This window comes from Globicephala melas, chromosome 10, assembly GCF_963455315.2.
Source record: "Globicephala melas chromosome 10, mGloMel1.2, whole genome shotgun sequence".
Lineage (NCBI taxonomy): Eukaryota > Metazoa > Chordata > Mammalia > Artiodactyla > Delphinidae > Globicephala > Globicephala melas.
Genome location: NC_083323.1, coordinates 60,066,162 through 60,137,263, shown reverse-complemented (window position 1 = coordinate 60,137,263; position 71,102 = coordinate 60,066,162). Strand labels below are relative to the sequence as shown.

General features: G+C 43.2%; 2 protein-coding genes and 1 pseudogene across 4 annotated transcripts; all 3 read left to right on the top strand.

Moving 5' to 3' along the window:
• The first annotated feature begins 11,492 nt into the window (after positions 1-11,492).
• Positions 11,493-55,877, top strand: SP1 (Sp1 transcription factor). The gene is made up of 6 exons (XM_030866859.3): positions 11,493-11,559; positions 12,630-12,787; positions 13,101-14,616; positions 46,023-46,191; positions 48,972-49,171; positions 50,438-55,877. The coding sequence occupies exons 1-6, from the start codon at positions 11,553-11,555 to the stop codon at positions 50,749-50,751; spliced, it is 2,364 nt and encodes a 787-aa protein (XP_030722719.1). The 5' UTR covers positions 11,493-11,552; the 3' UTR covers positions 50,752-55,877.
• On the top strand, positions 49,223-49,827 carry LOC115858684 (actin-related protein 2/3 complex subunit 3 pseudogene; annotated as a pseudogene).
• A 6,237-nt stretch (positions 55,878-62,114) lies between the features above and the next one.
• AMHR2 (anti-Mullerian hormone receptor type 2) lies at positions 62,115-69,142 on the top strand. 3 transcript variants are annotated; one of them, XM_030866855.2, is made up of 11 exons: positions 62,115-62,244; positions 62,546-62,728; positions 63,022-63,213; positions 63,485-63,559; positions 63,696-63,826; positions 63,942-64,172; positions 65,689-65,803; positions 65,947-66,119; positions 66,309-66,456; positions 66,619-66,755; positions 67,653-69,142. In XM_030866855.2, the coding sequence occupies exons 1-11, from the start codon at positions 62,172-62,174 to the stop codon at positions 67,860-67,862; spliced, it is 1,668 nt and encodes a 555-aa protein (XP_030722715.1). In that variant the 5' UTR covers positions 62,115-62,171; the 3' UTR covers positions 67,863-69,142. The 3 variants fall into 3 exon arrangements, with proteins under 3 accessions (XP_030722715.1, XP_060162064.1, XP_060162065.1); XM_060306081.1 differs by lacking the exon at positions 63,022-63,213; XM_060306082.1 differs by lacking the exon at positions 67,653-69,142 and having other exon boundaries at positions 66,623-66,861.
• The last annotated feature ends 1,960 nt before the right edge of the window (positions 69,143-71,102 follow it).

The window sequence follows — 71,102 nt, the reverse complement described above, 5'->3', positions numbered from 1 at the left end:
ATAATATTTTCATTTTATAGATGGGGCAATTAAGGCTCAGAGAGATTAAGTAACTTGCTTCAAGTTGCACAGTTTCTAAGCCTGGATGTGAACTTTGACCTGTGGCTCCGTGACCCAGGTTTACTTCTCTCCACTGTATTTATAAATGTGCAGACAAGTAAGTGCAACAAAGTGTTGAAGGCTGCAAGATGGAAAACAGCAGAGGTTGTATCAGATTGCAACTGGGGGCACCACGTGGAGAAGTGTGGCCAATTCTACAGAGGAGGGAATATTTCTGGAAAGGATTCCAGGGATGAAGCTTGATCTAAGACTTGAAAAGTGAGTTCTTTTTTTTTTTTTTTTTTTTTTTTGGCTGCACCATGTGGCTTGTGGGATCTTAGTTCCCCGACCAGGGATTGAACCCAGGCCCTGGGCAATGAGAGCACAGAGTCCTAACCACTGGACCTGGACCGCCAGGGAATTCCTGAAAAGTGAGTTCTTGAACTACTACGGGGAAGGGCACCCCAGGCATTCACCTGTATGTGTATCAGTAGGATGTCATGGAGAAAACCATGTGGTCTATTTTATGAGTGATAAGTAGTTGAGTGGGCATGGCTGGAGCTTTGCTCGCTAGGTGAAAGGTAAGTCCTGGAAAGACTTGATTTGATTTGTACCAGATGATAAGCTATGTCTTATCAGTGAGATAAGACTCCCTGGGGCCTATTTTGAAGAGGGTCAACCTAGAGACAAGAAATGAATTGTTTACAGTAACAAGTAAACAATGTTGGGTTCACCTGCCTAAGGGATGAATCTGAAAGATGTTTGCGGAATAAGACTGATGGGACTCAATGACTGATTACTGCTATGAGTGGGGAGGATAGGCGTCTAAGAGAGAGAGTAAAAGTTTGTTGGGGAGAAAACTGGTCACAAGGTCACTTAAAAAGGGATCCCTTTGGGAATTCCCTAGCAGTCCAGTGGTTAGGACTCTGTGCTCTCACTGCCGAGGGCCCAGGTTCAATCCCTGGTAGGGGAAATAAGATCTCACAAGCTGCACAGCGAGGCCAAAAAAAAAAAAAAGGAGGGGGATCCCTTGTGTATGTATCTCCTTCATTGCATGTAAGACAGGATATTATAATTAGCTGAGTATGAGTCAGCCTCTTCTACTAAGCCAGGAGTTCCTTGAGGAAGGAGCGTGTCTCCTTCGTCTCATCTTCCTCAGTGCCTAGAGCCCTATCTTGCACAGAACATGTTCAACAACGAATAAAAGTGCACGGCAGAGAGATTGGCTTTGGTCTGAGGTGCGGGATAAAAGTATTTTTAAATTTTTAGCCACGTGGCTTACAGGATCCCTGACCAGGGATCAAACGTGGGCCCCTGGCAGTGAATGTGGGCCCCCGGCAGTGAAAGTGGGGAGTCTTAACTAGTGGACACACCAGGAATTCCCTGGAGGGGGGATAGATAATCACAAGTTGGGAGGAAGGAAGTTCTCCAGCTTACTGTCTCCCTCCTCAGCCTTGGTCAGAAGCCTGCCCCAGGGGAGATTGCTCCCATTTCCCCTAAATCCTTTACTTCTCTGAGTTAGCAACATGGTGTGATAGATGCTGACTAGCTCAGACATGGGTGACTGCAGTGTGGAGAAGAGTGTCTCCCCAAAATTCTACTACCACCACGCAGAAACGGATTCTAAAAGTGTGCCATAGGAGAAGCCTCGTACTTCTACTCCCCTCCTCTAAATCACCAAACCTTGAGCTGTATGGCAAGTGGTGGCATGTCTTTGGCACTATGCCATAGGCTGATGTGGCAAGGGGAGAAGAGGAGAGAACAGCCAAGAAGGTGTGAACTCCAGCAGAAAGCAAAGGAGGCCATGGGCCTGAGACTCGAGATGTAAAAGGAGAAATGAGCCAGTGGGAATTTTAATTATTATTATTTAATTTTTAAACTGTATTATTAAAAAATCATTTAAATCGGAATGGAGGACTTCCCTGGTGGCGCAGTGGTTAAGAATCCACCTGCCAATGCAGGGGACACGGGTTCGAGCCCTGATCCCGGAAGATCCCACATGCCGTGGAGCAAATAAGGTCGTGCACCACAACTACCGAGCCTGTGCGCTAGAGCCTGCAAGCCACAACTACTGAGCCTGCGTGCCACAACTAGTGAAACCCACGCACCTAGAGCCCGTGCTCCACAACAAGAGAGGCCACCACAATGAGAAGCCCGTGCACCACAGTGAAGAGTAGTCCCCACTCGCCGCAACTAGAGAAACCCCATGCACAGCAACAAAGACCCAATGCAGCTGAAGATAATAAATAAGTAAATAAAATTAAAAAAAAAAAGAGTATCCCTTGCTCCCCGCAACTAGAGAAAGCCCACGCACAGCAACAAAGACCCAAAACAGCCAAAAATAAAAATAAATAAATTAATTTTTTTTTAATTAATTTAAAAAAAATCTGAAGGGAGAGGAAAATGAATCTGTCATCTGGACTTAACAATTATTAATATTTGGAGGGTGGGGCCAAAAAACAATTATTGATATTTGCCACATTTAGGTCAGTTATTCATTCATTTATCTACTTATTTATTTATTTTTTGGCTGCACCGTGCAGCTTGTGGGATCCTAGCTCCCCAACCAGGGATCAAACCCACGCCCCCGGCAGTGGAGGCACACAGTCCTCAGCACTGGAGAGCCAGGGCATTCCCCCAGTTATTCTTTTTTTAAGCATTTTAATATAATTTACAGACATCTTGAGTTAAACCCTTACATATTAACAATTATTCCTTAATATCATCTAATACCCAGTCCATATTCAAATTTTCCCAGCTGTCCCCAAAAGGTCTTTTTACTGTTGCTGTTTTGTTCAAAATAGGATCGTGTTGCATGTGACTGTTTTGCCTCTTAAGTCTCCTTTAAGCAAGAGCAGCTCTTCCTCCTCCTTTTCCACGCCACTGATGTGTTATTTTATTTTATTTTATTTACTTTTGACTGCATTGGGTCTTCGTTGTTGTGCGCAGGCTTTCTCTAGTTGCAGCAAGCGGGGGCTACTCTTCATTGCGGTGTGCAGGCTTCTCATTGCAGTGGCTTCTCTTGTTGCAGAGCATGGGCTCTAGGCGCACAGGCTTCAGTAGTTGTGGCACGTGGGCTCAGTAGTTGTGGCTCACGGGCTCTAGAGCGCAGGCTCAGTAGCTGTGGCGCACTGGCTTAGTTGCTCCACGGCATGTGGGATCTTCCCAGATCAGGGCTCGAACCCATGTCTCCTGCATTGGCAGGCGAATTCTTTTTTTTTTTAATTTATTTTTTTATACAGCAGGTTCTTATTAGTTATCCATTTTATACATATTAGCATATATATGTCAATCCCAATCTCACAATTCATCCCACCACCATCTCCCTCCACCCCCCACCACCACTTTCCCCCCTTGGTGTCCATTCGTTTGTTCTCTACATCTGTGTTCCTATTTCTGGCAGCAGATTCTTAACCACTGCATCACCAGGGAAGCCCTGACCTGTTCTTTTTTTTTGGCCGTGCCTAGCATGTGGGATCTTAGTTCCCCGACCAGGGATCAAACCCTCACTCCCTGCATTGCAAATGTAGAGTCTTAACCACTGGACTGCCAGGAAAGTCCTCCATTGACTTGTTGAAGAAATAGTCAGTTACCCTGTAGAATAACCTACCTTTTGGATTTTTCTGATTAGTTTCTTTGTGTTTTGACTTACCTTGTTCCTCCAGTCCCCATATTTTCTGGAAACTGGAGATTAGATCTAAAGACTTCCTTAGATTCAGGTTCGATATTCTTGGAAAGAGTATTTGTTAGGTGATGCAGTGTTCTTCATATTGCCTTATATCAGGGCCACATAATGCACATATGTGCACATGGCTGGTGGTCTGGTGTCCTGTGTTTTTGAAGCTGCTGGAGGAAGCTAAGCCCGAAGGGATCTAGGCAGTTAACCACCTCTGGACCTGGAGGCTGAGCTCTGACTGGGCCCCAGCCTCCGTGGCTGCTGGCCTTAGCAGCACGGTGTGGGTTGAGGTCAGGGAGGAGGCACTCAGAGAAGCATCAGCTTGATGTTGGCAGCTTGGACTGGCTCAGTCCTTTGGCAGGATTGAGCAGAGGGTCCTGGGACAGAGATACCACACCGGCAGCAGTGCCTCCTTTCAGCCCTGCTGTGTGCACCTTGTAGGAATGAGGAGACTAACCAGGCAAAATTCCCCAGGACTGGGGGGAGACAAACCATTTCAAGACCTGTTCACCGTGTCCTGCACTCTCCACTGTGGAGATCAGGAAGCCTTCTCTTCCAATCTGGGACCTTTGGCGGTTGGCCTGATGGTGGTGAGGCTCAGAGAAAATTCCTGACTCTGCTGGCTCAATTTTTCTTGTACTCTGGCTTCCAGTTTCTGCCTTAAATACTCTTTGATTGATGTTAAACTTTAGAATGTCAGTGCTAGAAGAAGCCTGTGGGTCACCTGGACTAGCCCCTCACTGAAGAATCCTCATTCTCCCTCATCTTTCTTAGAAATAGCTGCATGTAAGATGGTGAGATCAGGATGTTCCCATGTATTTCCCCAGCTTCAGTCATTCATACTCCACCTTCTTTTTCTTTTTTTAACATTTTTATTGAAGTCTAGTTAATTTACAATGTTGTGTTAGTTTCAAGTGTACAGCAAAGTGATTCTGTTATATATATATTCTTTTTCAGATTCGTTTCCATTATTGGTTATTAAAAGATATTGAGTATAGTTCCCTGTGCTATACAGTAGGTCCTTGTTATTTACCTATTTTATATATAGCAGTGTGTATATGTTAATCCCAAACTCCTAATTTATCCTCATCACCTCCACCCACCCACTATCCCCTTTGGTAACTGTAAGTTTGTTTTCTATGTCTGTGAGTCTATTTCTGTTTTGTAAATAAGTTCATTTGTATCATTTTTTTTAGATTCCACATACAAGTGATATTATATGATATTTGTCTTTCTCTATTTGACTTATTCCACTTAATATGATAATTTCTAGGTCCATCCATCACACTCCACCTTCCTATTTTTACCACAATCAGGTTCCCCTTGTTCCATAATATACCATTACTTTTTTTTTTTTTTTTTTTGCGGTACGCGGGCCTCTCACTGTTGTGGCCTCTCCCGCTGCCGAGCACAGGCTCCGGACGCACAGGCTCAGCGGCCATGGCTCACGGGCCCAGCCGCTCCGCGGCATGTGGGATCTTCCTGGACCAGGGCACAAACCTGTGTCCCCTGCATCAGCAGGCGGACTCTCAACCACTGCGCCACCAGGGAAGCCCTACCATTACTTTTTTTTTTTTTTTTTTTTAATATTTATTTGGCTGCGCCGGGTCTTAGTTGCGGCATGCGGGATCTTTGTTGCCGAGTGCGGGATCTTCCTTGCGGCATGCAGGATCTAGTTCCCTGACCAGGGATCATACCCAGGCCCCGTGCATTGGGAATGCGGAGTCTTAACCATTGGACCACCAGGGAAGTCCCTATACCATTACTTTTTTCTTCACCCTAACAATAACACCTGTGAAATGATAGGTTTGGTATGCAGTTCAATTTCTTTCTAAAAATTTATTAGGGACTTCCCTGGTGGCGCAATGGTTAAGAATCCACCTGCCAGTGCAGGGGACATGGGCTCGATCCCTGGTCTGGGAAGATCCCACATGCCGCAGAGCAACTAGCCACCTGCGCCACAACTACTGAGCCCGCATGCCACAACTACTGAAGCTTGGCGCCTGGAGCCCGTGCTCCACAACAAGAGAAGCCACTGCAATGAGAAGCCCGCGCACCACAACGAAGAGTAGCCCCAGCTCGCCGCAACTAGAGAAAGCCCGTGCGCAGCAATGAAGACCTGCAGCCAAAAATAAATAAATAAAATACAATAAATGTATAAAAAAAATAAAATAAAAATAAAAATTTATTCAAAGAACACATACAGAAATGTTCAATGCCACCACACTTTCGGAAATGCTGGAGTAGAATTGGCATCAGAGAGTCCCACCTACCTCTGCCTTGAGACCTTGGCTGGACACACTTCTCAAGTTCTAAATTTATTTCCCAATCAGTAAGAAAGAGACACTATACTATCTACAAGTATTAGTTACTAGTCTTGTGAGTGGCTGAAGGTAAGTTCTTCCTGGAAGACACCCAGGGACTTTTGTCCAGGCACCTCTGATCACCTACAGTGGTGGGGGAGGGGAGGGCAGAGAGAAGGCAGGACGCGGTAAGGGTTACCTCTTGGCTGGGCATCGGCCTCAGGGCAGCGCTGGGAAAACCTCTCTTGGTGGCAAAAGCCTGTGAAGCGCCTGCCCTCTCCACCATCTCCCTGGGCACCTCAAGAAGGTACGAACATGGTGTTCCAGGGCCTTTCCCCCGCAGGAACCACCCACTCTCCTGGGGGAACAGTGAAAACTTCCGGGAGAAAAGAGGAGTCAGGTGTCAGGCCTCTACGAACTTCAGCTGGCTTTTCGGGCTCAAGGGAGGGAGGGCAAAACAGGAAGGAGGGGTATAGCGCTTGGGGAGAGCCAGCTGGTCCACCGCTAGCCGGAAACTGGGGGTGGAGAGGCCCCGGCCCGGCCCACACCAGTGTCCCAGCTCCAGGCTGGGCCTGAGAGGCCGGCAAACCCCACCCCACTCCTCTGGGCACCTCGTGGCCCAGGCGGGTTTGTTTATGAATCCAGCTCCCTCCACCCCCAGCCCGGCCCTCTGCCCGCCCTCAGGGTGGCCCCAGTACCGTGGGAGGGGGAAACCGGGCCAGCCCCCGCCGGCGCCCCTCCGGTCCCCTCCCCTTTCCTCCTCTAGCCTCTGCTGTGGGTGCCCCGGCAGGGCAGGTCCTTTTTATAGACCTGTTGAACCAGTCGGGGCCATTCTCCTTTCTGGGAGTGGGAAGCTGGGGGTGGTGCAGCTCTCTTCTCAGCTCTGGACTCCGGAGGGGTCTCAGGGCTTCTTCCCCAGGAGAGGAAGGAGAAAAGGAAACTGCTTCATTTTTGGTTAAAAGAGGAAGTTTTGTTTTGTTTTGTTTTGAATGCTGAACTGCCAGGCAGTACCCCAGTCACCCTGGGGGTGCAGAGGTCCGGGTGGCGGTGGCGATGGGGGTGACTGGTGAGGGTAACTTGGCAGTAAGCACAGGCTTCCTTCCAGGTCTGGTGAGCTGAGGAGCCTGAGGGGGTTGGATATTTGAGGGAGGGAAATGTTTTGATTATGTGTTTGTTTTCAGCTGGAGTCCCTAGGGGTCAGATTTAAATGTTCAGTGAAGCTCTCTGCTTGTTCACTGTGGGGTCCAGGCTCCTCTCTGAGCCTCCCTGGTGATTCCAACTTGCCTCCTCTAGCTGTCAAGAATGCAGATGGATCGTGTCTCTCAGCAGTTTCTATTCCTCTTTCCCACCATGCCTGAAACCACCTCTACTTTTATTTGCCAAAGGGTCTTAAAGGTGCAGGGACCATCAGCTGGGTTTACAGTCAGGCCTGTCTTCTTGCAGTCTTCTTCAGAAAAGAGAATATTCCAGAAGTTTGGGCCAGAGTTCAGCTCCAACAATAACTAAATTGTGTTCTTGACTATGCCTCCCAACTCTCAGACAGAAAACCCCTCCCCGGTTCCCCAGCCTTTCTTCCTCGTCCAGGGCCTTCAAGACCACCAGAACCACTAGTTGCCGGACTGGAAGAAGGCCTTCCAAGTACCAGGCAGAGTCTAGGCAGGGATGAACCGTGATGGATCTCAGGTAAGGAAACAAAGCCGGCAAAGATGCAGAATGAGTCATTTTAAATAATAATAATAGTAAAGAATATCTGTAGCCTGTCTCGGATTTTTCATCAACATTTTCATCTGGGCTTCTCAAACAGAAAGAAACCCCTTCTTGTTAGAGTTCTTCTTAGTTACTTGCCTTTGCAGGGTCCTGAAAAGACTGAAGGGCGTGTTGTGATGATCCATTTAGCTTCTCCAAGTCACCATTGCCTTGCAAATGACCTGAGCGTGCATGATGTAAAATATCTAGGCTTGTTTTCCTGTTCAGAGAGCTAGAATGTAAAGGTTTATAAGACAGTTGAGACTTAATTTTCTTGTCAGGAACTATTTTTCTTTCCTACACTCCTTTATCCTAGAGAAGATAGGACAGGTAAATGAAATTTTAGTCAGTGTGTTTTGTTCTTAACAGCTGTAGTTGAGAGCTTACTGAGAGGGAGGTTACAATGATGGTATAAAAGGAGAATTTTGAATCATTTGTGTATTTTAATTTGTAAAATGTTCCCGCTACCAGATTGCTAAGTGGGAAATTGCTAGAATCAAAGAGCAGCTTCAAAATCAGTTTTAGGGCTTCCCTGGTGGTGCAGTGGTTGAGAGTCTGCCTGCCGATGCAGAGGACACGGGTTCGTGCCCCGGTCCGGGAAGATCCCACATGCCGCGGAGCAGTTAAGCCCGTGCGCCACAGCTACTGAGCCTGCACTCTAGAGCCTGCGAGCCATGACTACCGAAGCCCGTGCGCCTAGACCCTGTGCTCCACAACAAGAGAAGCCACCACAATGAGAAGCCCATGCACCACAATAAAGAGTAACCCCCGCTCGCCGCAACTAGAGAAAGACTGCACACAGCAACGAAGACCCAACGCAGCCAAAAATATATAAATTAATTAATTTAAAAAAATTAAATTTGTTCAGGTTTTCACAGATGAATTGGACAAGATGGATCATGTCCATATGCTCTCAGGAACTATCAATAAACAAGCTTATGTCGAGGACATCCCTCACTAGCCAGGATCTGAATTCTGTCTTGTCCTGGAGAAGCAAGGAGAGAGTATTGTGAAAAGGATGGTGGCTCTTGAATTTCTGAGTCTAAATCTAGGCCGTTTTTCTCACTACGTGGAATAAAATCAAACCCTAGTCCCCTTTTCAGGTTTAGACTAGCTTAGAATTGCTGGAAAAAACACAAGCATTGGAACTAAACAAAACAGTCATAATTTAACTGAAGTATCTGAGCCTCAGATTTCTCATCTGTAGAAGAGGATGACAATTTCTTAAATTGGTTGAAAGGATTAGACAGAGCACGTGAAACGTTCAGAGGGCTGCTCCACGTTGTTAGTTCCTCCTCCCTCCCCCCCAGCAAGTTTGGGTGTGGTCCTTTGCTAAATACACTAAACAGCTGTTGGAATCTCCAGAGCTTGGTTTACAAAGATGAGTAATACAGCTTCTTCCCTCCAGGAAGTTTCTTTCCTTCTGGAAGTTTCTTCTCTCCAATTTCTTCCCTTAGTGTTTCTTAAACTCTGATTTAGGGACTAATCACCTGAAAGAGCTATTTAAGAATGCATATTCTCATGCCCCACTCTAGAGAATCTCATTTATTAGGTCTGAGATGGGGTCTAGGAATCCACCTTTTTAAAAAAGCAGTCCAGAGGATACCAGTAAAGACTCTGATACTATATTTTGAGAAACTTTGACCTAGGGAGAGATGCTATTAATGGAAATGTGATGTTTTATAGGAGTATGATACCATTTGAGCTGTTCTGGAAGTATGGGCAGGATTTTTTTCAGGAGTTAGAAGGTAACAAAAAAAGCTTTTTAAAAACTAAATAAATTTGGGACTTCCCTGGCCATCCAGTGGTTAAGACTCCACCTTACATGCAGGGTGTGCATGTTCAATCTCTGGTCAGGGAACTAAGCTCTCACGTGCAGTGGGGTGTGGCCAAAAATTAAAGTATTTTTTTATTAAGCCCATTTTTATAAATGGTTATACAAGGCATTGCTTTATTCACTTAAGAATTTATAGAAGACTTTTTGTGGGACTATTCTGGGTTGGAATATGGCAGTACAACCTATTAGCTTTGTGATCTTGGGCAAGTTACTTCCCAGCCTCAATTTCTTCACTTATAAAATACGTAATATCTCTAATACTAATATCTTCCTTATGAGAATGACATAAGGAATGCAAGACGCCTAGCTGACCTAGGCACCTAACACTATAGGCTTTCACCTTCAGGCCTTGCCCAAAACAGCAAGAGGTCTCAGTTTTGGGGGAATCCAGACTTCAAAACGTGACACTATCAAGTGCTGAATTGCAGATAATGAAGTGCCAACATATAACATACAAGTGAGAAAGAGAATGACCTTGTCATGTTATTGACAAACCACCCAGGCTGCCTCCACCAAAACTAGGATACAGGAGAGGCAGAATGGGAGACCAGAAATTCAGGTGTCTCAGGAAAGATCTCCTTTAACCTTTGTAGTTACAAAAAGCAGGAACTCTATCTTGCTAGCTTGCTTTTTGCTTAGACTGTATTTACAATTAAAGGGGGCGGGGGGGAAGTGGCTTACAGAATCTTGACTCTGGGAAGTTCTCCAACATGCTTTAGTCTTCAAAGGGAAGCTCTTGAAAAGTTAACCCGCCTTAAGTAGCTAGCACCTCTGTCTGGGGGGAATTTAATAAAAGGGCGTTTGCTGCAGTCACAAAGACCGTTCAAATTGGTCAGCACATTATTAACTGAATGTGTGAACACCCTCCCCAGATTTCGTTGCGCTTGTATCTACAGGGCTTACACCACATTCAGAGGCATCCGCTTGCCTGTCCGCCCACCCGGGGGAGAGTGAGACTTGAGAAGTACTTTTAAGAGCGGTTACATTAAGACTCAGACGAGCCCTGGTGTCAAGGCAGACCTACGTGCCGAGTAGCTCGGCCCTGACACTTGTTGAGCTGCACGGTTCCGCTGAAGCGTTGCTACCTAATCACGGAGAAGACGTTCCCTGAGGAGGGCCAAAATGGCGACGGACTCCTCCTGGCACAGCCCTGTTCCCTCCCGGCTCTAGTAACGCCCATTGGTTAAGTTGGAGGCGGTGCCAGGCTCCCCCCGCCGCCTCATTGGACTGAATGACTGAGGGAGACGCCAATTCTCCTCTGCCCACTCCAAGTTCCTGCCCTCAGAGCTCACGCGGCGTTCAATTGGCTTTTATTCACGTCAACTTGCGTCCTATCGTGTCTCTTTTCAGTGTTAATCCAATCATAACTTTCCTGGCTGCCCGCCTGATTTCTGACTGGTTTTGATCAGTTTCATCCTATCCCATTCCTGTCTACTTCTTACCTCCTCCCACCAGGACTTTGCCCAGGCACGTCCAGGGTTCTGGTTGGTTGTTGTTCTGTCAGTCCAATGAAAGCTCTTCCTATCCCTACCTCTCAGGGAGCCCGCCGGGCAGTTGACTGGCTTCTTTTCAAGCCTATCAACTCTAGTTCCCGCCCACCTTCACTTCCTGCGTCTTTCATTGGCCTTTAAAACTGAGAGAGCGCTCTTTTTGGGCGGACACCTCGCACGCAACTTTGTCTTGCACGCCTTAAGAGTGCAAGCGAGTCTTACCATTGGGCAATCTACCCGTCTTTTTTCTGCAAGTCCCTCCTTTCTCCCTCCCTCATTGGGCGGGGCAGCAGTGAAGGGGCGGGGCCTAGGCCGGGCTTGTGGCGCGCTGCTCCCTCCTCCTTACCCCCCCCCTCCCTGTCCGGTCCGGGTTCGCTTGCCTCGTCAGCGTCCGCGTTTTTCCTGGCCCCCCCCAACCCCCCCGGACAGGACCCCCTTGAGCTCGTCCCTCGGCTGCCACCATGAGCGGTAAGGATGAGTCCACTCCAAGCTTAGGGGTGGGAGGGGAGTGAGGGGGCGCGCGCGAGGGCCGACCGGGCGGTCCCCGCCGTAGGGGGGACGGGCGGGAGGCGGCGGCGGCGGCCTTGGTCCCGCCCGGGGCGGAGGGAAGGGAGGGAGAAGGGGCAGTGGCGGGGCCTCCGCGGAGGAGGGGGATGGGCCACCCGCCCCGGGGGAGGGGGCAGCGTGGCCTCGCCCGCCCCCTGCCCGCCCCGGCCACGGGGGACGGGCCTTACCCCCCACTACTCGGCCGCTCGCCTGAGGCTCCTCCTGCCGGGGGCTGGAGCCGCGGGGGCGGCCCGAGCAGTGCAGGCCCCGCCCGGGCCAACCGCCTCCCTGGTCCGCCCTCTGGTCGCCGCCGGCCCCAGGGCCCTCCCCCACCCCCCGGCCGTAGATTACCCCTCCCCCCCGCAAATTACCCCTCCCCCCCACCGTCCCGCCCTTTCCACGCCCCTCACCCCGAAACCGCCCTTTCACTCTAGGGCCCGCCCTGTAGCCGCCCCGAAACGCCTGATTTCTAACGCCTGGACCTCTTTAGCCCCTTACTAGTATTCACAGATGTTTCCCCACTCAAACTTTTTATCTGTTCTTTTCCCCTTTCTCTTCCTTTCCTCTTGTTACTTTTTACACTTGAATTTTTCTTTTTCCTTACCTCCTTTGACCCTACTTTTAGCTCGCTTTCCATCCACTCACGTGTTGTTTTGTGCCTTACCTATCCTTTTTTTCCCCAGGATACTTTTAAACTCTTTCAACATGCCCACCGACCTTCACATTTCCTATATCAAAAGCACCTTTTCAGTGTTTTATGAGTTTAATTTTGTGCAAGGGAGAGTCGAGGCCCAGTTTTGGCACCACCTAGCCTAGTTTACATCCTACTGGTCCTACAACTGTTTCTTCTCCCCCAATCCTTTTTTTTTTCTTAATACTGGCGCCTTTCACCTTCCTGTTAGTCATTTCTGTTTCATCACAGCCTCCTTTACCCTTCCTCACTTTACCCTTCTCCTTTCTCGAACTTTAAGTTATTTTCAAATTCTTTTTAGACCAAGATCACTCCATGGATGAAATGACAGCTGTGGTGAAGATTGAAAAAGGAGTTGGTGGCAATAATGGGGGCAATGGTAATGGTGGTGGTGCCTTTTCTCAGGCTCGAAGCAGCAGCACAGGCAGTAGCAGCAGCAGTGGAGGAGGAGGAGGGCAGGTAAGTGATGATCTGGACAGAGTGGGGAAGGTGTTGAGAGGATGTAAATATTCATAGATGATTGTCTGTCTTTTCATAGGAAAATTTTTAAGAAAGGGCTGAACTTTTATAGATAGGGAAGTAAGCACAGAGAGACAAGTAGCTTGGAGATCCCCCCAAATGAGAATTTCAGCAGTATAGATAGGTCAGCTTTTTGTTTGGGTTTTTGTTGTTGTTGTTGTTGTTTTGCTGTTTATATTTTGTGTACTACCCCCTGGGCTGGCAGATGGGTGTCACTAAAGTAACTCCTTTCCTCTCCTTTATTTCTGGCCAGGAATCCCAGCCATCCCCTTTGGCCCTCCTGGCAGCAACTTGCAGCAGAATTGAGTCACCCAATGAAAACAGCAACAACTCCCAGGGCCCAAGCCAGTCAGGGGGCACAGGTGAGCTTGACCTCACAGCCACACAACTTTCCCAGGGTGCCAATGGCTGGCAGATCATCTCTTCCTCCTCTGGGGCTACCCCTACCTCGAAGGAACAGAGTGGCAGCAGTACCAATGGCAACAATGGCAGTGAGTCTTCCAAGAATCGCACGGTCTCTGGTGGGCAGTATGTTGTGGCTGCCACCTCCAACCTACAGAACCAGCAAGTCCTGACAGGACTGCCTGGAGTGATGCCTAATATTCAGTATCAAGTAATCCCACAGTTCCAGACCGTTGATGGGCAACAGCTGCAGTTTGCTGCCACTGGGGCCCAAGTGCAGCAGGATGGTTCAGGTCAGATACAGATCATACCAGGTGCAAACCAACAGATCATCACAAATCGAGGAAGTGGAGGCAACATCATTGCTGCTATGCCAAACCTACTCCAGCAGGCTGTCCCCCTCCAAGGCCTGGCTAATAATGTACTCTCAGGACAGACTCAGTATGTGACCAATGTACCAGTGGCCCTGAATGGGAATATTACCTTGCTACCTGTCAACAGCGTTTCTGCAGCTACCTTGACTCCTAGCTCTCAGGCAGTCACGATCAGCAGCTCTGGGTCCCAGGAGAGTGGCTCACAGCCTGTCACCTCAGGGACTGCCATCAGTTCTGCCAGTTTGGTATCATCACAAGCCAGTTCCAGCTCCTTTTTCACCAATGCCAATAGCTACTCAACAACTACTACCACCAGCAACATGGGAATTATGAACTTTACCACCAGCGGATCAGCAGGGACCAACTCTCAAAGCCAGACACCGCAGAGGGTCAGTGGGCTGCAGGGATCTGATGCTCTGAACATCCAGCAGAACCAGACATCTGGAGGCTCACTGCAAGCAAGTCAACAAAAAGAGGGAGAGCAAAACCAGCAGACGCAGCAACAACAACAAATTCTCATCCAGCCTCAACTAGTTCAAGGGGGACAGGCCCTCCAGGCCCTCCAAGCAGCCCCACTGTCAGGGCAGACCTTTACAACTCAAGCTATCTCCCAGGAAACCCTCCAGAACCTTCAGCTTCAGGCTGTTCCAAACTCTGGCCCTATCATCATCCGGACACCAACAGTGGGGCCCAATGGACAGGTCAGTTGGCAGACTCTTCAGCTGCAGAACCTCCAAGTTCAGAACCCACAGGCCCAGACAATCACCTTGGCCCCAATGCAGGGTGTTTCCTTGGGGCAGACCAGCAGCAGCAGTACCACCCTTACACCTATTGCCTCAGCTGCTTCCATCCCTGCTGGCACAGTCACTGTGAATGCTGCTCAACTCTCCTCCATGCCTGGCCTCCAGACCATTAACCTCAGTGCATTGGGTGCTTCAGGAATCCAGGTGCACCAGCTTCCAAGCCTGCCCTTGGCTATAGCAAATGCCTCAGGTAAGGCTTGAAATCTTTTGTATTTATCTCCAGAGCTACTTAGCATCCCAGCTGAAACTATTGAGTCTAAAGAAGGGAGTAGAATCTTTTGAGGGTAACACTTTCTTGAGGGCAAGTCAGTTAGAGAAATAGCAATGATTCTAAGTCATTTGGAACTGACTTAATGGAACCTTTTTTTCTTTTCCTCAGTTAATCTGATGAGAAAGGAGCCCTTCTGGGCAATGTCCCTGGGGTCTCTGTACTTTCAGTGCCTTTGGTGCTACAGAACAAGGGTCGGCAAACTTTTTCTGTAAAGGGCCAGACAGTAAATATTTTAGGCCTTGCGGGCCACGTGTGGTTTCAGTTACATGTACTTTTTTGTTTGGTTTTTGCAACACTTTAAAAATATAAAACCATTCTTACCAGTGAGGGCTTTATTTGGCCTGAGGGCTCACCCCTGCGGGGATAGGAATTGGTTATAAACTTAACCTATTTGTAGGGCAGTTATTAAATCATCAGATACTTCTTATGAACTGTAAGCAAGGGAAAAGTGATGGATTCCAAAGGACTTTTCAACAAAATAAGTTCCCTGGTTAATCTTTAGTTAACCAGAAGAGCGTACCCTCTGAGCAAGCAAGGTTTAATTTTTTCAACTCCTACTTACCTTGAAAGTACTTATGTGTATTTTTAATAAGCTTCTTAGGTGATTCTTTTTTTGTTTAATTAATTTATTTTTTGTTTCTTAGGCTTCCTAGGTGATTCTCATACTTCCTATATTAGAGAGCCACTTCCTAGTCTGCTTTGAAAGTAGTGTGTGGTTGAGAAGGGAGGGGCGAGAAAGGGAGTGGGGACCAGAATGGAGTTGGGGAGGTGGAGCTGAGAGGAGTTGGGAATAAGGAGAACTTTGAAGGGGAAAGAGTCGTCAGGGAAGAGGTATATATTGGAATGTATGTTGAATCAGTTGATGCTACTATTCAGTCATTTATTTTGAACTATGTTCACTAGTATTGGTTAATTTGAAATTTAAAACATTTATTTTAAAAGGTGAAAGTTAGTTTATTTAGAATTTATCATTTTAAATTCCATGGTGATGGAGCTAATCTTTAATAAAGCACATTAGGATACATACACATTTTTATATTCTGGCATGATATATACAAGTTATGATGGGAAATAGTTTAATACCACCAAACTTCTACTTCTGTTGGAATATGTGTGGGTTTATTAACTGTTTACTTTTATTATAGAGTTCTCATTCCGTTTAGACTGGTTCTTATGTAAGAGAGGATAACAAATAGGCAACCATATTTCCTGCCTCTTGCAGTTTAGGAAAATCTGTGCTGGGGAGGTCTGCTCAAGTTCCCTGCTTTCTCACAGTCTTGTAGTGTGTTTAAAATTAGTACATTTTGAGCCTTAACAGACAGTAATTTTCTTAGTGAATTGGAGATCTTGGAATAGAAAGTTAGAGCTGGAAGGGACCTGAGAAAATCGTCTCATACAACTGCCTTATTTTCTAGATGAGTACTTTGAGATACTGGGAAGCACTTAAGTGATGAGACTACTTGCTGTTAGTTCTAGTCTGGGGCATTCATTACCTGTTAGTTTTAACTTGGGACATGAGAAATCCTTTAGACTGTTGAAAATGTTTCGGAAAAGATATTTTTGTTTCTTTGAAATTTAAGGCTCTAGAGCTGGCAAGTTTTTTATAGGCTAAAAATTATGGGAGTAGAAATGGGAAAAGTTTAATAAAAACTGAACCCAACAGCCTGGAAAATTAGACACTTTCTGGGTAATCTACATTTGTGTGTTTGTTTTCTCTTTGCTCTTAGGTTGTTGTATCCAGCAGTTTTGCTCTTCAAAGGAAAGCAAAACTGAGATTGTTCTAGTTAGTAATAATTTGGATCCTTTCAATTTTTAAACGGTTTATAACTTCAGCTCTAAGGAACAGTTCTGAGACACTTTCATTGCTAAATCATGCTCTGGGGAAGTCTGCCATTTACTATGTCATAAGATAGGGCTACCGACCTAGCTGTTACTGATGGTCTCTGAGCTCTAGAAAATGCATGCCTTTTTGTAAGGTAGCAGCAGTTTGACATTCACTAAGGCGAGAATGAGGCTCTGAAAGGCCATTTTGTGAGAGTTGAGATTGCTTTATTAATAGTGGTTTCTGAAGATACATGTTTCTTTCTGGTTAGTCATACTTGTGCAACATTTTTTTCCCCTTCAATTGATCTGACTTCAGCCTTAATGAAAGATAATAAAGTCATTTCCTGGAAGCTTAGTGCTCCTTAGCTGTTGTGCGGCTGCTACAAAGTGTCTCATATATAGTTATTTCTGATATATGGTTTTTCTGGTATATAGTTATTTTATTAGAAAAACTCAACCTCTTGGCAGTATGATGTAGTGGAAAGAGCTTTGGATATGAAATCATGTTGTAAGCTACAAGATACAGAGAGGTAGGTAGATAGCACTCTGCAAAGTGAGACATTATTATTACATGGTTGTGGAAGACTGCAGGTTAGTATGTTTACTTTTCTTTTCTTTTTTTTTCTTTTTTTTTTCTTTTTGGCCACACTGCACAGCTTGTTGGGATCCTAGTTACCCAACCAGGGATCTAAGGAACCCATCCCCCTTCCCCCCCACCACCCCCCAGCAGTGGAGGCAAGGAGTCCCAACCACTGGACTGCCAGGGAATTCCCACATTTATTAGTTTTTAAAGGTAACGTTTAAAAATCTTCTGAGCTCTCATTTTGACTTTCACTATGTTTGTTTGCTTGAATATACAGGCAAAGGCACAAACTTAGAACCAAATAAGCCCGCCGTCTCTGTATTCCTGTTTTTCACAGCTCTGCCCCTGGTGGGTGGTAGTGAAGAAGAGACCACCCAGTAAACTGAGTTTAGTTTCCAGACAGTGAAATGATCTATAGGCTCTTAGTTTTTGTTGTTTTTTAAGTTAGCAGATTTTTTTTTTAATCAACACCCTTTCCCCTTTATCAGCACCCTTTTCCCTTTCATTTTCTAGTCATATGCTCAAAGATCTTGGTTTTTTGTTTTTTTTTTTGTTTTTTTTTAAGCTTAAAGCTTCAGATTTTTTCTCAGCCACTGCTAAATCCAGAAAACTCTTCCCCCAGGTTGAGGAGGGGCCTGGTTTTGAAAGACTTAGTTTGGATGACTTTGTGGGAGTTCTGCCTAATAAAGAGTGCAGGGGTGGGCTTTGGCAAGAGAATAGAGCACATTTCCTTGATGGCTATAATACACTCAAGAAGCAAATTTCAGGCACTAAAAATAAAAATTTCACATCTGCTCAGTTTTATCGGGGTCAGGAAAATGTCTCCTCTTAGAAGTTAAGTTGAATGCGATACCAGAGTTGGTTTGCCAAGTGTCGCTAAACTTGGGGTCAGATTGCTGAGACCTAATTTGTTAAGAGAGTTGTATTTTAGACTAGTTCATTTGAACATTAGTGATAAGTAGGTTTAGAGGATTTAAATGTGTTCAAAATTAACATTCTAGTGCAAAAGGTCATACAAGAGAATTTTCTACTTTAAAATAATAATACTCTTATCAAATATAAATGTTTCTGCGTCATTTGTTGTATCTAATATTATATTTGATTCTTAGTGTGATTTTTTAAGTGCTTTTTAAACGAGTTCAGTTTAAGTAGAAAAGGTCTCCTTTAAAACGTAGGTGCCTTGATTGATTTGAAAAGACTGAGAAGGCAGTCTTGAGACCTTTTCAATTGCTCCTATTTATTCATTCCAGTGGCTTTCTGTCAATGACGTCATTGTTAAATCCTGTTGCATTGTGTAATGTGGCCATTTTAGTTCTTAATTAAATAACGAGCACAAGGGTGCCTAGTGTTTCAGAAAAATTTAGTATCTGTTCTCATATCTCCCTTTCCCTTTAATTGTTCTACTTTGTAAAGTAGCATATAAATGTTGGCACTAAAAATTTAGTTCTGCTCATTCCTTGCTTCTGATTGTTTTGTTTTCCCTCCTTGAAAATGTTTTAAATGTAAGATGAACATCTGTAGAAAAGCTTTATTACATAACGCTTTGTAAGTTACTGGTTGGGTGTCTGTAAACATTAGATAATAATTAGTTGAAAATTTTCAATTTGCTGTTTAATTGAAAAACAGGGCATATTTTTCATATTTCATACAGAAGGGATATCACAATAGTACTATACCTTTCTGTAACATTTAGCATTATTATACAGGCCCTGGTGTTCTGAAGCATTATTTAAAAGGTATATGCCACACTATGACTACATTGTTAATACTATTCTAGGTTTTAAGAATTGGGCCCCTTAAAAGACCCTGAAAAAGTTTCTGAAGAAAGTTTTTTTCTTCAGAGTTGGTTGCAAATCTGGGCTGTAATTTGAATTTATACTTTTCCTTCCAGTGTTTTTTAATTTTAATTATTTATTTATTTAAAAAATATTCATTTATTTATTTGGCTGCTCCCAGTCTTAGTTGCGGCACGGATCTCTGTTGTGGTGTGCAGGATCTTTAGTTGCAGCATGTATGCGGGATCTAGTTCCCTGACCAGGGATCGAACTTGGGCCTCCTGCACTGGGAGCATGGAGTCTTAACCACTGGACCACCGGGGAAGTCCCTCACTCCAGTGTGTGTGAAACTCTGAGTGGCTTATGGAGACTGCATAGTATAACTCGTTTGATAAGTTGGGCATGCCTGTCTAATTTACTATGAATCCTTCTCACCCTATATCTGTGTGTAAAATAAATAATAATTTAATGATTTCAAAGAAGCGGTTAAAATATAAAATACCCAGGTCAAGACAAAGACTTGCCCATTACAAGATGAGAGAACTCAGTTAAAAATCTACATCTCTGGGAAAAAAAAAAAAAAATCTACATCTCTGAAGGAATTCCCTGGTGGTCCAGTGGTTAGGACTCGGCTCTTTTCACTGCTATGGGCCTGGGTTCAGTCTCTGGTCAGGGAACTGAGATCCTGCAAGCCGCACGGTGAGGCCAAAACAAAAGAAAAACAAAACAAAAAATCTACATCTCTGAAAAAAAAATTTGAAACGTTTTCACAGGAAATCAAATATTTGCTGCAAATAATCTAAGTAAGGTTAAATGCTATTGAGATGGATCATTTCAGATTATTCCATATGTTCTTCATTAACTTGACCCTGTTTGGATTGCTTAGAAGGGGGGTGAGGATCCTCTCCAATTCCCTCCTTTTTTTAAAAAAAAAATTTGGTTGTGCTGGGTCTTAGTTGCAGCAGGCGGGTTCCTTAGCTGCAGTTCGTGGGCTCCTTAGTTACGGCATGCATGTGGAATCTAGTTCCCCGACCAGGGATCGAGCCCGGGCCCCCTGCATTGGGAGCATGGAGTCTTAGCCACTGTGCCACCAAGGAAGTGCCTCCAAAACCCTCCTTTTGGAAACCTAAGGTGTAGAAAGATTCAGTGACTTGCCAAAGGTCACTGACAAAATTTACAGAGTGATAGAGGTCTTCTGACTTCAGATCAGTATCCTTTCCATTACACTACTACTCTCTCTTTTTTTTAAATAAATTTATTTGTTTATTTTTGGCTGCGTTGGGTCTTTGTTGCCGCATGCAGGCTTTCTGTAGTTTCGGTGACCGGGGGCTACTCTTCATTGTGGTGCACGTGCTTCTCATTGCAGTGGCTTCTCTTGTTGCAGAGCATGGGCTCTAGGCGCACGGGCTTCAGTAGTTGTGGCTCGTGGGCTGTAGAGCGCAGGCTTAGTAGTTGTGGTACACAGGCTTAGTTGCTCCGTGGCATGTGGGATCTTCCCAGACCAGGGCTCAAACCCGTGTCCCCTGCAATGGCAGGCGGATTCTTAACCACTGCGCCACCAGGGAAGTCTGAATTTTAGCAAAATTTATTGAGCATTTATTGTGTGTCAGATGTGTTAGGCTCTTGGAATTCATTGAAACAGGTATGTTCCCGGGCCTTCTTGGAGCTCCAGTTGCTGCTGCGTTATAGTTACCTACACTTAGTGCAACGAGAAGCCCGCGCACCGCAATGAAGAGTAGCCCCTGCTCATCGCAACTAGAGAAAAGCCCATGCACAGCAACAAAGACCCAACGCAGCCAAAAATAAAATAAATTTATTTAAAAAAATAAATAAAAATGCTGTCATGTCCTTTAATACTTGTTTTTACTTTTATTTATAATTTTGGCTCAAGTTTGTAAAAGAAGATGCATGGAAAGAGGAAAGAGATTTGTATATATATATTGTGATGTACTTAATGATATTTTTGCTTGGTTGCTGTTAAATCCCTAGCATTTATGTAGTTTTAGGAAAAATTGATTAAAACGAAAGAATATGAAAAGTAATATAGATATTTTTAAATAATTATTTTTAATTGTGGTAAAAACCACATAACATAAAATATACCATCTTAACCATTTTTAAGTGTACATACAGTTCAGTGATATCAAGTATATTCACATTGTTATGCAACAGATCTCCAAAACTTTTTCATCTTACAAAACTGAAACACTACCTATACCTATTAAAATCCTATTTCCCCCTCTTCCCAGCCCCTTGCAGCCATACAAAGTAGGTTCTACTTTGTATTTCTATGAATTTGACTACCTTAGATATCTCATGTAAGTGGAATCATAGGGTATTTGTCTTTTTGCAACAAGCTTATTTCATCTAGCATAATGTCTTGTGAGCTCATCCGTATTGTAGCATGTGACAGGATTTCCTTCCTTTTTAATGCTGAATAATATTCCATTGTATGTATATACTACATTTTCTTTATCCATTCATCTGTGATGGCCATTTGGCTTTCTTCCACCTCTTGGCAATTGTGAATAGTGTGGCTGTGACTTGGGTGTGCAAATATCTCTTTAAGATCCTGCTTTCAGTTCTTTTGGATATATACCCAGAAGTAGGATTGCTGAATCATATGGTAATTCTATTTTTTTTAATTTTTAATTTTTTCATTTATTTATTTATTTCTGGCCGTGCCGTGCGGCTTGCGGGGATCTCAGTTCTGCAACCAGTGATTGAACCTGGGCCCTGGCAGTGAAAGCGCCAAGTCCTAACCAGCGGAACGTCAGGGAACTCCCAAGTAATTCTGTTTTTAATTTTCTGAGGAAATGTATTTTGTAACTTTGCTTTTAGCTTCTATAAACAAAGATTTTCAAAAACTACATTTCCATACTATGTTTTCAGTTAGAACTACATTTTAAGCTTTTTTGTCTGATTATAAGATTATTTCCAGATAAGATTATTTACAGATTTCCTATAAGATTATTTCCAGATTTTGTAATCTAATGGAGCAAGATCATTAATACACTATAGCTGATATCCAGCTGCTTTTACATTATTTAAATACGGATATTTGTAATGTAAGATGCTTAAAATGGAGCTCAAGGATTGAGATTTGAGACAGGAATTATTACCGTTTAAGGTTGCACATGAAAAATTGTCATGATAGGGAATTCCCTGGCGGTCCAGTGGTTAGGACTCCAAGCTTCCACTGCAGGGGGCGTGGGTTTGATTCCTGGTCAGGGAACTAATATCCCACAAGCTATGCGGCACGGCAAAAAAAAAAAAGGGAAAAAAATTGTCATGATATACAATGTTTTTTTTTAAATTTTAATTTTATTATTTTTATTTTATTTTAATAAATTTATTTTATTTATTTATTTTTGGCTGCATTGGGTCTTTGTTGCTGCGCGTGGGCTTTCTCTAGTTGTGGCGAGCAGGGGCTACTCTTCATTGCATTGCGCAAGCTTCTCATTGCAGTGGCTTCTCTTGTTGCCGAGCACAGGCTCTCGGTGCGCGGGCTTAGTAGTTGCGGCTCGCGGGCTCTAGAGCACAGGCTCGATAGTTGTGGTGCATGGTTTAGTTGTTCCATGGCATGTGGAATCTTCCCAGACCAGGAATCGAACCCATGTCCCCTGCATTGGCAGGTGGATTCTTAACCACTGTGCCACCAGGGAAGTCCTGATTTTATTATTTTTTTAATACAGCAGGTACAATGTTGTTTTTTTTTTTTTTAAGGGAAATTGGGGCCGGATTGTGAAGGGTCGTTTATTATGCATTTCTTTTATATTTATTTTATTTATTATTTTTGGCTGTGTTGGGTCTTCGCTGCTACACGCGAGCTTTCTCTAGTTGCCTGAGCGGGGGCTACTCTTTGCGATGCGCAGGCTTCTCACTGCGGTGGCTTCTCTTGTTGCAGAGCACGGGCTTTAGGCATGTGATCTTCAGTAGTTGTGGTACGCAGGCTCTAGAGCGCAGGCTTGGTAGTTGTAGTGCATTGGCTTAGTTGCTCCGCGGCATGTGGGATCTTCCTGGACCAGGGCTTGAACCTGTGTCCCCTGCATTGGCAGGTGGATTCTCAACCACTGCGCCACCAGGGAAGTCCCCACATTGTATTATTATTAACTGAAATGTGAAATTCAGATGCATCCAGACTTAAATTACTGATGGTTCTTTGATTTATTCCTGAAAACATTCTGATGAATAATTGACTTAAGTCTTAAAATTTTATTGCAATAACCAGAATGGAGACGTTATAAAGTATTATCATATTACATTATCTAGATGGGTTTTACCATAAAAATTTAAGAAATAGGCATTTAAACTTTAAGAAATAGGCACATGTAATAAGGGTTACATGAAATAGGCACTTTCATTTCCCGTACTTCTTTCCTAGCGTTGAAAATTTTTACTCCATGGACTGTTTGGTTTTAATCATAGCTTTGCTTGCAAAGGAGTTTGATGCTGTTTAAAAGTGGTACCACCCAAGAAATTGGTCCCTTTCCAAAAAGCTAAGCATCAAACTTAAACAAACCTTTCATTTTTTTAGCTCCATAAAGCGTCAGTATTATAGATAGTATTGTCCAGAATGATTCTCTTAATGAGAATGTTACTGAAGGACTACTAATGTTGCATCATCTGAAGACCCCCTCATAAAAGCAAGGTATCCCAGGACCACAGTAGAGCAGATGGTTTGGAGATACCTGGCATTGTGCTCAGCATGCTCTACAATATTGTACCTAGAGGAAACAAAAATATAAAGGCTATGTTTGGAAAACATGAGCTTCTGTTCAGAAGTCAAGTTCTAAGGCTTTTCTAGTTCTGGTTCAAAACCACCATCAGGCCCATGCAGCTGCCTTCTGAAACCTGAAATGGAGGCTGAAAATGAAAGCTACTGCTGCACATGAATGGTTCTGTTTATAAATGAGTCACATTGTGTCATGTCTCCTGTTTTCTTATACCACCTCCACACCACCCCCATTTCTATTCCCAACCTCCCGTGAGATGTTGGTACTATGAACAAACACAGGCACTCGCTAAAGAGTACTGTTTTTTCTTTTTTTTCCTGTTTGCTATGCTGCTGTTAGGAGGGAAAATGAAATGACTCTTTGAAAGTACAATATAAAAATCCACAAAATTGTTGGGAGATTGGGAACAGTTGTTGGGAAAAGTTTTTCTACTTGGTTAGTACTCTTCTGGATGGGAAGTTATAGATGACTGACTGTAAGTGGGATCTTAAAGCCAAAATACTGCGGTTTGTTTTTTGTTTTAAATACTGTTTTTGCAGATGAACAAGTCTCACATCCTGTGTAGTATAAGATTGAACAGTTTAGCTGGACGAAATAACTCCAGCTCTGAAACTAGAAGTAATTGAAAATTCTTTGTGAAAGAAAAAGAAAGTTTGCCCTGAATGAGATATTCAGTGTAGACAGGGGAGTGATACACTAGGATCCAAATCATAACTTTGCTTCTTACTGGCTATGTGACTTAGGGGAAGTTCTTCATCCGCTATGAGCTGAGGTTTCTTTATCTGTAAAAGAGAGTTAGTATTAATATTTACCCCCATGGGATTATTAAGCTTAAATGAGGTAGAGAACATGTGAGAGCACATAATAGGTGCTCAACACATATTAGTGCCCACCTCTCAATAAAAGTTCTGTCTTCCATCCATTTAAAAGTAGGATTTTAATCACTTAGTTGAAGGCAGCTCTTTCAAGTTGTTGTGTCTAGACCTTCACGTTCTTTCTCACCCATTATGTTTCTTGTCCATTGGTGTAGTCATTGAACTACCACAACTGCCAAAGGAAGTAAATTCCAACCAGTATGCTTTGTTCTTTCATAAACCATTCTAGTAAAAACAGTAGTTGACAGTAGAGGTTTTTAAGATTACCCGTGGATTTTCTGTTTCTTCATCTCTCGTTGGCCTGGTTGTGAACTTGATAGACAGTTTGCTAGAAAAACATTCTCCTTGATGAATACTTTGTTGACACTTCATATAATGATAATTAGGTTTCTCAATTTCTGTTTCAATGAATCATTTTTCTGTCCCTATTTTCTTAAGAGTTGTTTGGTTTTCTGTACATTAAAACAATTTTAATTTTTCCTTTTACCTTCCTAGAACTTGGTTTTACTCAATCACTGTTTTACTTCCTTTTGTAATCTCAGCTAATTCCTGTCTCACCTATCTCACCCCCACCCCCCGAGAAAAAACTCAACACTTCAAAAATGATTGTGAAATAATTTAAGACATCTAGGCAGGTGTAAAGGATAATACAGTGGATATTCTTTTACCCATATCCCAGGTCACAAAATGGTACATTATAAATATTATTAAAGCTCACAAGATTTGTCTGCCCTTCTAAAATTTTTTAAAATTGCTGCTGAACTGTATGTTTTATCAAGTAATGGTTGTGTGTGTAAACTCACTTGTTTTAATCTTCTATCGCAAAAGGAAAGTAAAAAATTGAGAAACTGGTTAGGTCTGAACCGACTCAATTTAGTGATTTTGTAATTTCTTGACTTCTGTTCATCTAAGAACAAGGATGATTATAGCTGCTCAGTTCTTTCTGGTGATGTAAATTCACAGATGTACAAATACATACAAACAAATATCTAAGACATTTGTTAGCTGCTCTTTGTACAGTTTTAGGTATGTCAGTGTTTTAGATCTTAAATGCCTGAAGGGCAGGAACCACCTCTGTTTTTCTTTATACAGAGCATGTTTGGTACCATAAACATATAGGTGCAGAATACATGATCTAAAGGGAGAATATTGGTTACGCACACTGCTATGTAAATTACAGTTTCATTGTGGGAAATGGGGAAATTCAAAGCATTCACTTTATAAATATCTATAGAGCTAAAATTAGAAAACTTACCTTTGAGGATAGGAAAAAATTTTTTTATTTTTTTGGCCATGCTGCGTGGCTTATGAGGTCTCAGTTCCCGAGGGATTGAACCCAGGCCAAGGCAGTGAAAGCCCAGAATCCTAACCACTAGGCCACCAGGTAACTCCCTAAATATATTTTTAAGTAACCTGTTTAAGTGATATTGGTAAAAACATTAAACAATGCAAATAATACTGAAAGTAAAATAAATATTATTCAAATAATAATGAAAGTAAAGTAAAAATTTATTGAACATTAACTATCCAAAGAAAATCACTGTTGAAATTTTGGTGATCATCCTTCCAGATATCTTTTTGTACCTTTGTGTACAATTTACAAAGAAGTCTGCATATTGTTTTATGAAGTAGAATCATACTGTTCACAATTCTCCATAATCTTATATTTACTGAATAGAATATCATAAACATATTTTCCATAAATAATAATAAATATACATCTACATCATCATTTTAAATGATTGTATGGGAATTCCTTAGTATGTTTGTACTAGGATATGCTTAACCCTACTGATATACTTTTTTTCTAAAATTTCACTGTCATAAGTAATGCTCTGGTGAATATTGTTGTTTATACTTTTTAGATTAAAATTTTGTAAGTGAGCAATTCTACTTCTAGGTATATTTCTAGGAGAAATGAAAACGTACATCCACACAGAAACTTGTACACAGATGTTTGTAGCAGCACTATTCATAATACCCAAAAGGTGGAAACAACCTAAATGTCCAATGGATAAACAAAAGTAGTATATCCATTTGATGAAATATTATTCAACCATAAAAAGAAATGAAGTAGTGTTACATGCTACAATGTGAGTGAACCTGGAGTTAAGTGAAAGAAGCCAGACCAAAAAAGGTCACATATTGTATGATTCCATTTATATGAAATATCTAGAATAGGAAAATCCATAGAGACAGTGATTGCCAGAAGATGGGGTGAGGGGAGAATGGGCAGTGATTCGTTAATGGACAGAGGGGCTTTTCTAGGGTGATGAAAGTTTTGAAAATAGAGGGAGGTGGTAGTCGCACAACATCGTGAATGCACTAAATGCCACCTAATTGTACACTTTTTTTTTTTTTTTTGCTGTACGCGGGCCTCTCACTGTTGTGGCCTCTCCTGTTGCGGAGCACAGGCTCCGGACGCGCAGGCTCAGCGGCCATGGCTCATGGGCCCAGCCGCTCCGCGGCATGTGGGATCTTCCCGGACCGGGGCACGAACCCGTGTCCCCTGCATCAGCAGGCGGACTCTCAACCAGTGCGCCACCAGGAAAGTCCGACACTTTGTTTTAATAATTCTTCCTTTATGAAAGTTTTAATATTTTCCCTTATTACTACTTAAAATTTTTTTTTCCTAATTAGTGTCTTATTCTTTCAGATGAATTGGACATATTTTGTCAGGTTCCCCTAATAAAATCTTTTGGAATTTTTATTTTGATTGACTCATACTATACTTTCATTATTTTCTTATTGATCCTACACATTTCTTGCTAACTTTAAGCTTCGTATTGTATAGTTTTCGTTGCTATTGCAAATAGGATCTTTTCTTCCATTTTATTTCTAACTGGCTCTTATTTGTATATAGGAAACCTATTGACTTATTGTGTGTTAATTTTAAAATGGCTGTATTACAATCTTATTGCTTTCAATAATTGTTAGTGACTTTCTTTAGTGATTTTTAGTTATTTTCCAGGTATACTGTCATGTCATCTACAAATAATTTTACCTACTCCTTTTTAATATTTGTACCTCATTTCATTCTTGTCTTTTTAAATAAGAGTCACAATAGTAGGGATCCTTGTTTTATATTTCACTTTCAGAGGGGTGATTTTAAATTACTGCATAATATTATATCAAGTTGTTTGCCACAGTTTATTTCTCTTTTGTCAAATACTCAGGCAGTTTCAAGATTTCCTGTATTTTAAATATAGAATATAATAGAACATATAGTTTTCTCATTTTATTTATTTATTTATGGCTGCGTTGGGTCTTCATTGCTGCATGTGGGCTTTTCTCTAGTTGCAGCTAGCTAGCGGGGGCTACTCTTCATTGTGGTGCGCAGGTTTCTCGTTGCACTTCTCTTGTTGTGGAGCACGGGCTCTAGGCGCACGGGCTTCAGTAGTTGTGGCATGCGGGCTCAGCTGCTCTGCGGCATGTGGGATCTTCCAGGACCAGGGCTCAAAGCCGTGTCCCCTGCATTGGTAGGCGGATTCTTAACCACTGCACCACCAGGGAAGTCCAGTTTTCTCATTTTAAATCATTTTCTTAGAATAAGTCCTCAAGAGTATGTTAGCTGATTCATTTATTACATAATCAGTATTAAAAGAACAGAACAGAAAACTCAGAATACGTTAAATAAAATGCATACATCTGAATTATTCATTGCCATATTAAGCAAAAGTTGAAGGATACCAGTTTAGGAAAAGGAATTCACAAATGCATAGATGAACATCTGTATATTTTCATGGAGTAGCATTTCCATCTTTTATTCTTTTGTCATACTGTCATTGACAGTTTAAAGCTGTGATGTGTTTCTGTAACACTAGATATAAATAGAGTATCTGCTTAGTATTTATCTAGTAAACTGGACAAATTAAGACAAGGAGAAGTCTAATTCTCATATTAAAAAGTTACCTTGGGGTTTATGCTTGGGAGGTTTAAAATGTCAGCTGGGGGCTTCCCTGGTGGCGCAGTGGTTGGGAGTCGGCCTGCCAGTGCGGGGCACACGGGTTCGAGCCCTGGTTTGGGAAGATCCCACATGCCGCGGAGCAACTAAGCCCGTGAGCCACAACTACTGAGCCTGCGTGCCGCAACTACTGAAGCCCGTGCACCTAGAGCCCGTGCTCCGCAAGAAGATAAGCCACCACAGTGAGAAGCCGATGCACTGCAACGAGGAGTAGCCCCCACTTGCCACAACTACTAGAGAAAGCCCATGTGCAGCAACGAAGACCCAACGCAGCCAAAAATAAATATAAGTTAAATAAGTAAATTTAAATAAATAAATAAAAGGTGGCTTCTTGAAAAACAAAAAAATGTCAGCTGTACTGTATCAGATTATATAATTGCACTGTGGGTATAAACTTAGAGAGCCCTATCATTAAAAGGTACCCAATATGTAAGTGCCTATTTACATTGTCACTTCAGGGATCTCAGGATGGTATGGATCTGAAGAGTTAACTTCTTTTTTTTTTTTTTTGGCCCCGCCGAGTGGCATGTGGGATCTTAGTTCCCCAACCAGGGATCGAACCTGCACCCCCTGCATTGGAAGCTCAGAGTCTTAACCACTGGACCTCCAGGGAAGTCCCCTGAAGAGTTACTTCTTAGTATTAATTCAGATTTTTATGCTTAATGTTACTGTATTATGATTATAAATATATAAAGTTTATTTGTGCAAATAAATAGTAATTGAGGGGAAGATGAAAAGGATAATAATAGTTAATTTGTTGTGATGGTAGAATTTGGGATATTTTCACCCCCTTTTTGGTTTTCATTACTGTTAATAGTACTATAAATATTTTTTAGACTGTTATTTACAGAACATGATAGATGGCTACTATTATTCATTTTTCTTCAGGCCCTACTAGAGAAATTAATGTGGTTTTGTTAGCGAAAGCCTCTAGTATACTTGAGTGTGAGGTACTTATCTTTACTATGTACATCTCTACTTGGCTTCAGCATTCTTTCATGCTTTATCATCAAACAGCATCTCCTTGCTACATTTTATCTAGGAAAATTTCTGAAAACGTGAAATTTTATCCACAGCTTCTTTCTCCTTTCAGAAGTATACAGTGTGTTCAAAACAGTTATTTCTGCATTACTAATCAACCCCAGGCTATTTTTAATGGGAATTATGTATAATTTGAAGAGTTCGATATGATTATCCTTTTTCAGTGGTAAATCCAGTGGTTAGAAACAAAATATTAGATTACTGTGCATTTTATTCTTTGTTTTATAGTATTTATTGCTGCTGTTTTAAACACTAATGATACAATTTGGTGTTACAACTCCCCTAGATAAATTCAAAAGAACATACTGTGGGTAGTAATGGTACATGTGTAGATGGGAGGAAAAAAACATTAAAAGTCACATTTAGCCTTTTTATTTTCTTAATATACGGTGACTTACTGAGTACCTCCTAAGTGCCAGGAACAGTGCTAGGTATGCTGTATTTTAATTTTTATTAGTTATCCCAGTATCCTTTTTGCCATTGAGGAAAGTAAGGCTCAGAGAGGTTCCTTGGCTAATAAGTGGTGAAACCAGGATTCATATCTAAGTTTGTCCAACTGCACCATTATAGTGCATTACAGTGTATGTAATGGCCCTTATTAATTTTAATCATCAGAGGCTCTCAGTAATTTAAAATGTCAGTTGAATATGAACAGTTCGAAAGTCAGTCAAGGGAATTCCCTGGTGGTCCAGTGGTTAGGATTGTGTTCATCTCTCCTTTAATCAGGGAAGTGATAGAGGCATGAAATAAGTCCAAAATTAATTTTTCTCATTCTCCTATTTATTGTATCACTTTCGTGTTCTTACTAAACCAAATGACTGTATTCTCTCTTTTTTTAAAAAAGTGTGTCTTTTAAAATTTTTTATTATTTTTTAAATTCTTATTAAAATTTTTTTTTGGCTGGGCCGTGTGACTTGCAGTAGCACGGCCCAGCCAAAAAAAAATTTTAATAAGAATTTAAAACTTAGTTCCCTGACTGGGGATTGAACCTGGGCTCTCAGCAGTAAGAGCACAGAGTCCTAACCACTGTACCAGCAGAGAATTCCCAACTATATTCTCTTAAGCTTTATGCTCCTTCTCACAGCTTTCCTCTGGTATATATTATATATTTAAATGAATTTTAAATCATAACAGTCTGAATAATAATAGGTAATTATAGCTAGTTTGCGAGGGATGTTAAAGTGAGTCCCTTTCCCAGGAAATTATCACTATGGTGAGAGCTGGCAGAAAGATAAGGCAATTTTAGTTCATTTCTCTGTCTTGAAAAACAATTTTCACTATGGAATGATGTTGACAGAGATAGGAAGTAAGTGAAAGTCTTGGAATTTATAAGAATTTTGGTATGTTACTAATGATCAAATTTTCAAATCCTTAGTTTTCTTGGACATGAAAAATAAGGAAATGTGTACCTTTGGATTGACGATGGATAATGTAAAACCAGAGAGTGTTTAGTTAAGGAAGCATTACCAAAACTGGGGGAAAAAAATGTAGTTTTGATGGAGACACATCTGAATTACAATTCTTCAAATGGTCCCATTTAAAATTTGTGCGTACACTGCACGCCTTTCCCCTCTTTTTTTCTTCCTCCTCAACACTTCCCTGGGAGGGTGGGCTTTTAAAACACCTATCACTTAGTTACAGCGACACCTACTGGTGAGAGCCTTTGCAATCATTGTGCTGATTGCCCTGTACTTTGGGAAGACTGCAGTTTCTGCAATGTGAAGAACCAATTTTTAAAAAACGCTGTAATGGAGATTGACATATGTACACTATTGATACTATGTATAAAATAGATAACTAATGAGAACTTGCTGTATAGCACAAGGCACTCTACTCAGTGCTCTGCAGTGACCTAAATGGGAAGGAAATCCAAAAAAGAGGGGATATATGTATACGTATAGCTGATTCACTTTGCTGTACAGTAGAAACTAACACAATACTGTAAAGCAACTATACTCCAATTAAAAAAAAAAGTTCTACATTGATAATTTCAGGTCCAGTTAAAAAATAAAAAATAAAATAAATTAAAAAAAAATAGGGACTTCCCTGGTGGTCCAAGTGGCTAAGACTCCATGCTCCCAAAGCAGGGGCCCTGGGTTCAGTTCCTGGTCAGGGAACTAGGTCCCACATGCTGAAACTAAGAGTTCACATGCCGCAACTAAAAGATCCCGAATGTGGCAATGAAGATCCTGAGTGCCACAACTAAAGACCCAGTGCAGCCAAATATATTGAAACAAACAAACAAACCAAAAAAAACACTGTAAAACACTGTTAGTATGCCAAAAAGTGGGGAGATGCATAGGCTGATTTTTGTTTTCACTGTGTCGGTGTTTCTAATGATAAAAGTTGTATAATTACACTATAGAAAATATGAGAAGGAGAAAGGGGAAAAACAAAACTAATAGCACTTCCCATTACAGTCACCAATTTGGTGTTTGCTCTATTCTATATAAATTTTAATGTATGTATTGGGTTGGCCACAAAGTTCGTTCGGATTTTTCTGTAACATCCTATGGAAAAACCCGAACGAACTTTGCAGCCAACCTAGTGTTTCTTTAGCATAGCTTTTTTTCTTAGTATGCATGTAATGTGTTTCTTCGTTTGTTTGGTAATATAGCATAAGCATATTGTCTAAATTGTTATACTTTAATTAATCATAAATTTTACTGACTGCCTAGTAGTCCGTCAGGTTACCTGAACAGTTTATTTACATTTTAATTCATTTCTTCTATTGCTGTTGTAAATAATTTGATGAGTGTCTGTTCAAATGACTTTTTCCATAGTTGGATTTTTTTCAATGATGAGCATTTTTATGGACTCTGACCTTTCCCCAAATAAGTTATGTTTTTGCTTATTAGTGAGGTTGAATATTTTTCCTTCTCCTTGTTTATTTATTATTTTTGGTTGCATTGGATCTTTGTTGCTGTGCGCAGGCTTTCTCTAGTTGAAGCGAGCGGGCGCAACTGTTTGTTGTGGTGTGCAGGCTTCTCATTGCAGTGGCTTATCTTGTTGTGGAGCACGGGCTCTAGGTGCACAGGCTTCAGTAGTTGTGGCACAGGGGCTCAGTAGTTGTGGCTCGCAGGCTCTAGAGCACAGGCTCAGTAGTTGTGGTGCACAGGCTTAGTTGCTCCACGGCATGTGGGATCTTCCCGGACCGGGGCTCGAACCCATGTCCCCTGCATTGGCAGGTGGGTTCTTTTTTCTAAAATATTTATTTATTTATTTATTTTTGGCTGCATTGGGTCTCGTTGCTGTGTGCTGGCTTTCTCTAGTTGTGGTGAGCTGGAGCTACTCTTCGCTGCGGTGCCTGAGCCTCTCATTGCGGTGGCTTGTCTTGTTGCAGAGCAGCGGCTCTAGGCGCACGGGCTTCAGTAGTTGTGGCTCACGGGCTCTAGAGCGCAGGCTCAGTAGATCTCACATATCACGGGCTTATTTGCTCCGGGACATGTGGGATCTTCCTGGACCAGGTCTCGAACCCATGTGCCCTGCATTGGCAGGCGGATTCTTAATCACTGTGCCACCAGGGAAGCCCTCCTTCTGCTTGTTTACAGATTGTACCAGTTGATTTGTCTACTGGCATGATAATATTTTTAGGAACTTGCCTGAGCTCTTTTTTTAAATAAAGAAATTCATTTGCTGAAAATAACTTCCTCAAGTTCTTACTGGCTTTTTCTAATACAGAAGCTTTTTATTTTTGTATGTCAAATGAATTGATCTTTTCTTTTGTGGTTTCTTTAATGAATTCAAAAAATCATAACATAGATCTCTATGGTCTATGCCTTATAAAAGTTTTTGTCTTTTAATCATTTATTTTTGGCTGCATTGGGTCTTCATTGCTGCACGCGGGCTTTTCTCTAGTTGCAGCGAGTGGGGGCTACTCTTTGTTGCGGAGCATGGGCTCTAGAGTGCAGGCTCCGTAGTTGTGGCTCACGGGCTTAGTTGCTCCACGGCATGTGGAATCTTCCCGGACTAGGGCTCGAACCCGAGTCCCCTGCATTGGCTGGTGGATTCTTAACCACTGTGCCACCAGGGAAGTCCCTAAAAGTTTGATAATTGTTTTCTTTTCATATTTAAATATATGTGTGTGTGTGTATTTAACTCCCCTCCCTCCCTTTATTTTTCATTCTGTTTAATATGAAAAATATAAAGAAGTCAACCCATCATTTAAAGAAACCAATATTAGTGTTTTTAAATTTTTTTCCAGTCTTTCTTTCCAGACATTTTTGTAAACATTGTACTTTATCTGCCCAGAATTATTTTTGAAGTGTGACAAGGGTGTGATATTGTAACTTCAATATCTAAAGTTACTTTGAACATATGGTTTGTCTCTCAGCTTCCTGACATCCAGAGCAAAAAAGGCAGCTAGAGATACCTTTTTCTGTCTTGTGTTTTATCTCACTAGAGTTTGGGTCCTTGACCGTAGAACCTAAATTTAGTGTGTGGCACACAACAGAGATGAAATAAAGATTTATTGTATTAAAATAAATAAAAAATAAATATTTTCTGTCTCCCTATTCCTGTGGTACCCCTCATCCCTGACAGTGTAGGTTTTTTCTTTTCACTTTTCCCCTTTGAACCTTTTCTTTTTTCCTTCCTTCCTTTTTTAAAAAAGAACTTTTTGAACTATGGTTTGCTTTTTAAAACAGCTTTATTGAGCTATAATTCATATACTCTATAATTCACCCATTTAAAACGTACAGTTCAGTGGATTTTAGTATATTCACAGAATTGTGCAACTACCACCACAATTCGGATTTAAGAACATTTTCATCACCCCAAAAAGAAACACCACTTGACCCATTAGCTATCATGCCCCATTCTCATTCCTCATCCCCAGTCCAAGACAGTCACTAATCTACTTGCCATCTCTATGTACTTGCCAGTTCTGAATGTTTCTTATAGATGAAATCATACAATATGTGGTCTTTTGGGATTGGCTTCTTTCACTTAGCGTAATGTTTTCAAGGTTCATTCATGTTGTAGCATGTATCAGTACTTCATTCTTTTTTATTGCCAAATAATATTTCATTGTGTGGGTATACCGATTTTTGTTTATCCATTCATCAGTTGATATACATTTGGGTTGTCTCTGCTTTTTGGCTATTATGACTAATGCTGCTTTGAGCATTTGTGTACAAGTTTTTGTGTGGACACGTTTTTATATCTCTTGATTATATACCTAGGAGTGAATTTACTGGGTTATTCAGTTTTTGGTTTTGTTTTTGTTTTTTTGGCTGCACTGCACAGCTTGTGGGATCTTAGTTCCCTGACCAGGGATCAAACCCCGGTTCCCTGCAGTGGAAGCACGGAGTCGTAACCACTGGACTGCCAGGGAATTCCCTGGGTTATTTAGTTTTAATGAGTCCCTTAGTCTGTATCTTCAAAAAATCTTTAAAAATGCTTGTTGCCTGTCTTTTGTTCATATCCCTGGCAGTCTTGCTGTTTTCAGTTATATCCCAGAAACTTTGAAGTTCCCTGTATTCAGCCGCTTAAATCCTGCTTTCTTTTAAATCCTAAATACTTTTTTTTTTTTTTTTTTGCGGTACATGGGCCTCTCACTGTTGTGGCCTTTCCCATTGCGGAGCACAGGCTCCGGACGCGCTGGCTCAGCGGCCATGACTCACGGGCCCAGCCGCTTCACGGCATGTGGGATCTTCCCGGACCGGAGCACAAACCTGTGTCCCCTGCATCGGCAGGCGGACTCTCAACCACTGCGCCACCAGGGAAGCCCCTAAATACTTTTTTTATCCATGCCTTACTCTTTACTGGAACCACTGTCCTACTTTAGACCTTTATTATCTCTCACCATTATCTAATGAAATAGCCCAGAATATTCCACTATTTTCTTTCTAATAGTCCCCCTCCCAACTCTAATACTTCTCTTATTAGAGTGTTTTATTAGTACTTTAATATACAAATTATAGGACAGATATTATACTTGTTGATTTCATTTTGTGTCTTCCCAGTGAGATAATGAAGCTGGGAAGCTCTATAATGGCCAGGATTATATCTATCGCCAGAGCTTGATACAATATCTGGCACGTGTCCTTATTCCTAGAGGTATACTTGCTGGGTTAAACATTAGTCACTTATATCTTATAGACTTGGTCTATATTGACTTGGTCTATATAGACTTGGCCTATATAGACACTCTATCTTATAGACTTGGTCTGTATTGCCAACATGCCCTACACACACCGTGCTGTTTCCCTGACATATGCTTTTGTGCAGTCATGCTACTAGCAGTTGTATGAAAGTGCTTATCTCTCCATACTCTATCTACCATCACCTTTTTAAAAAATCAGTCATTTAAATATCTGTCTTGCATCTAATAATATCATCTGTTCTGAAGTTCATCTCTCCACCTACATCTTCTCTACTCCACCATCATCCCACACTCCACTACATTCCTTTATGCTGCCCATAGTTTTCCCTGTGCCTGGGATGCCCTTCCCTTGCCAACATTTTTCACTTGGCTAACTCCTATGCATTCTTTGAAGTTTGGCCCAAATCTCAGTTCCTTTAGGAAGCAAGCCTTCTCTGAAATTCCAGACTGGAGAAATTACCCTTTTCAATTCTGGAACATCTTTTGGATGGCTTTTACTGTAACGTTCGTATCATTATTTTGAAACTGTCTGTTTCTCTCTTTAGTGAACTACAAGCTTTTCAACAGTGAGAACTATTGCTTTGAATCTTTGGAGCTTTGTATAGTACCTGGAGCAATAGACAGTAAATAATTGATAAACATTTCTACAGATTGCCTTTAGGAAGTCCACATGGTGGTATAAGGCACTATAGGGATAAGCTCTTAAGTAAGTTTATATGTAGTAAAGCCTATAACTTATACATGCGTGTGTGTGTGTGTGTAAAATATGTTGTAATTTTAAAACAGGAAAGATTCAATGTGTAATAAATAAGTTTAGAAGCCAGGTGTATATATGGATTTTTATAGAGCACAAGTTACCGGTGAATTAGCAAGGGCTTGCATTCTGGAGCAGAAGGAAATAAATTTCTGTTGCCCATTCTCTATTCTTATGTGGTCTAGTTTAATACAAAATTATCATCAGAATTTTTTGTTACATGCTTACCTACTTATGGCATAGTTCTGGGAGTTGGACAAAGAAAATTAAAGACTCTCATCAATTTGAGTCACACAAAATAGTGACACAGAATACTGGTAGAACATACTGAGATACAGATTGCAGTCAAGAAAAATTTCTATGCCCAATGTAGTCATGACTCACATTAAGAAAACACAATTCCCTTTTTCTTTTTTCCTTTTTTTTTTTGTAGTTAGGGAATGCATTTAGCTGTATGTACTAGAAAACCTATTGCAGTGGCTTGACCAGATAGGGGTTTATTTTTCTCATATAATATGAAATCTGGAGATAGTGAGTCCAAAGTTGGTGTGGCATCTCCAGGTAACAGTAGGAACCCCTGCCACGTTTACTTTTGCCTTAGTGTGGGACAATTGCCATGCTTGCAGCTACTCCACTGTGGGTCATTGTGACCTTTCCAGACAGGATAAAGGAGGAAGCAAGCCTAGTTGTTCCCAATTAAAGAGGTTTCCTGAAAGTCTTATCCAGCAATTTTGTTTTATACCTGATTGACCAAGACCTTGTTACTTGGCTACTCCTGATCTGCAAGGGAATCTGGGAAGGAGAATATTTTTAACCTGGCACACTGTTACCCTGAACAAAAATCAGGTGGCTTTTAGGCAGAAAGAAAGAGAGATTGAAAACTGGGAACAAGAATTAGTATCTGCTGGGACTTCCCTGGTGATCCAGTGGTTAACACTCCGCACTAACAATGCAGGGAGCGTAGGTTTGATCCCTGGTCAGGGAACTAAGATCCCACATGCTGCGCAGAGCAGCCAAAAAAAAAAGAATTAGTATCTGCTATTGAGTGCCATAGCCTAGTGCACATACATATACTTACCACTGACCACACATAGAGCATGAGGAGTCCACCTAAATAATTATTTTAGATGAATGACTCTTTGTTTCTTTTATTTTTAAAAATTTATTTATTTTATTTATTATTTATTTTGGACTGCGTTGGGTCTTTGTTGCTGCGCGCGGGCTTTCTCTAGTTGAAAGGGGACTATTCTTTGTTGCAGTGCACGGGCTTCTCATCGTGGTGGCTTCTCTTGTTGCGGAGCACGGGCTCTAGGCGCACAGGCTTCAGTAGTTGTGGCTCGCGGGCTCTAGAGCGCAGGCTCAGTAGTTGTGGCGCACGGGCTTAGTTGCTCTGCGCCATGTGGGATCTTCCTGGACCAGGGCTTGAACCCGTGTCCCCTGCATTGGCAGGTGGATTCTTAACCACTGCGCCACCAGGGAAGCCCTCTTTTTTTATTTTAAAACTTTCAAAAGATTATTTACTGAAAATTGTGGGAACATAATGGCGGCCAGTTTTTTAAATCTTCCTGGATCTTCCTCCTAAAAACAGAGTATGTTGATATCATGTACCTTTTAATATGATGTGATAAGAAGGGCATTTCACTTATGTGGTATTCTTCTCCAAGACCCATAACTCCAGTCTAATGAGAAAACATCAGACAAATCCGAATTGAGGGACATTCTACAAAATACCAACCAGTATTCTTCAAAACTGTCAAGGTCATGAAAGACTGAGACACTGTCACAGATCGGAGGAGCCTAAGGACACGTGATAATTAAATGCAATGTGGTATTGTGATAGGATCCTGGTAGAGAGTAAGGACATTAGTGAAAAACTGGTGAAATCCAAGTAAAGTCTACAGTTTAGTTACTAGTATTATACCAATATTAATTTATTGGTTTTGACTAATGTACCTTGGTTATGTAAGATGTTAACATTAAAGGAAGAAGAATATACAAGAACTTTCTGAAGTATCTTTGTAATGTTTCTATCAATCTAAAATTGTTCCAAAACAAAAAAAATTACAATAGCTAGAGAAACTAGGACAGCAAAACCAAAAACTTTACAATCAAACCTTGTATCTGCAGTGAACTGTAGATATTTGATTATTGGCATTTGTGAAGGGAAGGAAGCAGAGGGAAGGCAACAGGGTTTCTGATGGCCCTGAGAACAGGAGAACCTCTAAATCACCAACAGGTATTCACTGGAGAAACATCTAGAATAGTAACTGAAACTGGGAAGGGGTTCTGCCCTTAGAGGGTGTGTAGGAGGGAATGGAGATAAACTGTGGCAACTTTTGAAATTAACAAACTGAAGTTCTAATGCAAAACTGCACTGAGAGAAACTTCTAGGGGTAGAATCCACTTTGAGCAAGACAGGAACAAAGAAAAGGACAAGGTAAAAGTCAGAGAAAGAGCAGAGGGTAGAAAGAAGGAAGAGTTGTATGTTTTTTGTTTTGTGTTTTGTTTGTTAGTCACTTTTCAAAAATAAGAGAAAATCTCTAAAGCCATGAAGCTTAGAAAAACCCATCCTGGCTCATACCCCTTCCTCACAAAATTACAGGAAAACTCACTTAAGTTTAAAAATGAGTTTGAATCCATGTACAACTACTATTAGCAAAAGATAGCAATAGCAACAACAGAAAGAAGCAGAAAAACTCTCTAAGGCAGTGGAAGGCTCCTGGAAAGACATGCTCACCAAACAGATGAAAATTGAAAATGAGCTAATTTAGGAAATGATGGAAGTTTACCTTCTATTTAGGAAAATATCAGAATTGAGGTGATTGGAGAAAAGGAGAATTTGAAAAGAGAACTGATGGACCACACAAAAAAATTAGAAATAAGAGGAAAAAATCATTTCAGAAATAAAGATGAAAATAAAAGGAACATCAAATAATGACAACAAATATGACTCAAAAAACACAAAATAAAGCAATTAATTTGTTATATTTAATAGAAGGAGGGAAGCTTTTAAAATAAAAGAAAGCAAAAAAAGAAGGACTTCCCTGGTGGCACAGTGGTTAAGAATCCACCTGCTAATGCAGGGGACATGGGTTCGATCCCCGGTCCAGGAAGATCCCACATGCTGCAGAGCAAATAAGTTCATGTGCCACAACTACTGAGCCCACGCCCTAGAGCCTGTGAGGCACAACTACTGAAGACTGCGTGCTTAGAGCCCCTGCTCTGCAACAAGAGAAGCCACCGCAGTGAGCACACACGCCGCAACGAAGGATAGCCCCCGCTCAACACAACTAGAGAAAAGAGCCCGCGCACAGCAACGAAGACCCAACTCAGCCATAAATAAATAAAAATAAATTACAAAAAAAAGAAGTAAAGGAGTTTGAGAAGAAATGATACGAAATATAGGCAAGGAGGAACCAACATTCATCTTAACTAAGTTCCTGAGGAAGAAAACAGCCAAATGCATGGGACAGAAAGAAAACTTTCCCAAAATGTGCCTGGGAGGGACTTCCCTGGTGGCACAGTGGTTAAGAATCCACCTGCCAATATAGGGGACACGGGTTCGAGCTCTGGTCCAGGAAGATCCCACATGCTGTGGAGCAACTAAGCCCACAAGCCACAGCTACTGAGCATGTGCTCTTGGGTCCACAAGCCACAACTATTGAGCCCATGTGCCACAACTATTGAAGCCTGTGCACCTAGAGCCCATGCTCTGCAACAAAAGAAGCCACCGCAAAGAGAAGCCCACACGTCACAACAAAGAGTAGCCCCTGCTTGCCACAGCTAGAGAAAGCCGGCACACAGCAACAAAGACCCAATGCAGGCAAATAATTTAAATAAATAAATAAATTTATTTTAAAAATTTAAAAATGTGCCTGGGGAAATCGACCCAGAATGGCCAACACTGAGACATAGTCTATTAAAACTGGTGGACTTTAAAGAAAAATGACATTTGGGCATCCTAGCAAAAAAAGACCTAATCACTTACAAATGAAGGAAAATGGATTTTCACTAGACTTTTTGACAGCATGTTTAGTGTTAGAATGCAATGGATTAACATTTAAGAGAATCAAGGAAATAAAACAACAACCAAGAATTTTCTGTTCAGACAAATAGACCTCCAAGTATAAAGATCACTAACATGTAAGAATAAAGGAAAGAGTGTTCACATGATCCCTTCCTGTGGAATCTACTAGAGCTTCAAATAGTTAAAATGACTAGAGGACCAGATTACGGTACCTGAATACTAATTTCCCATGAAAAGAAACTAGGAATACTTGAAGAAATAGCTGATTCTAGATCTAGAGCAGAAAATTAATATCAAATGTGAGACATCTTGTCAAAGAACAAAGGAGCCAACTTGATGTTTCTGTGGCCAAGTGCAGGATAGCTTGAGCATCAGTAAGGATAATAACTGCAGTGGATAGAAGCATCAAATATGTTTAAATCCATGAGTTCATATCAATGCAAAAAAGACTGACTATGGGGGGGGCTTAAGGGAACTACTTGAGGTGGTGGAAATATTCTGTATCATGCTTTATTAGTGGTTACATTACTTACTGTATACATTTGCCTAAAGCATAGTTTCTCAACCTCAGCACTATTGACATTTTGATCCAGGTAATTATTTGGGGGGGGAGGAGCAAAGCTGTCCTATGCATTGTAGAATATTTAGCAGCACTAGATGCCAAACATGAAAATCAAAAATGCCTATATTGTCAGATGTCTCCTGGGGAGTATAATGGTGCCAGTTTGAGAACCCTGGTCTAAACTTACTAAAAGGGTGAATTTTTATTGTATGTGAATTGTATCTCAGGAAACTTGATTTTTAAGAAAAGGAGAACTCATTAGTCACTTTTTTTTTTTTTTTTTCCCCGTACGTGGGCCTCTCACTGTTGTGGCCTCTCCCGTTGCGGAGCACAGGCTCCAGACGCGCAGGCTCAGCGGCCATGGCTCACGGGCCCAGCCATCATCCCGGACCGGGGCACGAACCTGTGTCCCCTCCATCGGCAGGCGGACTCTCAACCACTGCGCCACCAGGGAAGCCCCGTTAGTCACTTTTTAAGGAGTCTAGGAAACCAACTCATTATTTTAAAAACTACTAATTGACAGAATCAAGCATTTATCTTATCTCTTTTACATTAGACTGTACTTCAAGAGTAACCAAATAGTCAATATAGGGATGGATTTATGGGTCATTTATATATATCACTCCCAGTTGTCAGTTTTTGTGCCATTAAAGGTATGATTCTTCTATTCCTTTTTCTCTAATTTTCTACCTCTAATATACTTTGTTTGGACTGGGAAACTAGATTAATAAAATTATTATTGTTTAGAAATATAAAGGAGAATTCCCTGACAGTCCAGGGGTTAGGAATTTCACTACTGGGGGCTTTGGTTCAATCCCTGGATCCTTATGTATTGTGAATCATCTATTTCTGTTACTAGAGACTTTTTTTTTTTTAATGCAGCACCAGGTCTTAGTTGCAACATGTGGGGTCTTAGTTGCAGCATGTGGGCTCTTACTTGTGGAATGTGGGATCTAGTTCCCCAACCAGGGATTGAACCCGGGCCCCCAGCATTGGGAGCACAGAGTCTTACCCACTGGACCACCAGGGAAGTCCTTAGAGATGTTTTTATTTCTTGATTTGGGGACATATTCTGGATACCTGTTCCTCACGCATAAGTGGTGTTACCAATATTCTGTTTCAACATGGCTGAAAAGACACAAACACTTTGTGGTCTGAGATATGCTTCTTTGAGTTAAATCTGTTGTGTAAATTGAAACATATTCAGAAAACCCAGTGTGTGTTTAATATAGGTATAGTTTTAAAGTTTTAGTCTTACTGTATTAGTACTTACTGAATTAAAGTTAAAGAACACAGTGTTCCCAAAATCATTTCAGAAAGCAGATAAATAGGGAAGTGTATGGGAACCACCCTTCTGAAAATTACTGAGGAGGTTCTTATTTCATCTTATTTTAGTATTACCCAAGTTTTTTCTCAGAGAAGAATAGGGTGTTTGACTTACCATGTGGTGGTCTTGAAAGTTCATGACTTCAGCACACTTCTTCACTTTGAGGAAACTAAAAAAGTGTGTAACTACCATAGCTATTTCAGAAACTGATGCTAGAGGCAACCACTGGGTTGGGCAAGACTGTCATTAAACTGTGCCTTTGGTTTACTAGTTATTTTAATCATGGAAAGGAAAATCCATAATTTATTTCATTGCTTAACCAGTGCCACATTTTAAGATAAAACTGTTCTTTTTCTAAAACTGTTATTAAAAGAGGCAAGAAACAGATTTTGGTCTGATGTTGATGCTTTGTTGACATTTTATCCGTTCTTTTTGTTAAATGAAATTCAAAATTGTTCATTTTATCTAAGCCCATTCTCAGTTTTCTTATTTTAAAAAAATTTGAAATCATTGTGGGGGTCCAGGAGGATGTTAATTTTTGACTGTCCATTTCATAAGAATTTGAAAAGAGGGTTAGAGATTTAGTTTTAGTAGTCCTGATATCTAAGTATTTCTCTGTGTTCCTATTTAGTGTATTATGCCTATCTTGAATATTATTCTTATGTTTCAATAAAATGGAGAAAGATTTGCCTCTTTCCAGTTGATTGGGACAAGGGAGAACTTTGGGGATTAATGAATTGCTTCTCAAATTTTAATGGAGTTAGATTAGCTTGGAAAATAGATCAAAGAAGATGATCTGCTGATATACACCACAGTTTTGTCTTATTTCTAAAGACTTATTATAGATAGCTGGATCTACAGTTTTATAAATTTCTCTTCTGAAGGTAATTTTTGGTAGGTAACCACTGGCAATACTAACTAGCATCCTGTCTTGTCTGCTGAGCTGTTTGGCTTATTTTAAAGGATAAATTCTCCATCCCCACTAGGGGGAGTTTCCACTCAGTAACACATACAATTTTAAGGTGGAATGATTATGTGAAATACTGGTGTATCTTATTCCATGATTTCTCACTATCTTTTTTCCACAAGATATTTTCCTAATAGTAATAGCTACAATGTATTGAATGTTTGCTATGTGACAGATACTATGCTAAGCGCCCTACATGTATTATTTCATTTGTTTTTCACAATAACTTTATGAGATTGTTAAGATTTCATCCCAATTTTACTGATGGAGAAATTGATAACTAGAGAAGTTACTCGATCACTGCCAGAAAAGCAAATCAAATCATAGTGTAGGGGCTCTTATCTAGGATCTGTCTTACTTCAAAACTTGTTCTTAACCTGTACTCCAGTACTTCCCAGTTTTAGTTCTGCCAGTATCATGAAAATCTCAAAATATTCAAATTAAATTTATTTTAATGCAATAAGCTGGTGCTTAGAAGTGGTAGAGTGAGAAAGAAAGTACAAAGAGAGCTGCTCATTAGGTATTGTGACTCGAAATTACGTTGATGAGCTGAAAAGAGTTGAAATTAGGTACAGAAGTAAAGTTAAGAGCCTAGGTTTCTAGATGTTAAGTCTGACCTACCCCGTTTATTTAGTTTCCTTCTTTATAAAATAGATAAAACAAAGCTGGCCATTTCAACACTCTCCAATTATTGGAATCTTAAATATGAATAGAGTCATTAACTTATTTACAAGGTGCTTTCATAGGTGAATGCTTATTGATAGATTTGAAAGCTTGAAAAGAATGTTATGTATTCCTTTAAAACATTGCTTCTGTCTATTGGCCTAGAGCGGCGGTGTTTGAAAATGTCAAGTGTGACCCATTAGTAACTCATAAAATCGATATACTGGGTCATGACCAGCATTAAGGAAAAAAAATTTAAATAGAGTCTAGAAAATTTCAGAATACCCTGCTTCTCATAAGGGTAAGCATTTTTTGTGAAACTTGTTTCAGTTACATGTTTATGTACTAGGTCACAGTGTCATATATATATTTTAACTGTGGGTTGCAAGTTTAAAAAGTTTGAGAAACACTGGCCTGGAGCTTTGTAGCATTTATCTATTTTAATTTAACCAGGACAGAAATTATAGTGATTCATACAGATTTATCTTTATTTATTTTTTAAAAAATAATTTTAGTTATTTTTGGCTGCTTTGGGACTGTTGCTACACGTGGGCTTTCTCTAGTTGCGGCATGCGGGCGGGGGCTGCTCTTCATTGCAGTGCACGGGTTTCTCATTGTGGTGGCTTCTCTTGTTGCAGAGCACAGGCTCTAGGCACGCAGGCTTCAGTAGTTGTGGCACGTGGGCTCAGTAGTTGTGGCTCGCGGACTCTAGAGGGCAGGCTCAGTAACTGTGGCGCACGGGCTTAGTTGCTCCACAGCATGTGGGATCTTTCCGGACCAGGGATTGAACCCGTGTCCCCTGCATTGCCAGGTGGATTCTTAACCACTGTGCCACCAGGGAAGTCCACAAATTTATCTTTAAAAGGAAATGACATCAAGTAACATAATAGATTGTATGCACGATATTTTCTTCCTTTTTGTAGCATTCTGAAAAGCATCCAATCCCAAACCGAAACTTTCCTGGGGTGTATATCTAGCTACACAGAATTAACTTAGAGGACCTTCCGTGGCAGTTCAGTGGTTAAGACTGTGCTTCCACTGCAAGGGGCGTGGGTTCAGTCCCTGGTTGGGGAACTAAGATTCTGTCATGCTGCGCAGCATGGCCAAAAGAAAAAAAAGAAAAAATTAACTTTGACCTCAGCTCTTTCCTTTTCTCTTTGTGTTAAAATTTATAATGTACATGTACTATTTCCCGCTGAATATTCAGCACAATTTTTTGCTCATTTTAGGAAGTTTCCTCTTTCTGGTTTTGTATGTTTTCTAGTTTGGAATCCCTTGAAGTCTTATTTTTAGTCACTTCCATTTGGTTGGTTCCATAGCACTTTAGTTCTGGGAATGAATAAGAGATTTGTTGTACATCTTTCTATAACAGTACAGAACTTTATCTCATTCTTTTTAATGCACGTATAGTAGTCCATTGCATAAGTTTATCGTAATTTACTTAACTAGTTCCTCACTGGTGTACATTTTGATTTTTTTCCGTTTTTGTTGTTAAAGAGCTACAGAAAACATTACTGTCACATATCTTTGTGTACTCGTGAATATATCCATAGGACATTGCTGATTCAAAGTGAAATTTCTTTGAAGATGTGCACTTAAATTTTTAATAATATTGCCAAATTGGCCTTCAAAAAGGTTGTACTGAGAATTCCCTGGTGGTCCAGTGGTTAGGACTCCGCACTTCCACTGCTGAGGGCGCAGGTTCAGTCTCTCGTTGGGGAACTAATATCCTGCAAGCTGCATGGCACAGCAAAAAAAAGAGTTTGTACTAATTTATCACCACCTGTATATAAAAATGCCTGTTTCCCTGTATCCTTTGCCAATTCTGTGCATTATTAGAGTTTTAACTTTTTGTAACCTGGTAGGTGAAAAATTACAAGTCTATTATAAATAGAGTTGCATTTTAAAAATTGAGTGAGAATGAGCATGTTTTCATAGACTTATTGGCTCTTTGTCTCTTCAACTCTGATTCTTGAGATTTCAAGTATGGGCAGTATCAGTGAATGTGACTTCAAAGTTTTGAAGAAATGGTGCTGTAAAAGTGAAGTGTCACTGAGATGCCTGCGACTGTGACGACTTCCCCTACTTCCCACCTTGACCCTTTTACTCGCTTAATTTCAGGTGATCATGGAGCTCAGCTTGGCCTCCATGGGGCTGGTGGTGATGGAATACATGATGACCCAACAGGTGGAGAGGAAGGAGAGAACAGCCCAGATCCCCAACCCCAAGCTGGTCGGAGGACCCGGCGGGAAGCATGCACCTGCCCCTACTGTAAAGATAGTGAAGGAAGGTAAGTTGACTCAGCCAATCTCTTAAGAGTATAAAGAAGAAAAATTAATAGACTTGGAGGTAAAAAGAAAGGGTTATTTTAAAAAATTTTTAAGTGTTGGCAGTGTTGCAAAGGGATCAGAGACAGCACAGTGCTTTTGATTAGATTATATATGGGGTCTTGGTTCCAGCTCTGATCCTTTTCAACTCTTTTTTTTTTAAATAAATTTATTTATTTAGTTTTGGCTGTGTTGGGTCTTCGTTGCTGCACGCGGGCTTTCTCTAGTTGTGGCGAGTGGGGTTTACTCTTTGTTGTGGTGCACAGGCTCCTCATTGCGGTGGCTCCTCTTGTTGAGGAGCATGGGCTCTAGGTGCACGGGCTTCAGTAGTTGTGGCTCGCAGGCTCTAGAGCACAGGCTCAGTAGTTGTGGTGCACGGGCTTAGCTGCTCTGCGGCATGTGGGATCTTTCCAGACCAAGGCTCGAACCCGTGTCTCCTGCATTGGCAGGTGGATGCTTAACCACTGCTCCACCAGGGAAGTCCCCTAACAAGATAGCTTATAAAACAGCCTGGCAAAGAAAAAGAAACATACCTACTGTAATGATTTTTTACAGTGGCTGTGTGAAAATCATGAGTTTTCCATAAGCTTTTTTTCTCTCAAAATTGATAAAAATACTTATTCTGGGTAGAAAATTCTTCCATCAAGGAATCTAATATGTCCTACAGAAGAGAATTCTGACGAATTTTCTCATTAGTGTACTGGCTATTCAGTATTATCTCTGGAGAGCTCCAAGTTACTTTTTTTCAAGTCACTGATTTTGAAAGAGAATATAAGTCACATAGGTTTTTATAAATTTATTTATTTATTGGCTGCATTGGGTCTTTTTTTTTTTAAATAAATTTATTTTATTTTTGGCTGAGTTGGGTCTTCGTTGCTGTGCGTGGGCTTTTCTCTAGTTGCGGCAAGCGGGGGCTACTCTTCGTTGTGGTGCGCAGGTTTCTCATCGCGGTGGCTTCTCTTGTAGCAGAGCACGGGCTCTAGGCACGCGGTCTTCAGTAGTTGTGGTGCACAGGCTTAGTTGCTCCACGGCATGTGTGATCTTCCCGGACCAGGGCTCAAACCCATGTCCCCTGCAATGGCAGGCGGATTCTTAACCACTGTGCCACCAGGAAAGCCCCTGCCTTGGGTCTTCGTTGCTGCACGGGGGCTTTCTCTAGTTGCAGCGAGCGGGGGCTACTCTTCATTGTGTTGCGCGGGCTTCTCGTTGCAGTGGCTTCTCTTGTTGTGGAGCACAGGCTCCAGGCATGCGGGCTTCAGTAGTTGTGGCTCGTGGGCTCTATAGCGCCGGCTCAGTAGTTGTGGCACACGGGCTTAGTTGCTCCGTGGCATGTGGGGTCTTCCTGGACCAGGACTCGAACCCATGTCCCCTGCAATGGCAGGTAGATTCTTAACCACTGCACCATCAGGGAAGCCCAAAAGTCACATAGTTTTTTAAATGCCTTTGAAAAAAATCTGTTAAAGTTTTGTTCCATTAAAAATAAGCACAAAAATAAGAAATGTACCAAAACAAGAAATAATTTGAATTCTTTGTAGGTTACCCTATATTACAGGAAAAACTTGAATCAAAAGCACTTGAGTACAATAGAGTTTCCCTCTCACAAAGCTTAAAGTGGATTTAAGTTTTTGAAGGAAATTCTGTGATTTCTACCTAAGTATGATTTCATTTCTGTTAGTGTTGGTTTCCCCCTCCCCATGCCCCACTAATATGTGCTGTTAAAACCCAAGAAAAATCCCTCTTGGAAATCTCCCCAGTGCCCACTAATGGTTCACACATGGTACAAATAGGTTTGGCAAAAACATTTCAGAGCTGATTTCCTGAGAGGAGCTTAGGATTTGCTCCATATAGGGAATATTTTTTTTTACATACCTTGAATTAGTTAGGGTCCTTATTTCCCCTCTTTTGACTTTTATCCATCCCATCATCCTTTTCCACTGAAGTCTCTGATATTGCTGTCTTTTCAGTTTCTGTGTTTGTTTGTTTTAAATTATTTTTGGCTGCCTTGGGTCTTGGTTGCTGCGCAGGCTTTCTCTAGTTGCGGTGAGCAGGGGCTACTCTTCATTGCGGTGCGTGGGCTTCTCATAGCAGTGGATTCTCTTGTCGCGGAGCGTGGGCTCTCAGCACATGGGCTTCAGTAGTTGTGGCTTGTGGGCTGTAGAGCGCAGGCTCAGTAGTTGTGGTGCACGGGTTTAGTTCCTCCGCGGCGCGTGGGATCTTCCTCGAACCTGTGTCTCCTGCATTGGCAGGTGGATTCTTAACCAGTGTGCCACCAGGGAAGCCCTCTTTTCAGCTTTTAATCTTTACTGTTTGGCTCTTGACCTTTATTCTAGGAGAAAAGTTCTATAGTTGTAAAATATTATGTTTTCGTTAAAGTTCTCCACCAAGTGCTTAAATGGAGAGACGCTTTGTTCATTAAGTAAGTTCCCAGCCAAAAATATCACCATGTCACCATATTCACAGTAGTTCTCATGGAAAATGCTTGTATTGAGACTTAACTTCCAGAAAAATATAAGAAAATGCCTCTCACATTTCACAAGTCACCTTGAGAATGATTATCTCTTCAAACATCAAACATCGAGTCAACTAAAGATTTATCTTTTGATACTAAAGAGAGGGCTTTTTTTTTTTTTAAATAAAAGTTTGGATTAGTTTTGAGTGGATCCAGTAATTATGATGTATACTTTGTGATTCTTTCATTTTTGTCTCTAGAATGAATGATGAATAGTTGTGTTCTCGCTTCCAGGGGCTCTGGGGATCCTGGCAAGAAGAAACAGCACATTTGCCATATGCAAGGCTGTGGCAAAGTATATGGCAAGACCTCACACCTACGGGCACACTTGCGCTGGCATACAGGCGAGAGGCCATTCATGTGTACCTGGTCATACTGTGGGAAGCGCTTCACACGTTCGGATGAGTTACAGAGGCACAAACGCACACACACAGGTGAGCAGGAACTTGGGGAAGGGAGAGGTAGTAATAGACCAGAATAAAAAGACACAAAATAGCACCATGCTCTAAACCCGATCCTCCTCATTGGGGTTGAAACCTGGGTGCCTCCAAGATGCCGGCTTACCACTCTTCCCCCATGGACCCTGACACCACATTCATTGGAATCATGGCACTGTTGCCTATCAGAAGTCACTTCAAAGGACCCACTCCTAGAGAGACAAAAGATACAGATATTGTGGATGAAGCTATCTGTTACTTCAAGGCCAATGTCTTCTTCAAAAACTATGAAATTAAGAATGAAGCTGATAGGATCTTGATATATATAACTCTTTACATTTCTCAGTGTCTAAAGAAACTCAGAAAATTGCAATTCTAAAAGCCAAGGCGAGAAAGAAATGTATACGCTGGGAATCACTAATTTTCCCATTCCTGGAGAGCCTGGTTTTCCACTTAATGCAATTTACGCCAAACCTGCAAACAAACAGGAAGATGAAGTGATGAGGGCCTGCTTACAACAGCTGAGGCAAGAGACTGGACTGAGACTTTGTGAGAAAGTTTTTGACCCTCAGGAAGATAAACATAGCAAGTGGTGGACTTGCTTTGCAAAGAGACAGTTCATGAACAAGAGTCTTTCAGGACCTGGACAGTAAAGGGTGCCTTGGGAAGACACTGTCTCCACAGCTATGGGCAGCATTTACAGCAAGATGTACACAGTTCTTTGCCTTTATTTTGTAAAGTTTTATACAGAGGAGAGAAGAGAGCGTGTCTTTACTAAAAGAGCTCTTTATCAAGAATTTGGGGTTGGGGGGCGATTTGAAATTTCCGCAGTATTAAGCTGATGCTTAATGAGTAATAATAAAGAAATTTCTAACATTTCAAGTCAAAAAAAGAAAAAGACACAAAATATATCTATGAAATAACTAAAATTTCTGAGCAACTTATGTTTGAAACTGATTGTATGGATCATGAATGGAATTGGAGTTAATCTGGAAAACCCTTAAGAAGGAAGGAGCTAGCTTTTGAGTGGGATTTTGAAGGTCCTGCCTTACTTTTCTGCTATACTCCTTCCTTTCTGAGTATTCCCCAGCCTTTACTTATTTTTTGTTCCCCCAAAAGGCAAAAGATAGTCACCAGGTTTTTCTTGTTTGTAATCACCTTCTAGGACTAGCTTTATTCTGCCTTATATAGTTTGAAAGCAGTGAATTGGACAAGGCTTCCTGAGATGTGAGTTTCTCATCTTCTTTCTCTTCCTTTACCTAGGTGAGAAGAAATTTGCCTGCCCTGAGTGTCCCAAGCGCTTCATGAGGAGTGACCACCTGTCAAAGCATATTAAGACCCATCAGAATAAGAAGGGAGGCCCAGGTGTAGCCCTAAGTGTGGGCACTTTGCCCCTGGACAGTGGGGCAGGTTCAGAAGGCAGCGGCACTTCCACCCCTTCGGCCCTCATCACCACCAACATGGTAGCCATGGAGGCCATCTGTCCAGAGGGTATTGCCCGTCTTGCCAACAGTGGCATCAACGTCATGCAGGTGGCAGATCTGCAGTCCATTAATATCAGTGGCAATGGCTTCTGAGATCAGGCACCCGGGGCCAGAGACATATGGGCCATACCCATCAACCCTGGGATGCAAGGTAGCATGGGTCCAAGAGACATGTGGGAGAGAGAGAGCCGTGAGGCATTAAAAATGCATGGTGGTGGGAAGAATTGGGGGAGGGATACAAGAGAAGAGATGGGGTCCTGGCATCCACCTGTATCATCAGTACCTCCTTGAAGTGGGAAACATTAGTGAAAATTCTGTTGGTGCCACCCTTTGATGAGCATTTGTTTGACCCCAAACAGTTTCTTAACACTTCTTACCCCAGTCTCCACTTCCTGCATTTCCCTTCTCAGCTCCCCCATGATGGATCCCCCCTTTCCTAAAGCCATCATGCCTTGATAAATATATATGATCATTGAAATACTTTTTAACAAAAAGCAGATTCTATATTATATATATATATATATATATAAAAGATATATAGAGATGCATTTGCAGGGGTTGGCTGGGAGGAGGAAGGAGACCATTCTGTGACCAAAATAACTTGGTCATTTTTTTTTTATATTGCCTTATTTCCTTATGGCTGAGCCTTGTTGTGACACATCAAGATTTTCTATAGATGTTGTCTTGGCTTCCCACCAGATTAAGCATTTATATGCTCTGCTTTTAGTTTATATATACATACATAATGTTTTCCTTTCTTAATTTTGTCTTTTAATTTGGGATCAGCTTCTTGCACTCCTTCCTTGACTCAACCATTTCTGTCTCCCCTTCTCTTACCTGATCACTTCATGCTTTGTTTTTGGTAGTGGTCCCTGGATGAGGCACTTCTGTCGTTCTTTTAAAGTCCCTAGTCCCAGCAGCAGAATAGAGTAGCCTTGAAGCTCAGGCAAATGCTTGAGGTAGCTGTGAAGAGAGTGTTCAAAATACTACTGACGCAGGCACCCTCTTGGCGCTGGAGAGTCAAAGGCACCTCTCTCTTCATTAGCTGCTCTAAGCATCAAGAATCAGAAGTCCTTCTACGAAATTGTACAAGAGACCCTTTGAAGGTTATAATCTGGGATCAGTTTATATAAACTGTGAAAAGATGGTCAAATAATAGGTAGGGGCTTTCAATAGGAAAATGATGTGCTCAGAAGCGGAAGTGACTCAAGTAGTCCAGTTCAGGAGTTAGTGGATTATTTGGACCTTTGTACAACTGTCTTCCAAGGTAGCTCTCAGCTTTGATGTGTGGGCTTCTGAGTTCACATTCTGAAAGGAAATACACTTCCTCTTTTGAACATCCCCAGTAGTTTCTTTCCCATTATGTTATTAAGGAGCATCAGCCAATGAACCTGTTCTGGGTTTCCATTCTGCAAAACTCCAGAGCATGGACCAGTGGCAAGGCAGTGGTTCTTTGATCTTTTCCCTTAACTCTTCCTTGGGTGGTTCCTAAGGGGAAAGGAAGCACACACGATCATGGGAATGATAGCCCAGAACAAAAAGAAATCTTGTCTTACCACTGTGGTTTATAGGAGAGATCAGGAAAAAACATCCTGCTTTCTCCGTGGCCTGATTGCTGAAGAGACTGATCCAAAAATTATAGCGGCAGGGAACTCTTAGTGCATTTGGCACTGAGATTTAAATGCAACCAGAGTTGTCCTCAAGGCCCAGCCATTAAAACATTGTCTCTCTCGACCTTCTGGTATCTTGTCAGAGAGCTTTTCACTGTGAGGAAGTGTGGAAATGGCTGTGTGTATGTGTGTAATCTGTTAGGTTGGGGATAGGTTTTCTGTTAGCCAATACTATAAGAGACCTGCAATAAAAAATTACCCTAATCTGATAGAAAGTGAAGTGTTTGTGTATGACTGTGTGTGAATGTGTGTTTGTGCCTGTATATATCTACACACAGATGAGAAATTAATATTTGAAATTGTTGGAAAATAAATTCAGATCAAATGCCTTTCAGGCCCATTACCTAGAAATCTATCTTAAAACCTGGGTATGTTCCTGAGGTCATTTCTTTGCTTTTGCTAAATTAGTTACAATTATGAATGGGGGATATTCTACTGCACTTTTAAAAGAAGAAACTATTTTTGTGTTTGAAAGTGAAACCAACATCTGGATTTATAGCAGAGTCCTAGTTCCTTTCATGAATCTATTTACCTTGACTACAAATAGATGATGCTATAATTCTACTATATATTTTATATAAAATCTATCCGAATTAGGGTTTGGGTAAGTTTGTGTTGTTGTTTAACCTGAAATACAATAACTTAACATTCTAAACAAAAGTTTACTTCATTTGGTCCTTTCTCTGCAGACTTAATACTGTTTTTAACACAGGAAGTATTGCAAGGAACTTTTCCCCAGATCAAATTCTATTAATACTGTAGCAGTTATCCATGCCCAGAAGTAGAAGTTATCCATGCCCAGCCACTTATCGCACCCTTTGTTCCCTCTGAAAGGCAGAACTCAGAACCTGTTATTTTATGTCTGTAATCATGTTCATAGGCATCTTCTGGAGAAAAGGGGCAGGATAACTCACTGAAGTGTGTAGTATTTTGCTAGAGCATTTCAAGGAATGGAATCTTCCCCAGTATGAAGTTATTAGATATAAACTAGCTTAATGATGCTGAAGCCTACAAGCTTTTAGAAGGTTATTTGATGATGTTTTTCTCTGGAATGGAATGCTGGTTTACCCTCAACTCCATTCATTAGCACGAGTGAATTTATATCCAGTTCTTTCCACTTGCCCTATTTCCTTCTCACCAAGGAAGCTCCAGATCCAGTATCTTGTTTGGCCCTAAAACTGAAGCAGCTTCTGCTTTTGTCTCCCAGCAGCAGTAAGTCACTCAGTCTTTTCCACAGGAAGTTAGGAGCCCACATTCCTTGAGTCAGGAGTTTATTGATGAAAGTCCCTTTCCCTGAACTTTTTGCCAGAAGAAATTAATGTAACTGACAGGCTATTGATTCTAAATTTTTTTCAAGAGTTGCTTTTTTATTTAACCTTTTAATGACCAAATCTTGTGGGGTGCGGGGTGCCCAGAGGACTGGTAATATTATTCCCTTGTCCGTTCAGGTTGCCCAGTCACATTTATCTGCTTATCATTTGACTGTCTGACTTTTTACCCAGAGCAGTAACAGCCCACACCATCTTCCTTCAGGGACTTCCCAACTGGCACCCTGTTTGTGGGTGCTATGCAGAATGCAATTTAACAGACATTTCTCAGAGTTCAGAATAGATAGAACTCTTGATCCCAGAAAGTATAGACTGAAGTGTGGGGTAAAGATTATGATTGGGGGAGGGTTAGAGACAAAGGCTGTAAATTACTATGGCTGATTGATTTTATTTCTACTATATACATATATATATTTTTTGCTTTTGTATATCCTATATAGGAAACTAAGCATTGTATTTTTTTAACAAATCTGAGAAAGCACTATGAACTGCAGATGTTTGACTTCAGAATATATTTTGTATTGTTAATATCTTCACATTGTGTGAATACTGGAAGCTGCAGATCTTTGCTAGGACGCAATAAATTTATATACCTTTTGAGGGGTTCTTCTGAGGGTATTAATCAGGCCCCTTTTGTGCTTTGGGGGAGCCCTGGTGCTAGTTACTTAAAGTTTTCATTCAATTGTAAGTACCCTGATGCCTTTTGGACCTTGGGATCAGATCAAAGGAGTTCTGATCCAGGTACCAAGGAAATGAGGATAGTCTAGCTGCCTCAAGTGAGGGGCCCTTTGCATAACTCTCCTTTCCCCTATTCAAAGCTGAGTAGCCTCTTGGAGTTGGGAGGAGAAATGTGAAATCTCAGAGTTTCATCTCCCTTAGAAGAGAGCCAGTAACTTATGTGCAAGGATGAAAGGTGGCAGCAGTAGCTTTGGGGAAAGGGAGGAGGATATGGCACTTCTCCAATCCCGGAAGACATTGCTTTTGAAAACTGCTGATAAAGTATGGGTAGGTTATTACTTTTGTTTAGGAGCCTGTGTGCTCTGTGGTGCCTCTCTTGGCTCTACTCCTGGGGTACAGACCTCATCTAGGAGGATGAGCAGACCAGCTTTGAGGTTGACCTGTTTCTTTTCTTTGTCTGCCTTCCCTAAACACCAGCCCCCAGGAGGACATGAAGCAGCCTTAAGCTTAAATTCCTACTCCCTCTTCCAGATTTAGCTCACTTGCCTTAGATTGGAGTCTGGGAAAGGGAAAAAAATGGGAGTCCCTGGCTTTATTCCCCTCCTAGGTCTTCTCTAGTTTGACTTCCCCGAACCCAAAAAGATTTCCTCCCCAATGTTCATTTGAGGGAAATGAGTATTTTGTCCCATTTTCTCCTTTCCTCATTATCAAACAACCCCAGCCTTCCATGTCCCTGCTGAGCAAGAAGAGGCATGGTGATTGTCCCTCAGCTCCCTTCAGTATCCGAAAAAAAGCATAACATAAGGGGCTGAGGCTGCCTGTGGTGAGGACCTTGTTGATACCTCTCCTGGGGTGTGTGTTTTCCTCTTTCTCACCTTCAGGAATTACACTGTGCCTTCTCCACAGAGGAATGGGATTCTCTACCCAGACCCCCACTTTCCCAGCAGCTGCTCTTGAACAGTGTGCACAAGGGCAAGTCTTCATATTTCTGATCACTGCTTTCTCCCAGTGGCATCCCATAGCTTTCACCTAGAGTCTAGGGCACAAAGATTTTGGGAAAACATGCTGAGGTTGACCTGAGGAGACCACGTCTACACACACCAATGGCAGCTGCTCCAGGGCCTGCTTCCTCTTCCCGAGTCTCTCCTCCTCTGGGAGGGAGGGGCAGTGCTCCAGTCTCTGGTGCCTAAAACAAGTTTATTTCTCTCTCTTAACACTGTCAATAACCAGTCTCCATACCACTGTTGCCTTTTTTAAATCTCTTAATAATCTCATGCTGTGTTTGTTGTTGGTTCCAATCCGATTATCACCGGGGCTGTGTGGGGAAATAACTTTTAAATGCTCTCTCATCTCTCTTGCTCTTTTTTCTCCTTGATCTTGTGTATGTATGATGCTAATCTCTTGTCTTAATTTCTTCCTGCTCTTTTGTATCTTCCTTTCTTGTCTCTCCCCCTACCTTTTGTCTCTGGGTGTTTTGGGGCTTTTTTTTTTTTTTTTTTCCTTTTTGTACAAAGATTAGTTCAATGTAGTCTGTAGCTCCTTTGTAAACCAATTAAAAAAAGTTTTTTTAATAAAAAGCCATGTCTCTGGTGTGTTGAGAGGGTTGGGAATGGGGAGAATATGGTTATAACTTCATATACTAAACCCAACAAAGGTTTCCAGCTACACTGTTGTTACATACATGTTAATCAGTGCAGTTGTCCAACACTTAACTCCCGGGTAAAGAGTTTCATGACCAAATCAGTGTGCCACGACTACATAGAAATGTGGAGGACCTAGAGGAACAGGGGCAGGCCCAACTTTTTTTTTATTTAGCTTTTTATTCGAAATACTTTTAAGTTCAAAGGAAAGTTGCAAAGATGGTACAGAGGGTTTCTATATGCCCCTTCCCGAGTTTTCTCCATTGTTAACATTGTCATGGTACATTGTCAAAATTAAGAAACTGACACTGGTACATTACTTTAGCTAAATCTCAGGCTTTATGGGCTTCATCCATTGTTGGCCTTTTTCTGTTCCAGGGTCTATTGCAGGATACCACATTGCGTTTAGTTGATATGTCTCCCTAGTCTTCTCTGTGACAGTTTCTTAGTCTTCTCTTGTTCTTCATGACCTTGACAGGCTTTGGGAGTATTGGCCATGTTCTGTAGAATATCCCCCAGTCTGAATTTGTCTGATTTTTTTCTCATTATTAGACTGAGCTTACAGGGTTTTTTAAAAAAATACGTGCACAGGTGAAATGCCCTTCTCATCACATCCTATCAAGGAGTATGTGATAACCACCTGACATTACTGATGGTAAAACCTTCAACACCTGGTTTAGGTAGTGTTTGCTTGGTTTCTCCACTGTTTCTCTTTCCCTATTCTTTGCAAGTAAGTCTAGGCCACCGTTAATGGGGTTGGTGGGAATTAAGCTTCTGTGAGGAAACTGTCTCTTCTCCATTAATTTAAACTAGCATGTACTCATGTATATTTATTTTATAGGCGGGTGGTTATAATCCAATTATACACTATTTTGATGGAATTGTCCCAGCTTTGGACATTGGGAGTGCTTTCAAGTTGACTTCTGTGTCCCCTTGATATGGCTACATCCATTTATTTTTTTGAGCACTTTCTTTCTTTCTGATACACAAGATGCTTCAGGCTCATATTGTATTTTCCCTGCCCCAGCCCTAGATCAGCCATTTCTCCAAGGAGCCTTTGTGCTTTTTATTGGAGAATGGTATTTAGAAACCAAGATCTAGCTCCAACATATTTTACGTTTAGTTAATACCAACCTGTGTCTCAAATGATTGAATCTGGATCATGGCCCCTTGAAACTGAAATTGAAGTTATTTTGACAGCCTTTCCCATTTCCCATCAGCCTATACCTTTACTTCCCTTCCTACCTATCTAAGAATCCTTGGTTGCTTGTTTATATATAGCCACCAGCATTCTTGATTATTTTTGGTCATTTGATTCCCTATGTCAGTTTTGTCAATCAGCCAGCCAGTTGATTTCCTTATGTAGCCATTAGCAATATAACATTTTAATATTTGACTTCATTGGAGGTTTTTTTGGGGGGGAGTGTTTATTTTTTGGCTTTGGAGCCATAAGTGGGCCTTTAATAGTTGTGCCAGCTATTCAGTCAGTAAACATTTATTGAGCCCTTACTGTGTGCTAGGTTGAGGATAAAAAATGAAATAAGACAAGCCCCGTTAACAAGTACTTCATAGTCTGGTGAGTGAGACATACCATTAATTGCAAATTTCCCAATCCTGACCCCAGTTTTCAGCAGGTGATTTGCTTCCTGTTTCATGAAACAGAAGCATCAATTTCCTCAGACTTTCCCTCTCTTCTGTCTAACAAACATGTAGGTACTCACCAGTGCCAGTTTACCCCCTTCTCTCTTCTGAGAGAAATATTTTTCCTTTGCAAGGCCAACCCTGCCACTTGTGCTCTCAACCTTGTTTTCTTTAACTTCTTTTCTTTGTTTCGATAGTATTTTCTCCTTTTATCTTCAGTCTCTCCTGGGTCCCCTTTTATCAGCCTATAAACATGTTAAAATCTGCCTCCCTGCCCCCCACCCCCCATTTTGAAAAACCTGTGCTTCCTCTTCAAGCTGCTGATCTGATTCTTAACATTTCCAAAGTTAGTGAAAGTAGTTTACATTTAATTTTTCTCTTTTATTCACCTCTCAGTCCACTTTGTTAAGCACCTATTGTTTACCAAATTTTTTCTTATCAATACCAGCGCCCTGGTTGCCTGCTCACGTGGTCTTTCAGTCCTTAGCCTCTTAGACCTCTTTGCAACAGTGTGTGTCTTAGTGCTTTCTTCCCACTGAGTGTGAAACTGAGGCACTTCTGGTTTTCCTTTAACCTTTCTATTTGTTTTAGTCTCCTTCATAGCCACTTCTTCCTCTGTCCCTGAAACACTGCTGTTCCCCATCCTGGGTCCTTTCCTTACTCTTCACCCCTAAACAAGTTGCATCCATTCTTTATCTATTACATACATTTTGATGACTCCCAAATCAAAATGCCTCACTTTTTTCTCATCCTGGCAGCCTGCTTAGTGGACATTTCCATCTGGATGTCCCACAGATAACTCAAACTACATGTAAGAAAGAAAAACAATCCTTTGTGTTCCTCACCTCACTTAACAATATTACTACTCCTTGATCACTTATGCTTGAAACCTCAGAATCATCTCTTTTTTAAAATATTTATTTGGCTGCATCGGGTCTTAGTTGCGGCATCGGGATCTTTCGTTGCAGCACTCGCGGGCTTCTTTCTAGTTGTGGCGCAAGGGTTCCAGAGCTTGCGCGCTCAGTAGTTGCAGCATCCAGTCTTAGTTGCCCCGCAGTATGTGGGATCTTGGTTCCCCACCAGGGATCGAACCCGTGTCCCTTGCATTGGAAGGTGGATTCTTAACCACTGAACCACGAGGGAATTCCCCCATTCCCCTCAGAATCATCTTTTAATTCTGCCTTTCATCTACCAACATTCATTTGATTACCAATCCTGTCAATTAGCAATACTGTGTATCTCGGTACTTCCCTGGTGGCGCAGTGGTTAAAAATCTGCCTGCCAATTCAGGGGACACAGGTTCGAGCCCTGGTCCGGGAAGATCCCACATGCCGTGGGGCAGCTGAGCCCGAGCATCACAACTGCTGAGCCTGCGCTGTAGAGCCCGCGAGCCGCAACTACTGAAGCCCACGCGCCTAGAGCCCGTGCTCTGCAACAAGAGAAGCCACTGCAATAAGACCGTGCACTGCAATGAAAAGTAGCCCTCGGTCGCCGCAACTAGAGAAAAGCCCACACGCAGCCCAAAATAAATAAATAAATAAATAAATACAGTGTATCTCAATTATTTCCCTCTTTTATTTATCTATTTTTTGGGGGGTTGGGGTTGTGGATTTTTTTTTTTGGTCTCGCCGAGCGGCTTGCAGGATCTTAGTTTCTTGACCAGGGATCACACCTGGGGCCCCCTGCAGTGGAAGCGTGGAGTCCTAACCACTGGACCTCCAGGGAATTCCCTCCCTCTTTTTTTTTAAATTTCCATTGTCCTAGTACTCACCCTTGCTACTGCTTAGGTCTTGTAAGTGATCTCCCTTCTTCAAGTCTCCCTGAGCCTCAGTCATCCATCTTCCACTTTGCCACCAGACCCCTGCGTAAAATCCTTTGCTTTCAGGAAAAGTCTACACTTTCCACTCTGGTCCCAGTCTATCTCTAGTCACGATTTTCTGCTTCGTATCTCATACCCCTTTTTCCTGCTCAATCTCCCCTGACCCCAACACACCACCATACACACTTTATGTTCATACCTTTATTCTTGCTGCCTTTATTTTTGCTGTTCCCTTGGTCTGTAATAATCAGCCTCCTTTTATTTTCAGTGTGTTTACCTTGAGACAATTTAAATATCGCTTTTGCTGTGAAACCTCTGGGCACTTTTCTTCCCTTGTCTTCTATTCCCTGAACAGAATTAGCTTGTTTGATCTTTCTGCTTGTATAGCTCCTTGTTCATACCCCTAGCTTGACACAGTTTTCTGGTTGCTTATTGATATATTTTCCTGCCTTTCTAGACTATGAGTTCCTGGAGGGCAGGAATCACATGTACCTTTGTAGGTCCAGCACTTAATGGAACACCTTTTTAAGACTAGGACCTAATATTTTATAAATTGAATAAACAACTCACTTTAGCCTTGTCATCAGTGGGGTCAAAGGCAAATTATTGGGCCACTGCAGACTTTAATCAGGGGATCCTAATGAAGAGCTTTGTGTATATGGAATCCAGGAAGCCTTTCTTCTATGCTGAAGTTCTCTCTCAGGACCTTCCTAATCCCCCAGCTCTCAAATCCTTACCCCTTCTCTCACCACCTCAACTTTAAACTCTGACTGCCAGTTCCTGTAAACCTGACTGGAACGTTTCTGTCTTGAGAGTAGTTATCCAAGGCTTTGGGTGAGGAGACTCTGCCTTCCTGCCTGATCCTTACCTTGCTCTCCTCTGGAGGAGAGTCTCCTAAGACACTCCTGACACAAGAAACTATTTTACCTTCAACTCCTCCCCTCAGTCCCAGACTTACTGATCTGGGAGCTGGTGAAGGAAGATAGTTGTAACTAAGTACAACATTCCACCTCACTGGACTCCCAAAAGGACCCAGGAGGGGATGGGCAGCTATCCAGCAGCCTCTAAGCCCTGGTCATTCCTCTAGCTGCTGCTTCACACTACTGGAGCTTTCACCCTCTCATGCAGCCTCCCTGGGAGAAAGCCTCCAGAATCAAAGAGTACTCAGGCCCTCAGCCCTGATCTAAGCCAGACCATCCCCAGAAAGGGTTTCCAGGCAGCCACCAGGGGAACAGAAGGTTAGGAAAACGGAACCAGTCTCCTCTGGCTCTAATTCTTATGGGAGGCAGCTGCTCTGTAGTTTCCCTTACTCTGATCAGTAATCTGGTGGAGTTGGACACCTCCTGTCTCTCGACTGCAGCACAAGCTATAGACCTCTCTCCTTACATCTCCATGCTGACATTCCCTCTACATAGCCTGTGCCCTCTCTCCACATTTTACAGTTTGTGCAGCTTAATAGATATTGGAGATGTACTATGGATATTAGTCATCAGAGGATGCCCTATCTGCCCCCTCACTATGTCCCCGAGTTTCTCCTATGTCTGCTGACCTCTGGTGGTGATAGTTTGAACTGTATCTTTTTCTAGTTAGTGGCCTGCTCACAGGTATTGATGCACATTTTCTCAATCTGTATTTTCTTTCCGGCATCATGGCATAAGTGCAAAGAACAGGGCCTGGGCTTTAGAGTCAGACTTAACAAGGTCCAAATCCTAGCTGTGCTATTTCCTAGCAGAGTGACCTTGGGCAAGTTACCTAAATTCAGCTTTCTTACCTATAAAGTGAAAATAATGATAACTAGCTCAATGGGAGAATTAGATGAGATGATTGTAAAATTCAGAGCCCTAGCTGTGCCCTAGCACGTAGGTGGTCAATAAAAGTTTGTTACCTTTTCAATAATGGTGATGTGTTTAGTGTGTGACTCAATGTGATTTTTAAAAAATTTTGATGACAGGGCTTCCCTGGGGGCACAGTGGTTGAGAGTCCGCCTGCCAATGCAGGGGACGTGGGTTCGTGCCCCGGTCCGGGAAGATCCCACATGCCGTGAAGCGGCTGGGCCCGTGAGCCATGGCCGCTGAGCCTGCGGGTCCGGAGTCTGTGCTCCACAACGGGAGAGGCCACGACAGTGAGAGGCCCGCGTATCGCAAAACAAAAAATTTTGATGACATAAAATTTACCAACATACCTATTTTCAATGTGATTTTTTAAAAACTCTGAGTAATTTTATACAACCGCTTTTCTGACTCTTGAGTTTGGAAAATGAGGTCAACTCTAGTATAGGCTGTGAAGCCTCTTTGTGCCCAGGGAACTGCAGATCTGAGCCCGGAAAATAAGGGCTAGAAAGGCTCTTGGGCACAGCTGAATGGGTCTGAGCACTTGACCTCTCTTTGGTTTCCAGCCTGGGAAGGGCTGACAGGATCCAGCATTTTGTCCTAGGGTCAGCAAAGGGCAGAGGTTTGAAATTAGGCATTGCTGGGTTCTCAGCGGGACCACTAAGGCGCCCTCCTCCCACTTTACAGAGGAAAGAGGAGGTGGCTGAAGAGAGGAAGACGTGAGATTGGTTCTCTGCTGCTCCCTCTCTCTCCCTGCTTCTCCCCACACCCATCCTCTCCCCCTCAGCAGCCGTCTCCCCCACAGAGACTGGGAAGAGGGAGGGGGCGGAGTTGGGGACTGAAGGATCAGAAGCCCCACGGTGCCCGCATCTGAAGGAAGCTCTGGCCAGGGGCAGCTGTGTTGGCTCATGCTCCCCACCTCCCACTGCAAGATGCTGGGGATTCTGGGGCTTTGGGCACTGCTTCCCACAGCTGTGCAAGGTAAGTGTCTACAGGGAGGAGCAGGGTCCTTCCACCTACCCATTAAAGGAGGGGGCACTTGAGGCAGCAGCCACGCCTTTGGAAGAGTGGTGATGGGGTGGGCAAGTGAAGGTGATGGGTACAGCTATGGGTCCCCTTGGTGGGGGTCAGGTTCCAGGCCTCTGCTGACCCTGTTTCCTCCTGTGGCTTTACGAGGCTGGCCCTGGGATATAAAACATGTTTTGTCTCTCTTTGGCTGCTGTTTTTGCCCCTGCATTCACTCCCATCTCGAACCCTCCCCTCTCCTTACCCTGGGCCGCAGCACCCCCAGGCAGGCGGACCTGTGTGTTCTTTGAGGCCCCTGGAGTGCGGGGAAGCACCAAGAATCTGGGGAAGCTGCTAGATGCAGGACCAGGGCCCCCCAGGGTTATCCGCTGCCTCTACAGCCGCTGCTGCTTTGGGATCTGGAACCTGACCCAAGACCAGGCACAGGTGGAGATGCAAGGTGAGTGGCACAGCACATGGCAGGCGATAGCCAGTGGGGGAGAGAGGCACATCCTGCGGGGGGCGGGGGTGGCAGCTGAGGAGAGGAGTAGAAAGGGAATGTGTGGAGGGAAAGAAAAGCCCGTAAGAGATGGAAGGGACGCCTCTGATAGAGAAGGGACCCCCTCCGTGTTCCCAGACCCCGTTATGCTCACTCGTACACTCTTTCTCTCTCTTTCTTTCTCTCTTTCTCTCTCTCTCTCTCTCTCTCTCTCGCCCCCTTTCTCTCCTCTTCTCCCAATCCCATCCCATCAGGATGCCGAGACAGTGATGAGCCAGGCTGTGAGTCCCCCCACTGTGATCCGAGCCCCCGAGCCCATCCTAGTCCCAGCTTTACTCTCTTCACCTGCTCCTGTGGCACTGACTTCTGCAATGCCAATTACAGCCATCTGCCTCGTCTGGGGAGCCCTGGGACACCTGGTTCCCAGGGTCCCAAGGCCATCCCAGGTAGCCACCCAGGATGCTGGAGCCAGGTGGGGGCTGGAGCCCAGGTTAGAATGAGAGGTAGAACCAGGGCCAATTCTCACCCTACCCCCCATCCCAAGCGTTCCTCCTCCTGGCCTTGAGAAGTTGGTTGCCCTGGTGACTGGGAGATAAAGGGGCTTGTGACCAGGGTGAGGGCGGGTGGAGAAGCAACTTCTCTGAGGAGCGGGAGAGGAGCAGAGAGCACGATTTGGGGCAGGGCTCATCCAGCCCGCGTTCTTGCTTTAACGTCCAGGCGAGTCCATCTGGACGGCACTGGTGCTGCTGGGGCTGCTCCTTCTCCTGCTGCTGCTGAGCAACATCATCTTGGGTACTAATCTGCCCCACCCCTCCCTTGTGACCCCAACACACTGTCCCAGCGCCCTGACCCCCATCACTTCCCACAAAGCCCCCTTCCCAGTCTCCATACCCATGCACCCCGGCCCTAAGGCTCTTCTCTGCCTCAGCCCTGCTACAACGGAAGGCCTGCCCAGTGCACGGTGGGCCAGAGCCAGGGCCAGAGCCGGAGCCGGAGCCACACTCAGGCAGGGACTGGAGTGCCGAGCTGCCGGAGCTGCCCGAGCTGTGCTTCTCCCAGGTGCCCGGGGAGGGTGGGCGGCGGGCTCCTCTGGGCGCTCTCGGAGGGTGTGCTGGGGAGGAAGCCTGGCTCTGCTCCTAGCTGGGGCCCACACCCAGCACCATGTCCTCACCAGGTAATCCGGGAAGGAGGTCACGCAGTGGTGTGGGCCGGGCGGCTGCAAGGCAAGCTGGTAGCCATCAAGGCCTTCCGCCTGAGGGCTGTGGCCCAGTTCCAAGCTGAGAGAGCATTGTACGGGCTGCCGGGCCTACGGCATGACCACATTGTCCGCTTGATCACCGCCAGCAGGGGCAGCCCTGGTCCCCTGCCCTGTGGGCCCCTGCTGGTACTGGAACTACACCCCAAGGTGAGTGCTGAGGAGCGCATATGTGTGTGTGTGCCTGTGTGTGGGAAGGTGACGGGGCGGGTGTGCTGTGTCCACGCTTATTCTTTTGCTTTATTCTTATTGTTTAGATTTCCTTTTCTGTAGAACATTAAAAGTGATTTGTATTGTTTTTACCTTTTATTATTATAAGCAGTACTTGCTAACGTTTTTGACTTACATTGACAAGAAAAGGGAGAAATCAAAACAATTCGTATTCCCAACCTGAAGGAAAACCATTGTTAAAGAATTACCTCCAGGCATTCAACTAATGTTTATGAACTATATGTCGCACTTCCTGTGCTAGGAAAAACACACCCAGTCCCTGCCTTTCCAGATTTTATAGAGTAGTAGGGAAGCAGAAATGGATCAAGCAAACACAAAAAGATGTGTAAAATGTCAAGTGCGTTAAGTGTGGAAAGAAAAGGTACTACAAGAGGGACTTCCCTGGTGGTGCAGTGGGTAAGACTCTGTACTCCCAATGCATGGGGTCTGGGTTTGATCCCTGGTCAGGGAACTAGATCCCACGTGTGTGCTGCAAATAAAAGTTTTCATGCCACAAGTAAGAAGTCCCGTGCTGCAGCTAAGGAGCCCGCGAGATGCAGCTAAAGGAGCCCACCTGCCACAACTAAGACCCGGTGCAACCAAATAAGTAAATATTGAAAAAATAAATAAATAAAGGTACTGTAAGAGAGGATGAAGAGGAATCGGTAGGCAGGGGCCAGACCACACTGGCCTTGTGGGCCTGCTAAGGACGTGGGACTTTATCAGCACCTGTAATTCCTTCACCTCTGAAATCTTGAATTCTGACAAGTCCCTTCTTTGACCAGTGTACCTCACTGCCTAGCTCGAAAATCACTGCTTTATTAGTTTTGTTTGTTTGTTTACCTTTCCTGGCACACTGAAAGTGCTCAGTAATGTTTGCAGAATGAGGGACTCTATTGTTCCTTTCCCTCCAATTCCCAGTTGCTCCCTGCCAGCTGCTCTCCTACCCAACGGCTCTCCCCATCCGCGCCCGGCTACAGGGTGACACCTCAGGCCAGGTGGTTCGCGAGGGTGCTCCGCCTAACCCGCTCTGCCTCTTCTGTTTCTGTCTTTACCCCAAGTCCTGTGAGGCAGTATGAGGTGGCTAAAGGTGAGTGATGCTGGAGTTAGACTGCTGAGGGTCAAGCTCTGCTACTGTCTTGCCCAGTGAGTTCCAGCAAACTCCTTATCTGTAAAACAGGAGTGTCAGGAGTACCTACCTCCCAGGGTTGTAGTGAGGGCTACAGGAGGCCTGGCACGCAGTAAGTGCTCGGGACACTTGAACTAGAGCTACTGTTTTTCCTGTCAATCCAACTGATGCACGTGCTCACTCCTCCACTGCCTGCTGCCTTGCCCTGGGTGTGTCGGTGTGTAAGTCTGCGGGGAGATGCAGGGGGATCAATTGATCTCTGCTCCCTGGGGTGGATCAGCCACCTCCAGCTTTGTGTGTCCCTCTCTTCTCTCTGCTTCTCCCCAGGGTTCCCTGTGCCACTACTTGGCCCAGCACACCAGTGACTGGGGAAGTTCCCTGCGGATGGCACTGTCCCTGGCTCAGGGCCTGGCGTTTCTCCATGAGGAACGCTGGCAGGATGGTGGGTGAGCTGGGGGGCAGGAAGCCATGGAAGTCAGGAGCCACACCGCTGTTTCTGATTTTCCCTTAGCTTGGAGGGGAAGGATTGGGTCAAAAAGAGAGAGGAAGAAGATTCATGTCCCTTCAACCTGGCTTCTCCCACAGGCCAATATAAACCAGGTATCGCCCACCGGGATCTGAGCAGCCAGAATGTGCTCATTCGGGACGATGGGTCATGCGCCATTGGAGACCTGGGCCTCGCCTTGGTGCTCCCTGGCCTTGCCCAGCCCCCAGCCTGGGCTCCTACTCAACCCCGAGGCCCAGCTGCCATCATGGAGGTCAGTACTCTGGATAAGGGTGAGCCCCAGGATGCTGGTGGTGGTGCTGATGAAGATGTGACAACAGTGCGGCAGCACCTATAGCACGTGGGATGTTGCTGAGTCTAGCTGGGGGGTTGTTGCGTGGACCATTGTGTGGTGAGGAGTGCCGTGGTGATGATTGTTGGCCCTCCATGCCTTGCTGTCTAGGCTGGCACCCAGAGGTACATGGCACCAGAGCTCTTGGACAAGACTCTGGACCTACAGGACTGGGGCACGGCCCTCCGGCGAGCTGATGTTTACTCTCTGGCTCTGCTCCTGTGGGAGATCATGAGCCGCTGCCCAGATTTGAGACCCGGTAAGGTTGGATGTGACAGTGGCCTCACTCCCCTCATGCCCCACCCACCCATTCCAGACCCACCTACCTCCTGACCCAGGAGGCTCTTCCCTTCTTCCTCTTGGCCGTTCCGCAAGAAGGCACCCCCTCGGGTTAGCTGACACCCCCTGTGCCTCTTCCCAGACAGCAGAACACCACCCTTCCAACTGGCCTATGAGGCAGAACTGGGTAGCACCCCTACCACCTGTGAGCTGTGGACTTTGGCAGTGGAGGAGAGAAGGCGCCCTCACATCCCATCTACCTGGTGCTGCTTTGCCACAGTAAGAGGCCACAGGCTGGTGGGCTGGGGACGTGCAGAGTCCTGGCACGGGCTTCAAGGACTTGTCCACCAGGACCAGCCCACCTACTCCTATCCCCTCTCATCTCCCACCCTCCTGGCTCATGTTCAGCTGGAGCAGGGCAAACTTGCTCTGAACCTCAGTTCATCCCCTTCCACCGTAAGTCTCACACAGCCCATTCCTGAGACACACACCTTCCTCTTGCTCAGTCTTGCTTTGTCCGTCTCTCTTCTCTCCATCATCAGTTTGCCCTGTTCCTCAGTTCCTTCCTCCAGGAAGCCCTCCTTGGCTTTGCTTCTGCCCTGAGCTCTGCCCCCAAGATGGCTCCTCTCCTAGTACACTGGAGCCCAACATTTAATCCAATAATTCCTCACTTTGTCCTACACATCTGTGTTTCTGCCATGACCCAATAAAAGCCAGAACTAAGTATAAAGGGTTAAAACAGTGGCCTAATAGTGAAATTTCAGGGTTTCTGAGGAAAATAGTTTCCTAACAGGAAGCCCATTCTTCTGCTACCTGATCTGAAGTTTCCACTGCACAAGTGTCTGTTGGGTTAGATAACAAAGGCCCAGGCATTGTTTGTAGAAGACCCTGATTGCCTGAGAGGAAGGAGAGTAATTTCCCATCAGCACGGTAAGCCATTAATTAACCTGAATTAGCTCCTCGGAGGAAAAGGTGGACTCTTTGGAGAGAACCTGTCTCATAGGGAACAAGGTGCAAAGGGCTGGATTTCAGTGAAGGGGAGGAAGAAGGCTCCAGGAAGAATCAGAAGAAGAGTGTTGAGAACAGGGCCATGATAGATACCTTATAACCCTGGGACCACTCATGGGGCCACTCAGGATCCTGGGGTAAAGCCTGCCTCCTGGTCATTCTTCCCAGGACCCTGGTGGCCTGAGAGAACTCCTGGAGGACTGCTGGGATGCAGACCCAGAAGCACGGCTGACAGCTGAGTGTGTACAGCAGCGCCTGGCTTCCCTGGCCCGTCCTCAGGAGGCCCACCCCTTCCCACAGGGCTGTCCACATGGCTGCCCACCTCTCTGCCCAGAAGACCGTCTCTCCAGTCCTCCGCCCTGCCATTCTCCCTCGTAGGCCTCAGCTGAGTGTCTGCCACTTGAGTGTTCAGCAAGGCCCTCGTTCCAGAAATCCTCAACCTGCCTGTACCAGTTCTCATGTGTAAATATGCAGTTTATGTAGAGTCGGTGTACATGGAAACATAAATATGGTGATCAGATGCCTGTCTGCTCTGCCTCGCCATGGCCTTTCCTACTTGTCAAATGTTTGGATGGATCCTTCCCTGGGTATCCAATCCACTGCTTCTGAACAGTGACTGGTGTGGGGAGGGGTGTGCACAGGAAAGAGATAAAGTCAGCTTCCCTGACTCTATGTCTTGGTCCTGAGGCCTTCCTCCCTTCCAGTGATCCTGCATTCCTGTCTCTCTCCTTTTCCTTCTCTTTCATAAGCCTTTATTTGGTGGGATCTCACACTGGCACTGGGAAAAGGATGAGAAAGATGAAATTGCTGCTCTGAAACTGCTCCGAGATCCATAGCTCATTTTGTTGGCCACCCATACAGTGTCCTGGGGCAGTATCCTCTCCTGAGGCTTGAGTGGGGAGGCCTCACAGAGCACAGGATGCTTGAGATGTGTCTTGAAGACCAGGAGTTTTCCAGGAGTGTTGGAGCAGTAGGGCATTTCTGGCCCAGTGAGCTGTACTGTCATGTGGTGCAGTAAGAAACTGCAAGGAGGACTTCCCTGGTGGCACAGGGGTTAAGAATCCACCTGCCAATGCGGGGGATAGGGGTTCAATCCCTGGTCCGGGAAGATCCCACATGCCACAGAGCAACAAAGCCCGTGCACCACAACTACTGAAGCCCATGTGCCTAGAGCCCGTGCTCTGCAACAAAGAGAAACCACCGCACCGCAACGAAGAATAGCCCCTGCTCTCTGCAACCAGAGAAAGCCCACGCGCAGCAACAAAGACCCCACGCAGCCAAAAAAAAAAAAATCTTAAGGGAATTCAGGGAATGCAGGAACAAAGGAAAAGCTGTCAAGAAACAATAGTTCAGGGATAAAACAGAGTCCTAATTCCTCCTCAAGGGGTATATATAACAATCTGATAAGTTCTGCAGGCTCCCACCAAGGTGGAGAATGGAATGATGATGTTCACCTTTTCTGACACTCATGACTTCAATCAACTAAAGCTGGACTCTGTCAACCTTTGCCCCACTTCTATGCTGAATTTTCCTCTGCTTAAGCCCCTTCATGAATATGCATGTACGCTTAGCTTAAAAATTCCCCAATTTTGCTGTTCAGGGAAACACTGCTTTGGGACAGATTCCCAGTGTTCTCCTTACTTGCTGCAAGCAATAAATCCTTCCATCTTCTTCCTTCTTCTTTGGCTTGGTTGTGTCTTTTGGCTTGACACCTACCAAGAGGTGAACCCAGTTTTCAGGTAACAAGAGGTCATTCTCTCAACCACTACACTGTACTAAGTGAACTGTCCTATCTAGGGTCAATGTCTCCTCATGTAAACTTGAACCCCTCTTTTCCTGGTCACAGGAAATTTGCTCCTTCAGTTATCCCTTCTTTCTCCAGCAAAAGCATTTTTTCTCTCTACTGGATTATTCACATCAGTTTACAAACATGATTTAAACTCTCCCATCTTAAAGAGCCCTTCCCAGACTGCCCATCCTCTTTTTTTTTTCCGCCCATTCTCTTATGATTACTGCTCCATTTCTCTGCTTCTTGTTTACCAACACTCCTTGGAAGAATTGCTTTTATTTACTGCCTCCACCTTCTCACGTTTCGTTCTCTTCTCAATTCGTTGCAGGCAAAATTTCAGCCCTAGAATGTAATTAAAACCACTCTTAGGGCTTCCCTGGTGGCGCAGTGGTTGAGAGTCCGCCTGCTGATGCAGGGGACACGGGTTCGAGCCCTGGTCCGGGAAGATCCCACATGCCGCGGAGCAACTAGGTCCGTGAGCCACAACTACTGAGCCTGCGCGTCTGGAGCCTGTGCTCCGCAACAAGAGAGGCCGTGATAGTGAGAGGCCCGCGCGCCGCGATGAAGAGTGGCCCCTGCTTGCCACAACTAGAGAAAGCCCTCGCACAGAAACGAAGACCCAACACAGCAAAAAAATAAAATAAATTAATTAGCAAACTCCTACCCCCAACATCTTAAAAAAAAACCAAAAACCACTCTTAAAAAGTTCACTATTCTTGGGACTTCCCTGGTGACGCAGTGGTTAAGAATCCACCTGCCAATGCAGGGGACACGCGTTCGATCCCTGGTCCGGGAAGACCCCACATGCCGCGGAGCAACTAAGCCCGCAAGCCACAACTACTGAGCCCGCATGCCGCAGCTACTGAAGCCCACACACCTAGAGCCCCCGTGCTCCACAACAGGAGAAGCCACCGCAGTGAGAAGCCCGTGCACTGCAACGAAGAGCAGGCCCTGATCGCTGCAACTAGAGAAAACCCACGCGCAGCAACGAAGACCCAACGCAGCCAAAATAAATAAATAAATGAATAAATAAATTTATTTTTAAAAGTTCACTATTCGTGCAAAATCCAATGGCCAGTTCTCAGTCTGCATCCTACATAATTTATCAGCAGCATTTGAACATTTGATAGCTCCCTCCTTGAATCTTTTCTTCACACTTTCCTCTGATTTTCCACTTCCTCACTGAAGAAGGGGATAATCTGTATCCTTTCTTATCCTTTGCTCATTCCTCTTCTCTTGCCAGTTTCTAAATATTGGCAGGCCTGAGGCCACGGGCTGGGCCCTCTTTTCTACTCTGGCTACCCCTGCTCCCTGGCTGAGCTTATCTGGCTCCTTGAATTTTAAAAAATTTTTATTTGTTAAAAATATTTATTTATTTATTTTTGGCGGTGTCAGGTCTTAGTTGTGGCACACGGGCTCTTTGTTGCAGTGCGAGGGCTTCCCTCTAGTTGTGGCACGTGGGCTCCAGAGTGCTTGGGCTCAGTAGTTGCGGCACATGGGCTCTCTAGTTGTGGTGCACAGGTTCTGTAGTTGTGGCACATGGGGTCCAGAGTGCATGGGCTCCAGAGCATGCAGACTCTCTAGTTGTGGCGCATGGGCTCAGTAGTTGTGGCGTGCGGGCTTAGTTGCTCCACAGCATGTGGGTTCTTAGTTCCCCGACCAGAAATTGAACCTGTGTCCCCTGCATCGGAAGGTGGATTCTTAACCACCGGACCACCAGGGAAGTCCCTATCTGGCTCCTTTATTTGTCTATTTATTTATTTACTTATTTTTATTGGAGTATAATTGCTTTACAATGTTGTGTTAGTTTCTGCTGTACAATGAAGTGA

Coding starts and splice junctions, on each gene's coding strand:
- SP1 (XM_030866859.3), top strand. Junction 12,788..13,100: donor GTGGAGGAGGAGGAGGGCAG/GTAAGTGATGAT, acceptor ATTTCTGGCCAG/GAATCCCAGCCATCCCCTTT. Junction 14,617..46,022: donor GGCTATAGCAAATGCCTCAG/GTAAGGCTTGAA, acceptor GCTTAATTTCAG/GTGATCATGGAGCTCAGCTT.
- AMHR2 (XM_030866855.2), top strand. CDS start 62,172: ATGCTCCCCACCTCCCACTGCAAGATGCTGGGGATTCTGGGGCTTTGG. Junction 62,729..63,021: donor GGCACAGGTGGAGATGCAAG/GTGAGTGGCACA, acceptor CCATCCCATCAG/GATGCCGAGACAGTGATGAG. Junction 66,120..66,308: donor GCCCAGCTGCCATCATGGAG/GTCAGTACTCTG, acceptor CTTGCTGTCTAG/GCTGGCACCCAGAGGTACAT.